The sequence below is a fragment of the Pelodiscus sinensis genome, chromosome 24 (genome assembly GCF_049634645.1).
Source record: "Pelodiscus sinensis isolate JC-2024 chromosome 24, ASM4963464v1, whole genome shotgun sequence".
NCBI lineage: Eukaryota > Metazoa > Chordata > Testudines > Trionychidae > Pelodiscus > Pelodiscus sinensis.
Genome location: NC_134734.1, coordinates 12829517 through 12893744, shown reverse-complemented (window position 1 = coordinate 12893744; position 64228 = coordinate 12829517). Strand labels below are relative to the sequence as shown.

General features: G+C 51.5%; 2 protein-coding genes across 4 annotated transcripts; one reads left to right on the top strand and one right to left on the bottom strand.

The window, feature by feature from the left end:
* Positions 1 to 39305: 39305 nt before the first annotated feature.
* Positions 39306 to 47165, top strand: DUSP23 (dual specificity phosphatase 23). Of its 3 annotated transcripts, none has more exons than XM_075907244.1 (3): positions 39306 to 39462; positions 43237 to 43511; positions 46581 to 47165. In XM_075907244.1, the coding sequence occupies exons 2-3, from the start codon at positions 43242 to 43244 to the stop codon at positions 46764 to 46766; spliced, it is 456 nt and encodes a 151-aa protein (XP_075763359.1). In that variant the 5' UTR covers positions 39306 to 39462; positions 43237 to 43241; the 3' UTR covers positions 46767 to 47165. The 3 variants fall into 3 exon arrangements, with proteins under 3 accessions (XP_075763359.1, XP_075763361.1, XP_075763360.1); XM_075907246.1 differs by lacking the exon at positions 39306 to 39462 and adding an exon at positions 39691 to 39842; XM_075907245.1 differs by lacking the exon at positions 39306 to 39462 and adding an exon at positions 39753 to 39905.
* A 13890-nt stretch (positions 47166 to 61055) lies between these two features.
* Positions 61056 to 63900, bottom strand: LOC102456263 (mucosal pentraxin-like). The gene is made up of 2 exons (XM_075907672.1): positions 63234 to 63900; positions 61056 to 61871 (listed from the first exon to the last, which is right to left on the bottom strand). The coding sequence occupies exons 1-2, from the start codon at positions 63291 to 63293 to the stop codon at positions 61254 to 61256; spliced, it is 678 nt and encodes a 225-aa protein (XP_075763787.1). The 5' UTR covers positions 63294 to 63900; the 3' UTR covers positions 61056 to 61253.
* Positions 63901 to 64228: the final 328 nt, after the last annotated feature.

The window sequence follows — 64228 nt, the reverse complement described above, 5'->3', positions numbered from 1 at the left end:
GGTTACTCAACATGCGGCCCACAGCCCGTTTGTTTGTGGCCAGTAGATGATAGCTAAAACAAAAAAGTAGTCAATATAATGGTCTTCTGTTGATATGCATTTTAGTAGTTACATTATTGGACTGTCATTGCTCATTAAAAGTGCTGTCCTATGGGTTGAAATGGGGTCAATATTGCATTTTATTAATATCAGCAGGACTGACTTAAATGGGGCCTGTGTGTTATGTAGTCTTGCCTTAATCTATGTATTCACTAGCCAATTAGCCCGTCATAAGACGGGATTTTCAGGTCTCTCCTCCACGTCAGTCTTCTCTCCTGAGCCTCCGGTCTCTCGCTCCATGTTTGTCTCTCTCTCCTCCTCCTCCTGCCTTTCACCCCCCCCCCCACCAGCTCTCCTCTGCCTCCTGCCTCTCTCTCTGTCTCTCTCTTTGGGTATGTCTACACTACCCCGCTAGTTCGAACTAGCGGGGTAATGTAGGCATACTGCACTTGCAAATGAAGCCCGGGATTTGAATTTCCCGGGCTTCATTTGCATAAGCGGGGCGCCGCCATTTTTAAATCCCGGCTGGTTCGAACCCCGTGCCGCGCGGCTACACGCGGCACGAACTAGGTAGTTCGAACTAGGCTTCCTAGTTCGAACTACCGTTACTCCTCCCAGACAGAGAGTGGGTGGGCCACATGACTGACTCTCCTTCACTTCACTGCAGCAGCCCGTGGCCCACTGGAGCTCCTCCTGTGGCCCCATAGCCCCCCTGCCTGCCCTCCTCCCCCACGTGACACTTGGGCGCCGGAGCATGGGAGCCCTGCATTTACTTGCTCCTCCCAGCACTCCCAGAGTGCATGAAGCACCTGATTCACCCTCTGCCTCCATTCCTCCCCCTCTCTCCCAGAGCTGGAACACCATGCATCAGCTGTTTGCTGTGTTCCAGCTCTGGGAGGGAGGAGGAGGAGCTGGAGAAGGGATTTGAACACCAGTTTTGCTAAGGAGGGGGCCCAGTTTACTTTCCTGGCCACCCCCAATTTGGGTGGTTTTGTGAGCCAGGTCACAACCCCTCATCAAGATGGTGGAGGGGTGAAGGGCTTACATCACCCAGCTGCAGTCCCAGAGAGAGGTGGGGCTTAGAACCTCCCTCAGGACCTGTTCTGAACCCCAACGCTGCATAAACGAAGCCTGTTAGGGGTCCTGATGTGACACCCTTCCAAAGCTCAGAGCTGGGTAGGTTCAGCATGGCTCCCAACCCCGCGGCCCACTGAGAACTGGGGTTTAACTGCAGCCACTCAGCCCTCTGAGGTGCCCTGTAGGAAGCCAGCTGCTGTGCAGAGCCACTGAGAACACCCCGTAGCAGGACAGCCACAATTCACAGGCATCGCATTTCATTGGCTCTCTCTCTGCTCACCTGTTACCCCCGATCTGAATCAGCTGGCTGGGCTAAGTGACGCTGGCATTAGCCATTCACGTGCTGGAGCAAATAAAGACCAGGACTTGTGATACTGCCAGGACCATTCGCTGCCTCTCTCGTCCCACATTGCCTTTAATGAACGGCTTTTTCTGTCCCAGGCCTCTCCCTCCGCCTGAACCTGCTATAAGCCCAACCCTCTCTTTATGACATCAGCTTGTTGCCATAGGAATGAGTGTGATGTCACAGGCTCTGGATTCTGAGCTGTAATAATTATCCTAGAACTGGAAGGGACCACGAGAGGTCATCAAGTCCAGTCCTCAGCCGTTCGCTGTCTGCCCCTTTAAACCAAGGAGACTGCTGGCCAGCAGCTACACTGAGATAGGGCCGGCCTATTATTGATACCACCTGACAGACCCACACACCTGTGACTGGGGCTGTGACCCAGAGGCAGAGAGAGTTGCTGCTTTCCCAGAACCTGAGTTCCGGGCAGAGAGACTGTGCCCAGCTCAGGCAGGGACAAACTGTCCCGCTTCCCCCATTTGTTTGCTCATGTCTCAACTAACAGGTCCCCTGGCCATGAGGTTCTCCTAACTCTGCCGTTTTCAGATCCACTCTCTGAACAGAGGGCGGAGGGCAGGTTCGAAGGGGCATTGAGTGCCCGAGCTGCAGAGAGGCATTTCTGCCCAGTGAAACCAGCCTGTTTCCAGGTCAGGTCTGGGAGAGGAAAGATTCACTGCTTAGAACTGGGTGAATGATTCAGCAGAGCCCAGGAATCCCTCGCAGAATTCACTGGTGCTGCTTTGCTTCCTGTGCACAGCCGAGTGACAGCTCGGCCCACCTGGGAGGGAGCAGAAAGGGAATTTTTAAGCAACCAATAGAATATATTTGGGGAAAGCAAATTCTGAATTCACAGAAGTGAGCTTTTCTGGGGTTACACTGACCCAAGCAGGAAACAAGATCAAACCCTGAGGTCTGTGTGTCTAATCAAATTACCCTCATGCCTGCACTTCCACTGAGAACTAGTTGGCGAATAAATTGAAATAGCAAATAAAGCAGAGAACACTGAGAGCTATTAGCCAACAGGAAGAGGGGGAGAGGTTTGAGTCCCTTCCTCCCTCTGAGCACCCATTCCCTTTAGCAAATGTCAGCAAAATGACCTAGGACCACAGTCCCCAACAGGCTGGTGCCTGTCACAGCTGGATTAAATCCCCAATGCATTGAGTGAAAAAAACCCTCCTGTGTTCTGAGACTGTATCTGTTCTGCTTGCATTGCCAATTCCTTCCAAACCACGTCCTCACCTTCCCCTTTGCTCTCGAAACCCTTGTGTCTGGTCTCTGACATAATTTTACTGAAGTCACAAAACTCTCTGCCGCCACAAAAGTAAACAACACTTGTGCAGACTCCTCTCCAAAGCCAGCTGAGTGGTTGCTTCCAGTTTTCTAAGGTTCGTGGATAGATTGTTATCCCTTTAGACCTGAGGCTGTCTCTAGACTACACAGATATAGCGATTTGTGTATCTTTTTCTGCTTCTGTTTTCGGAAGAGGCTTTTCCAACATTTGGCCCGTCTACACTGGGCCAAATGTTGGGAAAAAACCCTTTTCCAGAACATCCCTTCTTCCTTGTAAAACAAGGTTTACTGGGATGCTGAAAAAAAATGTCAGAAGAGCAGACGCATTCTTTGGGCGCGACAGAGTTTTTCCAGGATATCTCCAGTATCCCAGAAAAACTCTGCAGTCTAGTGAGCAACCAATGTTTGGGGCTTTGCCAGGCACGGAGGAGAAATTGATTCCACAAGTCTGGGAATCCTGTTTATTTACTCAGCAGGAACAAACAATAGCAGGCAGTTTCCTCACTTTCCATTACCAAGTCTGTCTCTCCAGCCAGCCCGGTGCCCCCATGCTTCTGTCTGTGAGATCTCTTCCCTGGCGCTGTCGGCTGCTAGGCTTTCACATGCAGATAAAGTGGGAATGGGGCCTTTCTCTGCACCCCCAGAAGTGGCAGGGCCAAGGACGGAGAGGCCTAGGGCAGTCAGCCTGCAGCACTGCCTGGATCACGGCTCTGGGCCCTCTCCCCAGGCCACAAAGTCACACAGAGTGGCAGAGTGGTACTCTCACGGCAGTTCAAACGGGGTGGAGCCCAGGCCTCTGGCTGCCACCGCGGCCAAAGTAGCAGCAGTGGCAGCTGGGAGCTCAGAGCCCCTTTGAATTGCTGGGCCCCTGTGCAATTGCCCCATTTGTCATCCCCCCCCACCATCGGCCGGACTGACAGTGCCACGGTCTGCAGGGAAACTCCTCAGTCCTCGTGGCTTAGCTTTGGCTCAGGCTCTGCTAAGGTGCCCAGGCCAATGGAGGTGTTCTCAGTTCCCTGTAAGCTGTGCATTTGTGTGGGCGCTCAGGAGGTATTCCAATGCTGATTAGCAGAGCGCCCACTGTTAGGTTTTGTTTCTGCTGGTGGTGCACATTCGCACATGCGTCAACACATGTACAATTTTATTCCATACATAGATGGAAAAAATCCGCACATGGCTGGAAAAGATTAGAGGGAACATTGGAGGTGGCTTTCAGTGGCTCAGCTATGGCAGCATTCAGAGATTCAGCCAGAAGGGACCACAGTGATCTTCTCGTCTGAGTCCCTGGATAACACAGACACCCCCCACCCCCGAGAGAATTTCTAGAGCAGAGCTGTGAGAGAAACACCCCAATCATTATCTGAAAATGGCCACCAGCCCTTGGGAAATCGATGCCTTGGTTAATGATTCTCCCTGTTAGACATTTCCACCTTATGTTCAGCCTTAATTTGTCTGGCGTCAGCTTCCAGCCATTGGATGGTGTTTCTTGGCTACGTGGATGAGCCCATTATTAAATACCAGAGGATTAACCTGGCATTGCCTGGGTCGTTGTGTGGGGGTGAGGTGCTGCTGTCAGGGCAGGGGGTTGGGAAACGAGGAGTACCGGTAGTTCGGAATAGGCACCCTAGTCCGAACTACCTAGTTCGAGCCCCGTGTAGCCGCGCTACACGGGGTTCGAAGCAGCGGGGATTTAAAAATGGCGGCTCCCCGCTTATGCTAATGAAGCCCGGGAAATTCAAATCCCGGGCTTCATTAGCAAGTGCGGTATGCATACATTACCCTCCTAGTTCAAACTAGGAGGGTAGTGTAGACATACCCTATGGCTGCTTTCACATCTCCTCTTCCCAGTACCTCTTAACTACCACCTGGGTAGCCAGTGTGAACCAGACAGCAAATTCCTGCCGTAACCCGGACAAACCTTACTGCGTGAAGTCGAAGCTTTGTAGGAGCCCTCTGCATGGAAAATGCAAATGTGTATGTGTCATCACGGGGGCTGGTTTGTGACTTGTCTAGGAGATGTGAGCAACAAAAGCCTCAGGACGTGTTCTGAGCTTTAATGGATTTATGGAATGATGGGCAAAGACAAGAATGAACTGTCGGATGAGTTGGTTTCCTAGGAAATACTTGGAAGCAGAGAAATACGAACAATCCACCTACAAATCTATCCTCCTGAAGCTGCAGCTTAGGCTGAGACCCAGTGTCTGGCCGACGATCACTTATTCATGGTCATTGCAAAGACTGTCTCAGGATAAGGAAGGGCCATACCAATTCATGGGGTGCCTGTTCTAACCTTTATGACCACAGGAGAACCCCTGGGTTAGCAACATGGGGTCCTCTCGTTGCTAGTGGCAGCTCCCAATGGCCATCCTGGGAATTAACCCTGCCAGGGATGCTCCAGTTGTGTCATCCCCCATCCTGTCTTGCTTTGTGGCCCCGCTCACTCCTGGACCTGCAGTCTCCTCTTTGTGGCTTGGACCTCCAGCTAGGTCGCTGAAGGCTGCCCCTTCTGGGGAATTCACAGTCTTTCCCTACTGGCTGGCTGGCATCCCCAACACCCCACTGCCCAGTGGCTGGGGAACCAGGCCCACTTCACCACAAGGGTCCAGCTCAGGGACTCCATAACTCACAGCCACCATCTCTATACCATCCCTTGTGGCTGTGTCCCTGGGCTTCTTTCTACCTAAGGGTATGTCTACACTAGCCTCCTAGTTCAAATTAGGGAGGCTAATGTAGGCATTCGAACTTGCAAGCTAGGCCTTCACCCGCCACCCATGGCCTGCCTGTCCCTGCAAAGGTAAGTCTGTTCCTCTAACCAGGCCTTTCCAATCAGTCGTCAAGCTACTAGGTGAATTGGAGCATCTGGCCTGCATTAACCCCTTCCCCTCCTACGTGGCCCCAGGTGCTCTCTGGTAAGCGTAGCAGCATGAAGGGAGAGAGGTTCCTTTGTTGCTTTTTATGCATTTCCTCTGTAATTCTTTATACCCGAAGACATGTGGCTGCTGCCCCGTTTTCTGTTCTCCATGGGGAAAGGGGAGGCAGGCCTGCTCTGGCAGTCTGGCTGTGCTGCGGAAGAGACAGCATAGCTGGGAGCTGGGCAGCCTGGAAAGACCCAGGCAGGAGGGGAAGAGAGGCAACAGCTGGAGAGCGAGAGCCTTTGCTGGACTCCAATTGGGTGTGCGTCGCTCTTGAAGGAAGGATTCAGACTCTTTGTTATGGAGGGTTGCGACGGCACATCAAGGACCACCGTCCATCCCCCCCCGATCCTGCACCCCCGTAGCAGCAAGATTTGACTCCACCAGCCAGTAGCATAGAGAGGGTTTATTGCTTCTCCAGGATACAGTCCAGCATGGGAGAGATGTGGGTATAAGGAGTCAGGGCCAGGCAGCCACAGACCCCTTGGGGCAGGGGTGCCAAGGCTCCTGGACTCCCAGCACTCTGCTTAGCCTCTTCTCTCCAAGTTTGCCCCAGCCAAACTGACTCTTCTGCAAACCACTCCCGTCCTTTGTCCAAACTCCTTCCCTCGCCGATGAGAACTGGTTGGGTCACTGTCTATGTGATCTGAGGTTCCTCTGGCGACCCCCCCACTGGGCAGTGCTTACAGACGCAGGCCAGTAGGGGTCACCCACAGTCCAAGCATATCAACCAGCAACGTACCAGCACTATATCACAAGGGGGAAAGCAGGGTCTAACACCGGTACGTACAGCACTTCCTCTCTAGTACTGAGTGGAGAGCCTGGGAATTAATAGCCTCTGAATTAGGGTTTGAATGACAACTTATTTTAAAAAGAGCCCTTTGTGCAGTGGTAGATTAGCCAGGGAGCAGCATCTGGGTGCAAGGCTCTGTCTGGCTTTGCCTACCCAGTTGTCATGCTGGAGAGTGGGTGAACAGGGCAAAACAATCCCCTCCACCCCACTCCCCAGCACTGGGCAGGCAGGGGAAGTCCCTGCACCCCAACCTCACTCCCCAGCAGGAACACTGGGAGGTAGGGTTGCCAAGTGTCCAGTTTTCGCCCAGACAGTCCACTATTTCTGGCTCCCACCCATTAAAAAAACCAGAAAATGTAAAATGTCCGGTATTTTGTGTTTCTCTTGGACAGAAGCCCAGCGGGGATATTTAAAGTCATAGCAACACTTTTTTTTTTTTTTGCTCAGCAACTTTGGCTCCCCGTTTTTTGGGGGGAGGGTTTGCTCAACCAATTTTTTTTCCTGTCATGTTCGGGATTTTTTGTGAAAGTATCTGGCAACCATACTGGGAGGGGACAGACTGCAAGTAGAAGGGGTGAGTGGGGGGGTCCCATTTGCTCAGATTCAGGGCCACACAAATCCATCATGTGCCTCTACCTGTAAGATATGTAACCATCCTCCCACAGCTTTTCTCCCAAAGGATCTGAGTAAGAGAAGCTCCTCCAGCAATCAATGGTACAATGAGAGTCCGCAGGAGCCGAGTTCAAATTCTGCTGTAGGCCTCGATATTGCTGCAGAAACTACCACAAAAGAACATTTTTAAGGTTGCAAAGTCAAGCGCTCCAAAGCTAGGAGGAAGTGCCAGACTTAACGAAGACTGTGCAGCAAGGAGAGGCCCTGTGTGCTAGAAACCTCGTATTCACTGGCCCTTTCTTAGGGCAACAGGCGGGAAGTGGCTGGAGAGACAGGGAATAGGGTAGTAGTAACCCCAGCCCCAGAGAGGGGAGCACTGTGTACAAGACAGGACTGGGAGGAATCTGAGCCTTTCCTTAACTCTCTGAGCTCCCTCACGGCACAGACTGGAGCACCTCAGCCCAGTTCGCCTCCAGACCAGAACCACCAGCTGATATAGCAAGAATCATGTTAGCAAGATGTCCCATGTTGATTTGATTCCAAGTGATGAAGCCTCCTCCATACCCCTCGCTAGATTGTTCTGCTGGTTAATTATCCCATTGCCGAAAGTATGACCCTTATTTTGACACTGAATTTCCTATGACAATTGAAATTTCTCAGATCTTGGAAAAGTCAAAATTTTCCACATGAAAAAAAGAATGCATTTATAACCTTGTGGTGCAAAGTAAATGTTCATCATCTCTACAACTGAATGAATCCCCAGCTCAGTAAAGGGTCATTTTTTGTAACGAAAGAACAATGAATTTACAAGTCTCGGGGGGTAGTCGTGTGAGTCTGTATCTGCAAAAGCAACAAGGAGTCCTGTGGCACCTTAAAGACCAAGGCCATATCTACACTAGGAAACTATTTTGAAATTAGTAAATTCGACTTAATAAACTCCCCATTTAACAAAATTGAACAAGCATGTCCACATTACAGAGAAACTTCGAAATTAGTCCGAGGCAGGCTGTGTTCATGTGGACACGCTACCTCAACTTAGAGCCCCAGGAAGCACTGGGAGTAATTAGTTCAAATTACTCTGGGGAGTAGTTATTTCGAAATAGTGGCACCGGAGCATCCACACTACTGCTATTTCAAAATAACTATTTTGGAATTAGTGTTACTCCTGATCAAAAGCAGGAGTATAAATTTCGAAATAATGGGCTTGGTACAGTAAAACTCCATTGATCCGGCATCTGATGGTCCGGCACTCCTGATGGTCCGGCACCATCAGGAACCCGGAAGTGCTCCGCAGCAGGACCATTGGAGCTGCTCTGCCCCCATCTTCCCCTATTCAGCCGCTGTTAAAACTGACCATCAGCTGAATCGGGGAAGCCGGAGGCACAGCAGCTGGGGCGCTGCCGGGTAGGTCCCCTAGCGCTGCCCCTGGGGGCTGCGGGACCAACCCGGCAGCACCTCAGGCGTCCTGATTCAGCCACTGCTGAAATTGACCAGCGGCTGATTCCAGGAAGCCGGAGGCAGAGCTGCTCTGCCTCAGGCTTCCTGGAGTCAGCTCTTGGTCAATTTCAGCAGTGGCTGACTTGGGGACGCCTGGGGCAGAGCAGCTGGGGTGCTGCTGGGTTGGTCCCGCACCGCTGCTCCTCGGCGCTACTGGATCAACCCGGCAGCACCCCAGCTGCTCTACCCCAGGCGTCCTGATTCAGCCGCTGCTGAAACTGATCAGCGGCTGACTCCGGGAAGCCCGGGGCAGAGCAGCTCTGCTTCGGGTGTCCTGGAGTCAGCTGCTGATCAGTATCAGCAATGTTTGACTTGGGGATGCCTGAGGCAGAGCATCTAGGGTGCTGCCGGGTTGATCCAGTAGCGCCAAGGAGTGGCGCTGCGGGACCAACCCAGCAGCACCCCAGCTGCTCTGCCCCAGGCGTCCCCAAGAGCAGCTGGGGTGCTGCCTGGTTGGTCTCACCGCGCCAAGGGTCGGCGTTACCCCGACCAACCCGGCAGCACTCCAGCTGCTCTGCCCCAGGCGTCTCCGATTCAGCTGCTGCTGGTCAGTTTCAGCAGCGGCTGAATCAGGGATGCCTGGGGCAGAGCCGGACTATCGGAAGGGGGGCTATGAGGGGTCTGGGGTGGCCTTCATAGTCCCCCCCTTCCGATAGTCCGGCATATCTGATAATCCGGCACCCCCTGGGTCCCAAAGGTGCCGGATTATCGGAAGTTTACTGTAGTGTGGATGCTCCACTTATAAATTCAACCTGGGGGGAGAGTATTTCAAAATAAAGTCCTAGTGTAGACCAGGGCCAACAGATTTATTTGGGCGTAAGTTTTCATGGGCAAAAACCCACTTTGCCAGATGCATTCCTGGGGTCTTTGCTCATGAAAGCTTATGCCCAAATAAATCTGTTGGTATATTTAAGGTGCCACAGGACTCCTAATTTTTAATTAAATTGTAAACATTCTTAATTTACAAGTTTTATTTATGGAGGGAGAAATGTGCATTCTTATGTGAATTTATCTTCTGGATTTGTATTGTTCCATCTGCATAGGATTTCTCTGGCCGCTACAATGTGTCCTGAAACTGGAGTCTTTTAAACTTTTTTTTAACATATTTTCTTTGAAGTACTGATTATTTCACTTTTTTTACCTTCTTTCAAACCACATCTTGAAAATTTTAACACATGCAAAAATCCTTTAGTTTATAATATGAAATTTCAGTGGCTGAATTTTTAAGAACTTTTTTCCCATCAGAAATATTTAATTTTTATGATTACAGACTTAGCCAATGTAGCCTAAAATTTCTGTTTCCCTTCCTTGTAAGGGTTCTGATATTAAAACACCTTTGCCAGTTTCATTGCTGTGATGGCAGCGGTCTTGGACATAATCTTTCTGTGTTTTTCTTGCCTTTTCCAGTATTTGTCATTTGGACCAGACACAGATACCAGGCAAAGATGAGGAAGGAACAGCAGGAAACAGCAACTGTTGATGAAAACTGCCTTGATGCAGGCAGGCCTAGAGGAGCACAACCTGCTTTGTTCAAGAAAGCAGAGCGTGCCAGAGGCTATTGCTGCCCCCTTGCTAAGAAGTGACATAAATCACTCTGGCTGAACCACACAAGCACAAACCTGGCTGGAAATAGCAAAGGGCTCTGTGGTTGCTGGGGAATAAACTGAGGGCAACTCTTGCAGCCAGCCTGTCACCCACCTCTCGCCAGTAGAGAAGAACAAATAAATGAGGTACAGAGAAGTGCTGTCTGTTGCCCTGGGAAATGTCGCCGGTAGTAGCACACTACAGCATTTCTTCCCCCAAGTGGCTATAGCCTGGAGCTGCTCTTGTTCTCTATCCGTGTACCCCAGGGGTAGCTGCAGGGACAGAGTTAAGGTTTGCTTGTGCAGATCTCATGGATTTCAGAGGTTGAAGTTTAGCCGCTCTCCACATTCTGGAAGAGCAACAGGAATCGCTGGGTTACCCTAACTCTGGGGAATGACACTTTGGGGGCTGCTCATTTTCTTCGCAGGTTGGTTCAGGTTCTACAAATCCCAAACTAAGGAACAGTCCCATCCCCTGGTAGCCCCCTGGGGCAGGTCAGCTCTTCCCCTGATTACAGGCTGTTCTCCTCATCTCTGACTACAATGGGGAGCCTGTTAGGTTCATTGTACCAAAGGATTTTATAGCTGTCCAGGGCCTTTCCTGCCCCACTGCTGGAGGCTGCCTGGACTCAAGAACAAGGACAGACACCCAGTAACTTTGCTTCCTGTGAGGCCCTGACGTAGGGCTGCCTGACGACTGCATTGGAAGGCACGTGCTCTGCACAGTCAGTGGGGCCCGGATTGACGGGATTTAGACCCCAGCGAGCTCTCAGCTATTAGTAGGCTCATAGCAAAGTCAGAGCTCTAGAGGTCACCCAGTCCGGCCCTGCACTGAGGCAGGAGTCACTGAACCTAGGCCAGCTGTCAGGTGTTTGTCTCACCTGCACAGGTATTCCCTAGCCTGCCTCGGTAACCTGTTCACTGTCCCTAGGGCAGAAAGGGTTTTCCCCAATCTCAGACCTGACAAGAGAGGGGACAATTAAGGGGATAACAGGACAATTAAGGGGATAACAATGTCGCAGCAGCACGAGCCACCTGCCAATTCCTGGGTGGAGTGGAGCCTCTATGCCACTCCTCCTGGGCCCTAGGACACCGACCTGGCCTCCTTGGGTGGGAAGGGCACCCCCTTGCTACCATCACTTCATGTGGAGGCCAAGGCCACAGAGCAGGCCTGGGGCCACAGGGGGCCCTGTCAGGCAGTGGCAACAATTCAGATTGTGGGGGGAATTCCAGTCGCCACTCTTCCCACAGGGACCTCAGGTCTCAGCCTGGATCTGCTCTTTGTCCTATTCACATGCCAGCATTTCACCTGGCAAGAAACTATCAATAGCTGAGGTTGTGGAATCCTCATTCTTTGATTATGATCCTCACTTTCCTATTGTTGGTCTGGATGGGTATGTCTACACTACAGCACTAATTCGAACTACTTAATTCAAACTAGGTGATAGTCCTCGTAGAATGAGGTTTACCTAGTTTGAATTAAGTGCTCCGCTAGTTTGAATTAAGTTCAAACTAGCGGTTTGCCTGTGTAGCGCCTATTAAAGTTAATTTGAACTAACGGCTGTTAGTTCGAATTAACTTTGTAGTGTAGAAATACTCTTAGATTTCTATCTGGTTTTTAATTGTTTCCGTCTGCTATATAATTTTGCTAGGTGTCAATTAGCTAAGGTGGTGGGGTATGACTGGTTAGGTAATTCTGTGACTGTATGTTATGATTGGTTAGTAAAATTATGCTAAAATAATTGGTTAAGGGAGAGTCACGTAGGAATCAAGTTTCACTATATAAACTGGGGTCCAAGAAGGAGACCAACAAGAAAGGAAAAAGAGGGAGGAAAGGAAAAAAGAGGAAAGAAACTGAAAGAAGAAGAAAGAAAGAAAGAAGGATCTCCAAGATACCAGAGCTGCCAGAACGTCTCTGCATGACTGTGATGTGCAGCAACCAAGATCTAGAGAAGCTAACCTTGCCTGGCCAACAGGGAAAGTCCGTCTGCCTTTATCAGGACTGGTGATCATGACTCTGTGTGCTTAGCATGTGTATTCTGCTTGCTTGGTAATTGTCAATAAATAGAGAGTAAGGGTATTACTGTGTAAGGCTCTTTCAGTGGTAGAAGAGCCTGCAGACCCGCAGGAAGTTATGCCCCGAGCCCTAGGATAAGGGTGAGTGTTTAAATTAACAGGGTTGCATCTTGAGCCCTAAGAATTGGGTAAGGATGGGTGTCCCTAGTGCGTGTGAATGAGAGAAAAATCTGTGTGGGTAACTGTCATGAGACAGACCCCAGGCAAGAGGCGCCGGAGGCCTGCCTTCCTTTATTTAGTGATCCCACCGCCCCCAACACAGTACTTGTATATAAAGTCTAAGCGTCTCTCTCCGGTGACCCCACTCGGTGGCCATCCCCACGGTCTTTTTCAAGATCCTCACAGTCAGAAGACCACAAGGGGGCTCCTGCCCCACCTTGTGACTCCCCAGTCCACTTCCCTCCTGGGGATCTCCCGAGTCCCAGAGCAGCGCCCCATTACTAGACGGAACCCTTTTTACTTGCTGAGCTCCTCACAGGGTTTGACTGAAGTTGTAGCAAGTAAGGGGTGGGAAGGGGGTGACCTGGGCCCACCCACTCCACCAGGTTCCTGCCCAGGGCCCTTAAGGGCAGGGGGACATTCCTCTGACTGGCTGGCGGGGGAACGCCGCCCAAAACACGCCAGCCCATGGGCTTTCCCTGCTAAGCCCCACTCTGGGCTGCTTACTACCCCTATCCTGTAGTCCTCTTCTGCTGCCTTGTCTCCCCTCCTGCCCTGTTCGGGGTGTGTCTGAGTCCTTTGCCTGGCCTCCCTTTATCCGGGCAGGCTGCATCTGCTCCCGCCAACTCACTGCCCTTCCCCATGGCTCGATCCTCCTTCTGCCTTCTTCCCCTCCTCTCATGCCAGGGGCTGGGCTTTTAAATTCCCCACGGTCACTGGCAGCGGCCCCATGCTCGGTTTCAGGGACGTCCTGATGTCGCGCTCCCTTCCCCTTACTGCCTCACACCAGGAGGCATCAGGACATACCTCTGCCTGCAGGCAAACACATCACGCCATGGCCGGGGAAACCCCCTCCCCCGCCCACCCCATCCTTGGAGTGAGCCTGGCTGGAGTGCGGGGCTCAGGCGCCTCATCACAGTAACATAGGGTATGTCTACACTACCCCGCTAGTTTGAACTAGGGGGTAATGTAGGCATACCGCAATTGCAAATGAAGCCCGGGATTTGAATTTCCCGGGCTTCATTTGCATAAGCGGGGCGCCGCCATTTTTAAATGCCCGCTCGTTCGAACCCCGTGCCGCGCGGCTACACGCGGCACGAACTAGGTAGTTCGAACTAGGCTTCCTAGTTCGAACTACCGTTACTCCTCGTGGAATGAGGAGTAACGGTAGTTCGAACTAGGAAGCCTAGTCCGAACTACCTAGTTCGTGCCGCGTGTAGCCGCGCGGCACGGGGTTCGAACGAGCGGGGATTTAAAAATGGCGGCGCCCCGCTTATGCAAATGAAGCCCGGGAAATTCAAATCCCGGGCTTCATTTGCAATTGCGGTATGCCTACATTACCCCCTAGTTTGAACTAGCGGGGTAGTGTAGACATACCCATAGAGGGGTGACCAGGTCAAATTTCATGACACTGAATGCACGTTTCTTAGTGATGGGCAACCCAGGCTAGTGAGCGGATCACATGAATGGCCCTCCTTCATCTCAGTGGGTTGCAAGACTGTCATAACCAAAATGGTCTCCCGGGAGAGGGTAGTTTTGCTCACTGAGCTTGCGTGCCTAGAATTAGCAGGATGTGCGGACTGAATCGTAGCAGCACTTTGATTGGATGCAGAGGGAGCACACAGCTCTCACAATGTTGTGTGCAATCATCCCACACCTCACTTCACGTGCCCTTGCGCATGTCACTTTAGTGATAACAGTAGGAAAAGAACTACGTGCACAGAAACCAGTGGAATCTGGCAACACTGCACGTGGGCAACAAGTCAACAAAAAGTCTTGCAGGCCACACATGGAACCCCGCTTGCAGCCCACAGGTTGCCCACCTCTGACATAACTCGAGCAATATTTTGGATTCTCCGGTGATAGCCAGATTGATGTTTTGTATGGACCTGCTGCTTTGCAGTTATTGGGCCATGGCGTCTCCCAGCACGGCAACCTATAGCACTTTGAGCAAGTGCAAATTGGCACCACTGCTGAGGGTTGCCAGTTTTGGTTGGACGTTGCAGGTTTCGTCACATGACCTAACCTTTAATGAAAGAATCATTTTTAATTTGTGGAAACATCAGGACAATCCCAGAGGGTTGGTCACCCTAGCCTCAGAATACATTAATGATGCCCTGTGTCATGATCAGGTTATGGGCAGCCAGACCAAGTTGGTCAGAGTTAGAGTCCACAGTCATGAGACAGAAATCAAGAGGCTGTTCAAAGATCAGGCAAATGGAGATCAGATCCACAAGTCAGACACCAGGAGTCAACCCAGGTCAGGATGGCAGGAGCAGTGCAGAGCTCAACCATTCAGACAGCTTCCTGTTCCTGCTGCTAGCTTAAGTAGGGCCAGCAGGCCAATCAGCTGCTCTGGAACTCTGTCAATAGGACCTTGGGGCGGAGCCTAACACCGGGGCAGAGCTTTATAGGTAAGCAGTTGTCAGAAGGCCACCAAGTGGACGGTTGGAGTATGGTTGCTCCTATGGTCCCAGATTCAAGGCCTGTGGATCATGACATCACCCCCTTTGTGAGGATGCTCTCTGGGTAACATAGGTCTAGGTTTCTCAGGGTGGCTCCTATAGAAGGCCCGAACCAGGGTGAGAGCATGAATGTTCATAGCTGGCTCCCAAGTGTGTTCCTCTGGGCCATACCATTCTCACTATACCAGGTACCACAATTTACCCCAGTTGACCTTAGACTCAAGGACTTCCTGGATAATGTAGTCCTCCTGCCCTCATATTTGCACCGGTGGGACAGCAATTGGGTCCCAAGGGGAAGTGTGCTCTCAGGGCAGGGTTTGAGAAGCAAGACGTAAAAGGCAGGGTGGATTCCGAGGAAGCTGGAGTTCAAAGGTGACCAAATTGTTTTGTTGCCAAATATGATACAGGCCAAGGAACCAGTGCTTTAGTTTCCAAGGTCTGTGGGGGGCGTGTTCTGTAGAAAGCCATACCTTTTGCCCTATGGTGTAGGCAAGGCCATGTTGCCTATGCTTGTCCACATGCTGCTGTTGTCCTCCTTTGCCTTCTCATGGTGAACCAAAGTCAGGCTACAGAGCAAAGCAGATGCTCACCAGTTCACAGTCTAAAAAGGCACATGATCTTGCCAAGGCTGTTGCTAACTTAATAGGGCACTAGATATTTAAGTACAAATATTCCAGGTAGTAGAGATACATCCCAAGCTAGTGCAAGAAAAGACAATTTGATGTAACAATGAATAGGGGTGTTGTGTTCCAGATATTAAGAGCAAGGGGAGATAACAAACAAATATCACAAGATACATAAGTGGGAAGGTAGGTTGTTTATCCTGGTTGATTCTCAGTCTATACACATTAGAGTACCCTGCCTTAACCCTTTGTCTGGCCGACAACTGACTGATCTGTGTCCATTGTAACGAGAATACCTGTGTAAGTGTACCCATTGACATAGATGCGGGAAGCTAGTACCATGCCTCATTGACAATAAACCTGGTCGAGCTCCTTTGCCACTGCACTGAGTCTGTGGTTTCTCTTAATGAGTTACACTGAGGTCTGCTGAATGAGCAGGCTGCCTTGTCTGCTGCTAGCAATGATAACACTGGAGTTCCAAGGACAGACATGTGGAGCAGCCTGAACAGTGTTACTGCGGCGGCACATTTCCAGTCTTCAGCCCTAACAAATATTGGTAACCAGGGGCTGTGACAATTATTATGGCTATTCCTGGACGGACAAGGAATCCCAAAGAACTGGTATATGTCAACTGAATGGGTATAATAGAGAGTGGGACCTAGAATCCCAGTGCGAATAGAGCAGCACAAGGAGGAGAATAAACGAACTCAGCCTGCTGCTAACTAGTCAAGCCCATATGGTTCCATGCATGCTGAGCCTGAATGAACCTGACCAGGGAGGTTGGGCCCAGCAAGTCATTAAAGAGATAGTGAAGGAGGTAACACCACTTGGGGACTCAGTACGAGCTATGGCATACTACACCTATTTGTAAGGACAACACCCTGCCAGGGGAGCCTGGAAGGAATCACACCTCTCAGAGTCAGATGAGGACCCATACTCTGTGACCAAGGGTGAGGATGGAGAAGAAAGTGACAGAGGCTGTGACAGATAGCATGAATTGGGAATCACGGGTGACTGATCTCTTTGCACCCTCTTGTCTGTCAACACCACTAATTCAATAAAAAGAAAATAGACCAATTGGTGCCAATTGCCCAGCTAACAGCTGAGAAACAAGCAATTGGGGGTGATTCTCTTCTGGCAGGGGGGACAGCTTGGTGGTCTGTACCAGAGATGAGCTTGTACGTCCTGGTTCATACTTTATGCCTAATATTGATGGTAGTCCAAATGTTAACCACCAGTGAGATCTTGGGAAAATGCTGGTGGGTTATCAACTTGAAAAGGAAAGCACAGAAAGACAGGGATGTGAGGCAAAGGAAACGAATGCTGATATTAAAAGAAAGTTTTGGGGGAATGTAGCTAAGGCCTGGCCCACCCTGAATACTTAATCCATGGAGGGAGACCTCATGTTTGAAAGCTGGGCTTAGGGAAGGAAATACATGATGAGGTTGAAAACAGAACATTGGTGCTCAATAAGGAAAGTAAATAAGTCACTAGGCTAAAATCACAGACTGTCTGAGCCAACTAAAATAAGAGAGAAAACACTCAGGGATCTATTCACTGGGAACCAGATAAGAAGGAACAAAGAACATGGAGATGGGGTAGAAAGCAAGTCAAATCATGGGGAGAGTATGGACCGCACATGTTGTGCAGGAATCATCATTACCAAGTAACCAAGGCAAGACAAAAATGTGTGATGCAGCATCAAGTAAATGCTCTGAGATGTGTCATTTATATAAAGGGGATGGCTTCTGTGTAACTTTGGAGCTGCCCTATACCCTGCATTCATCTCCTCTGTGTTTGAGTTTAATAGAATCTGCATAGCCCTATCATTTGTACAGATACATTTCCTGTTAGTACCAGTCATAATTTGGGCCCAGTGATACTGCATCCTAACTAAGTCACGTGTTACTCAAAAGAACTTTGTTCAGTGTCAGATTACCAATATTGAATCCCGACTGCAATATTTGATACATTGTCTACTGCCCATTCAGTAGGTCATCTGGAAAACAGCATCTACAAGGAACAACTGGACCTTACTGGTGTGCCACAGAACAATGCAAACTGAAAGGACACCACACAGCGTATAGTCAACCTGTGGAACTCCTTGCCAAAGGAGGCTGTGAAGGCTAGGACTATAACAGAGTTTAAAGAGAAGCTAGATAATTTCATGGAGGTTAGGTCCATAAAAGGCTATTAGCCAGGGGATAGAAATGGTGTCCCTGGCCTCTGTTTGGCAGAGGCTGGAGAAGGATGGCAGGAGACAAATTGCTTGATCATTGTCTTCGGTCCACCCTCTCTGGGGCACCTGGTGCTGGCCACTGTCGGCAGACAGACTACTGGGCTAGATGGACCTTTCGTCTGACCCAGTATGGCCATTCTTATTTTCTTATGTTCTATGTTCACACACAGCTTAGTACACCAGGAATGTTGTTGAGAACATAACTCCAGTGGGTGGCCACAATGACTCTGGCCAATACAATGGATCAGAAGAGCTAGTCTACTCCTGTTTCCTGCCCAGCAAAACTTATCAGATGGTGACAGCCAGCAGTAAGGGCAACCTATAGGATGGATGGAAGTACCGTGAAGTAACTAATTTCAAGGAATTTATATGTGAAGGCCTCATTTGTGATGTCACTCTTCCAGATTCCTGTTTTACTCCTCATGTCCATAGAACTGTGGAATGTTTTGTAAGTACCTATCCCAGCTTTTACAAATGAATTTAAAACTATACCCCTCAAAATCTGTTGGAAACCAAAATGGAGACACCGTGTAGATTCAAACAGGAGGGTTTATTACACACAGCGCTGGTGGAGTGTCACCTTGCCACTTGGGCTCAGCAAACACTGCTAAGCAATTGATTACAATAGATTATATAGGGAGCCAATGGGCAGAGAGAAAGTGACGGGGTAGGAGTTCCTGAGCCCCTGGATAGGTTCTAGCAGCAAGGTATAATAAGCACAGTAAGCCAATAGTCTAGAAGATTACATAGTAGCTCCACCCATGGCTCACATTAACATAGTTGCTAAACACACGTATATGCCCCTTCTCTCCCCTCCCCCCGCCGCCCCCGAAGGATTGCCTTAAAAGGCATAGCTATATTCCGATTGGGATTTATAGGAGCAATGACAGCACCTTTCCAACAGGTGTGGTTCATAGGTGCTTTCCTGGGGTATAAAACAAAAAGATAGCGTAAGGCACACAGCAAACAATTGTTTGGTAGTTCTGCGAGTTTGAATTCTTACGGGGGCTGCTATCTTACAGCCTTTTCCTGAGTTCGTGGTTGGCCTTGGGAGGCAGCTGTTTGCCCAATTCCCAGGCATACTGTGAGGCATCTTGCAGAGCCATAACCTTGGGTTTGTGTGAGACTCATGATAATGATAGCCAATTATTGCTCTCCATTTGGTGTTATGCTACCAGCTTATTTCATTTGTGATAAACAGACGGGGTTGTGTCTATGCTCGTCCTGCTTCCCCAGAGCCATCTAGTGTTTCTTCATGGCTCAGCTAGGCCTTGTGTCTCTGCTCCGACTGGACAGCAGGGCCTCTGAGGGAAAGCTTAACCAGAGACTGTAGTTTAAGGTCTTACCTATATATCAATGGGCTATTGGCTATTTATCTCTACAAAATCCCAGAAAAAAGCATGCCCATGCTAACAATATGGGACTGAGCTCCACTGACTGAAGGAAACTGTCCACAATGTGTAGACCATTGGACACAGGGAGTATGAATGTATGGATGGGTAAAACAAAATGACCATAAAATAGGGGGGGGGACGTCTAAACTACATGGCTCCGTCGACGGAGCCATGTAGATTAGTGTACTTGAAAAAGGGAAATGAAGCGGCAATTTAAATAATCACCGCTTCATTTACATCAAAATGGCTGCCACGCTGTGCCGATCAGCTGTTTGGTGGCACAGCGCGGTAGTCTGGATGCTCTGCGGTCGACCAGGGAAGCCCGCCCCAGTAAACCTCATTCCACGAGGCATAACAGGGTGTTCGACAAGGGTTTCCCTTGTCAACCGCGGAGTGTCCAGACTACCACGCTGTGCTGCCAAACAGCTGATTGGCACAGTGTGGCCGCCACTTTGATGTAAATGAAGTGGCGATTATTTAAATGTCTAGAAAGCTCATCTACATGGCTCCATCAACGCAGAAGTATTAAAAGTATTTCCACAAAATCATGCCAGTCTAGACGCAGCCAGTATGTCTACACCACAGAGTTTTGTTGGAAAAACAGACATTTTTCTGACAAAACTTGAGGAACGGTCACACTGCAATTGCATTCCTCCACAAGAAAATTGAAGGAACAGAGGGGTTTTTCCAGCATTGGTAATCCTCATTCAATGAGGAAGAATCCTTTTTGTGAAAGAGCTCTTTCGCAAAATGGCGTGTATGGACAGGGAAGAGGAGTTCTTTTGGAAGAAGAGGAAAGAGGAAAAAGCACAGGTGCCCTGGTGGCCATTCTCTCCATTGCAATCACAGCTTACATGCAAGAGAGCCTCCATTCAGTCTAAACGGTCTCTTTCGAAAAAGCAGATCCCTTTTTCGATGCACTTTTGCAGTGTGGACGTTCTCTTTCAAAAGAAGTTTTTTGGAAGATCTCTTCCGAAAAAAGCTTCTTCTGAAATAAGCCTGCAGTCTAGACGTAACCTCAGTGTTTAGCCCTTTAGGGCAATGTCAGTCCATGCATTATGCTTTTCTGGAATGATGCGTAAACATCCTCCTCCAAATTACTGCTAGTGTAGTGGGCAGTAGACATTTATATAAATATATTCCACTGGGGCATTGTCAGTCCATGCATCCAAAAAGGACAAAAGGGGTGTGTGTGTGGGGGGGGGGTGTGGGTAGGGGAGGGGATGTTATAGGGAGCATGTAGGACACTGGGATGGCTGCAAGATATGAGGCCTGAACCAGAGGCTGTGAACCAAAACCAGGCCACATACTAAAGCAAAGTATGTGAACTTGGCAAAATAGTGCTGGTGTCCTAGACATTTATTTCAATATATTGCAGCTCATGCGGCTACATCCCAATCTCATCCAAGATACAACGGTTTGACCAAATAAATGAATAGGGATGTTGTGTTCAAAATATCAAGAACCAGGGAAAGTAACAAAGAGATGCCCTGAAATACATATGGAGGTTGTAAGTGATTTATCCCAGTTGTTTGTCTTTATAAAAGCTGGTGTATCTCGCTTGAACCCTGTGTCCAGCCAAGGCCCATTGCTGACTGAGCTGACGCCATGGTAACAAGCATGTACCCGGAGGCCTAGACCCAGGGAGCTGGTCCCATGCTTTGTTGACAATAAACCTGGTTGAGTGCCTTCACCACTGAACCATTCTCTTTCACCACTGAGTCTGCTCTTTATGAGTAACACTGAGGTCTGCTGAATGATCAGGCTGCCTTGTCTGCTGCTAATAGTGATAACGTTGGCGCTCCAAGGAGAGACGCAATGGGCAGCCTCAACAGCATTACTGAGACAACAACATTCCAGGCTTCAGCACTTAACAACAGAGATCAGCATTTGCGGGTCGAGGGACCACGTTTCTCTCCTCTTCACCCTCACAGCCGCCAGTCTATGTGGATGGCAAGATCCCGAAGGGCAGCTAGGCCCGTAGGCTGTGGCTGAGGCAGTGGGTATTTGCTACTCAGAATCCTGGGTTCCGAGCTCAACAGTCCAAATCTTTTTAGTTTCACTTTTTACAGATGCCTCTCCATAGAAAATCATAGAATCATAGAACACTAGAACTGGAAGGGACGTTGAGAGTTCATCGAGTCCTGTCCCCTGCCCTCACGACAGGACCCAGTACTGTCTAGACCATCCCTGATGGACATTTATCTAACCTACTCTTAAATATCTCCAGAAATGGAGATTCTACAACTTCCCTAGGCAACTTATTTAAGTGTTTTACCACCCTGACAGTTAGGAACTTTTTCCTAATGTCCAACCTAAATCTCCCTTGCTGCAGTTCTTGGCTTCTTGTTCTATCCTCAGAGGCCAAGAACAACAATTTTTCTCCCTCCTCCTTGTGATACCCTCCTAGATACCTGAAAACTGCTGTCATGTCCCCTCAGTCTTCTCTTTTACAAACTAAAGAAGCCCAATTCTTTCAGTCTTCCTTCATAGGTCATGTTCTCTAAACCTTTAATTGTTCTTGTTGCTCTTCTCTGGACCCTCTCCAATTTCTCCACATCTTTCTTGAAATATGGTGCCCAGAACTGGACACAATACTCCAACAGAGGCCTAATCAGTGCAGAGTAGAGTGGAAGAATGACTTTTTGTGTTTCATGTCTCCATACCTCTGATGATCTTAGCTGCCCAGCCCAGTTCCACTGTATCTTTTTTGAGATTGGGAGACCAGAATGTCACATAGACATGGGCACATCATGGATTTATATAGTGCCGTTCTCTCTTACGTCCATCCCTTTCCTCATGCAAGTGTGCCATTTCCAGGGAGGTAGGGGGGCAGATGAGCCCCTCCCTAGTTTAAAACCCCTGGATTTCATATTTTAGGTCTGCTTAAAGCTGCATGCCCTGACTCAAGCAGCAGGTCTTAACTGCAACAGAGTTTGTTTGAGCCACTTGCATCTTTGCCTTTGGGGCAGAGAGTTTGTTATAAAAAGAGGAAGGCAGGTGATTAAGAATAACACAAGACTGGGCATTCCAGTAATTGATGGATCATTAGATCATCATGAAAACATCCGCAGGTACTTAAAAGATTAGGGGGGGAGAAAGAGCAGGAATGAGTGTTGTGCTGCTGGGATTTGCATTTCGACCTGTATTGTTAAACATACAAATGTTCTTGGAAAAGGGGTGAACAGGGACTAATCCAAAGCTGCCTGCAAAGAGCTACAAAGGGATTTCACAAAATTGGGTAATTGAGCAACACAAGGGCAAATGGAATTCAGTGTTGATAAGTGCAATGTGATGCAGACAGAAAAATATAATCCTAACTATAGATGCAAAATAGCTGTTACCACTCAAGAGAGAGATCTTGGAATCACTGTGGATAATTCCCTGAAAACATCTGTTCAATGTGCAGTGGCAGTCTAAAAACTAAAAAGCTAACAGAATTTTGGGAATCATTAGGAAAAGAATAGATACTAAGACAAAATATCTTATTGCCTCTACATAAAGTCAGTGTATGCCCACATCTTGAATACTGTATGCAGATCTGGTCACCCCATCTAAAAAAATATATATTGGATTTGGAAAGGTAGAGAAAGGGCAACAGAAATTATTAGGGAATAAGGAATAACTTCCATATGAGGAGAGATGATCAAGACAGGGACTTTTCAGCTTGGAAAAGAAATGACTAAAGCTGCGTTTCTCAAACTGTGGGTCCTGAGTCCCCGGGGAGGGGGGTCGTGAGCAACTTAGAGGAGGGTTGAGCTATCACAAAGTTTGAGAACCCCTGGACTAAAGGATGGGGGAGAGGATATGTCAGTTGTCCAGAAAATCAGGAACGGTGTGGAAAAATAGAAAAAGTAAATTATCTTTTCACAATCAACCTGTGAAACTCTTTGCCAGGAGATGGTGGAAAAGCCCAAACTGTAACAGGATTCCAATAAAAACAAAAGTTCAAGGAAGAGAGGTCCATCAATGGCTACTAGCCAGAATGGGCAGGGATGGTGTCCCTAACTTCTGTTTGCCAGAAGCTGGGAATGAGTAAGAGAGGATGGATCATGACGATTACCTCTTCCTTTTATTCTTTCTTAAGCACCTGGCATTAGCCATTGTTAGAAGACAGGACACTGGGCTAGAGGAACCTTTGGTCTGACCCAGCATAGTTCTGTTGTTCTTATATAGAACTGAAATGCCTCCTTGCTATAACCCACTAGACCCCATTCCCCTTCCAGAGCTGAGATAGAGTCCAGGAGTCCCAATGGGGCCTCTCTCTCTCCACAGAGTTAGTAGCAAAGTAAGAATATACATTACAATTTTTAAGGCTAACCAGTGTCCCTTAATAGACTTGCCACAAGATGTCATAATATGTTAGTGTTAGAGCTGAGTGGGTCTAATATTTATTTTATTTATTTATTTTATATAGGAATTAGATACAGTGCTCCTGTCAGCGAACTGCTAAGTTGTCTGCCAAAAAAATTGCAGCGTTTTTCAGTGCCTTGGTAGCCCCTAGATAAGAGATGAGGTGTGTGTGGGGAGAGTAGATGGGACTGGGCTTGTACTGAGCATGATCAGTAACAATGCTGAAGTCTCTGTCCTCAATCTGCCCTCCCATGCTCTTGTTCTCCCCCTTTCCATCACAGTATGCACAGGTCGCCCCCGCCCAAAAATCTGAACTGGCCCCCTGTCCTCATGGTTCCTAACATCTTGTTAGCCTTTTTGATTGTTGCTGTGCATAGAGTGGAAGCTTTCAGAGAACTATCCACAATGACTCCACGATCTCTTTCTTGAGTGGCAACAGCTAATATATAACCCATCATATATATAGTAGCCCAATGTCTGTGACTCTGTAATGCTGGCTGTTCCCTCTGGGCAGCGCTGTGCATGAGTCACGTCCTTTGCCTCCTGCCGTGGCGCTCGGCTGACTTCTGTGCCGCTCAGCTGGGCCGCCGCGGGGGAGCAAGTGGCACAAGTAGCCGTTTGGGCGCCGTGGTCCCCGTGCAGCACCCCCGTGAAGTCAGCCGAGCGCCACAGCAGGAGGTGAAGGAGGGAGGGGCAGTGACGTGCGGCATGACAGTGGCTCCAGGCCCCATCCCCTGGCCATGAACGTCACCGCCCCACCCCCTTTCACCTCCCGCAGTGGGGCCCAGCTGAGTGGCGCAGAAGTCAGCTGAGCCCCACTGCATGGGAACAAGAGGCACAAGCGACCGTTTGGGCTCCACGCTCCCCATGCAGCACAGGGAGCGTGGAGCCCAAACAGCCGTTTGGACTCTGTGGTCCCCCGAGTGAGAGGCAGGAGGGGGAGGAGAAAAGAAAGAGAGAGACAGAGAGAGAGGCAGGAGGCAGAGGAGAGCTGAGGGGGGTGGGGGGAAGAGGCAGTAGGAGGAGGAGAGAAAGAGAGACGTGGAGGAGAGACCTGAAAATCCCATTTTATGATGGGCTAATTGGCTAGTTATTATATACGTGCCATTGGAATTATTATTTTGCCAATGTGCATGACTTTGCACTTGTCAATGTTACATTTCATCCGCCATTTTGTTGCCCGGTTATCCAGTTTTGTGAGATCACTCTGTAGCTCTTTGCAATCAGCTTTGGACTTAGGTATCTTAAATCACTTTTTAGCATCTGCAAACATTACCACTTCTCTGTGCACTGCCTTTCCCAGATCATAGGATCACAGAAATATAGGACAGGAAAGGAAATGGATAAGCCATCTACTCCAGCCCCTTGTCCCGAGGCAGGACTAAATATAATCTAGGCCACAGGACTGTCCCTAGAGGGCTGTGGGGTCTGGGGGGGGTCAACCCCCCTCCACTCAAGGGCTCGCCTCCATCCCACCTCTTCCCACCCCCACTCAACTTACACCCTACCCCCATTCTGCCACTTCTCCCCAAACCTTTGCCCTCTCCTGTCCCAAGCAATGCCAGCCTCCGCACTGCCCAGGCTCCACATCTCCCTGAAGCAGTTTCGGGGGTGGGGGGGAGCAGAGAGGAGTGGGGTGCTGCCACACCCATGTTTCCCTGAAGCACAGGACACGCCTCCCCATAGTGTGGGGTCTGAAGTGATAGCACCAAACCATCCTATGGCTGGAGTAGCTTTACTCGACCACCAATTACATTGATTCCACAAACTCACTAGTAATTTCTTCCTGTGGTTAACTTCCCTGACAGGAATTTTTTTCCTAATGTCCAACCTAAATCTCCCATGGTGCAATTTAAGCCCATTGCTTCTTGTCCTTTCCACAGTGGATATGGAGATCAATTCACTACTTTCCCCTTTATAACAACCTTTTACATACTTGAAGATTGTTTTTCTGTTCCTCTTCAGTCATCTCTTCTGCAAACTAAACAAACACAATTTCTCAATCTTTTCTAATAGGATGTGTTTTTTTAGACTTTTAATCACTTTTGTTGCTCTCCTCTGGACTTTCTCCAATCTAGCTATATATTTCCTGAAGTATGGTGCCCAGAATCGGACACAGCACTCCAATTGAGGCCTAATCAGTGCTGAGTAAAGTGGAAAAATTGCTTCTTGTGTCTTTCTTAGAACACTGCTATTAATACAACCCTGAATGGCATTCACTTTTTTTTATAACTTTGTTGATTCATGTTTGTGACTCACTCTATCCCCAAATCTTTTCTGCAGTACCCCTTCCTAGGCAATCATTTCCCATTTTCAAGATGTGTAACTGATTATTCCTTCTAAATTCCTGTGAAGTGGAATACTTTAAGAACATAACATCAGAACGGCCATTCTGGGTCAGACCAAAGCTCCATCTAGCTCAGTATCTTGTCTGCCGACAGTGGTCGATGCCAGGTGTCCCAGAGGGAGTGAACCGAACAGGTAATGATCAAGTGATCTCTCTCCTACCATCCAGCTCCACCCTCTGACAAACAGAGGCTAGGGACACCATTACGTACCCATACTGGCTAATAGCCATTAATGGACTTAACCTCCATGAATTTATCTAGTTCTCTTTTAAACCCTGTTATAGTCCTAGCCTCACAAACTCCTCAGGCAAGGAGTTCCACAGGTTGAATGTGCGCTGTGTGAAGAAGAACGTCCTTTTATTTGTTTTAAATCTGCTGCTCATTAATTTCATTTGGTGGCCTCTAGTTCTTTATATTATGGGAACAAGTAAATAACTTTTCCTTATTCACTTTCTCCACACCACTCATGATTTTCTATACCTCTATCATATCCCCCCTTAGTCTCCTCTTTTCCAAGCTGAAAAGTCCTAGCCTCTTTAATCTCTCTTCATATGGGACCTATTCCAACCCCCCTAATCATTTTAGTTGCCCTTCTCTGAACTTCTACTTTGCATTTCTCCTCACTGAATTTCATCCTCTCTAGGTCAGACCATTTTTCCACTTTCTAACCCTGTCCTCCACAGCGCTTGCAACTCCATTTGGTATCACCCACCTCGTTATCAATGTTCTTTCTGTGCCATTCTCCAAATCATTTATGAAGATACAGAATAGAATCAGACCCAGGACAGATCCCTGTGTAACTCCACTCAATATGCCCTTCCAGCTTGAGGGTGAACCATTGAGAACTATTCTCTCAGTATGGTCTTCCAACCCATGGTGCACCTACCTCATAGTAAGCTCCAGTGCTCCTAGCTGAGCGCTTGGGAGGCCACCCAGGAGAGATTCAAATGCTGCCCAGCTGATTAGAAGAGCATGCAGAACCACCAGCATGCGTTTCTACTGGTGGTGCACATATACACCTGCCTCCGTGCTCATAACAAACTTTATTCTGCACATGAATAGAAAAAATAGAGGAAACGTTGGTAGGCTCCTCTAGGCTCTATCTCCCTAGTTTATCTGAAATGCCCAATGTGAGACAGTGTCAAATTATATGTTAAATTTTGTTCAACATATGCCATGTGGAAAACACATAATGTGCTAATCATAACTGTCCTGGTGAAATATGTGTGACAGCCCTGTATGTAAAGTTATAAGATTCTTCTGTATGGCATTGCAGAGTCATATTCCAAGTTCAGAAAAGCAGGCAGAAACCAGCTTCTAAGAGACAAAAGGCAAACTGATGCCTCGGCCAGGTGCCAACATAATCAAGTGGACGATCATGGGGTGACGAGGACATTCTTTGGCAGGAAGAAGGGTGTGAATGAGAAATTTACATCTTGTCAAAAGAACAGCTGGAGCTGCCCATGCAGACAGACTTTCTGCTCCTGCACCTCAGCTGGAGATGGTTTTAAAAGGGGAAAATAATAAGTGAGAACAAAGGACACAAATCATCTCTCCCTTTATCTCCACGCGTGGCATTGACAACATTTGAAAGACAAACAGAAGCATCACTGGCAGGGGGAGGGATCCTGACGGGAATGATGGATTTTCCATGAGCTTGTGTTGTCCAGGAGGGTGCTGGGCAGTCAAAGATGCACATTTCTGGGGACTTGGACTGTGGTGGTGTCACTCTGTAACAGAATTCATGGCTGGCTAGCTATAGAACTCAAACAATACAACTGGAATCTGTGTGTGGGCACACCAGGAGGGGATGCCCTCACACTGAAGCAGTGTAAAAGGCACCCCTAGTTGGAAAACTGGGGGGACCCAGCTGTTCCACAGTCCACGTTGTACCATTGGGAATATCACATATTGGAAATATCTCTATATAAAACCATGAAGTGTAGGAGCATAAGCTTTCGTGGGCAAAGACTGCATCTGACAAAGTGGGTCTTTGCCCACGAAAACTTATGCTCCTACACTTCAGTTAGTCTATAAGGTGCCACAGGACTCCTCGCCGAGTTTGAATGATAATTTATACTATCATGTGCCGAAAGTGTCCATCTGCTATGTATAGTGGACAAACGTCTCAGACACTTCGTCAAAGGATCAATGCCCACAAAACAGATATTAGACAGGATCACAAAGAAAAAACAGTTTCTTGCCATTTCATCCAGAAAGGACATTGTCTCAATGACTTAATTACCTGCATCCTGCTTCAAAGACCTTTTAAATCTGCACTTGAAAGGGAATCCTCTGAACTATCATTCATGCTAAAATTCGACACTTTACGCGTGGGTCTCAACAAACACTCTAGTTATCTTACCCATTACAAAGATAGCTTCCCCAATTATCACCTCTAATATCATTAGCCCACAGACATTTACCTCCCCCCCCGCATCCCCCTTCTGTTCTGAAATTTGATTTGTCCTTTTCATATGTGTTCATTTTTTTAAATTGTATCCTTTGGTCTATATGGTTGTGACTATTTTCTTCCACTATTTGATCTGAGAAAGTGGGTCTGGCCCACGAAAGCTCATCATCTAATTAACCATCTTGTTAGTCTTTAAAGTGCTACATAGTCCTGTATTTTGCTTTACTTATGCTGATTTGACTATGTGACCTGTTCAATTGCTACTAACCTTCCTGGTGAAAACTGAAACAAAAATGATATTGGACGCTTTGGCTATTGCTGTGTTCTCTTGTTATTGTCTTTCCTTCCTTATGGAGCAAGAGGTCTACTTTGTCCTTGGTCTTCCTCTCCAACTCACCTGATGAAGTGGATTTTATCCACGAAAGCTCATGACCTAATAGATTTGTTAGTCTCTATGGTGCCACAGGGTGGCTTTTCTTCTTATGTGTTTGTAAAATATTTTTTCTTACCCCTTATGTCTTCCTAGCTAGTTGAACCTTCTTTTGAACCTTGGCCTTCCTAATTTTCTCCTTGTAGTCTTGTGTTGCTTTTAATTTATTCATCTGTCATAATTTGGCCTTATTTCCCCTTTGTGTACATCTCTTTTATGAGCATCAGGACACTAAAGATCTCCTGGTTCATTTATGAACATACTGATCCTTGGGAGGTTCACTTTTTACCTCTTCCTGCTGTGAAAACTGACCATGTATTCCTAGCATTTGTTTTTTAGCTTTTAGCCAGTCCCTGTTGACTAGTCAACCTTCTGTTTTACAAACTGGATGAGAGTCACTGCCAAAGTAAGCTGGTGCGTCCTGGTGCGGAACACTGGTAAGAAACTGGCCAGCTGGGGCAGTCTCTAGGATGCTGCCGGCAAAGATTCGCTGTTTGACAAGTACAATATTTGATACTTTCATTTATGATACGCTATATTAATATTTTTATAGAGAGAAAATAATTCATTTCCGTCTAATGCGGCGCCCCTTAAAGCAACCGCCTAGTTTGCCGACATGGTCATGCTAGCCCTGGCCCAGAGCTACACACACACACACATGCATATGCACACGCACACCCCTTCTCTGAGCCCCCTCCACACCCCATTCCCCTCCTTGAGCCCCCACACTCCTCTGCTCTGACTCTTGCACTCCCACATCGCTGCCCTGAGCCCCCGCTCACATCAACTGCCCTGATTCCTGCATCCCCACACCCTCCATACCCTCCCCTGAGCTCTGCCCCCCCCAAACTATCTGCCCTGAGTTCTGCATCCCCCATATCCAACCCCTATCCTGAGCTCTTTGCACTCCATCCCACACTTAAATTTCTTACAGGTACTGTCTTATTGTAACCCCCACCCCATCTCCCTGTCCTGACCCTCCCCAAGGGCCAGTGTGTGAAATACAACAGTACCTGTAAGAAATCCAAGTTACTTTCACCCCTGCTGGCTGTGGAGCTGGGGTGCAGGGCCCTCTGGCTTCCCCAGGGGCCTGCCCGGATGGACTCATGGTGTGGAAGGGGATGCTGAACGCGCCAAGGTCTGTCCCTGGCAGGTCCAAGCTGTGTAAGCTTCATGCCCCAGTGGCAGTGTGCAATGCAGAGAGGAGACGCCGCTGCAGAGTCCTGACTGGCTTCATACTGGACAACTCCAGGGCATCCTCCCCACAACTCCCCGACAGCCTCCCACTGTCCAGACGTGCAAACACCATTCAGACCCGCTACGCATCCTCCAGATCTCCTGGAACAGCACCATGTCTGTTTGTCTCTCACAAAGCCCCGGTCTTCTTCATGACAAACTTATGTTGCAAAAACTACGTCACTTAGGTGTGGAAAATACCATGCATGGGCTTCTCCCGTTGCTGATAGCGACCGCCTCACAGAATACCTATGCCAAGGGGAGAAACTCATCTGTATGGCGCCGCGGCAGCTGGGTAAGCGTAGACCACCCCTAACACAAACACTGAGTCATGAATGTTTTCCTGGCAGAATTGGTGAGTTCAGACCATAGTGACACAAGGGCTGGTTAGTTGTTGCTTTGCAGGGATCTGGGAGCTGCTCATTTCTTTGTGAAAATGTTTTCCGATGCTGCAGTCATCCTGAAGTTGAGTGTGCTGGGCTGTGTTCTCAGGGGCGTGCTGCCAGGGCGCCAAAGGCCAGTGTGTCTGAGTGATGAAGGCCAGGAGAGGGAAAAGACTGATTTGGGTAATGACAGAAAACAAGGAATATGGGGAAATTCTGAGCATTGCAGAAGGAAGTGGAAGTGATGGGCAGGGAGTGGGGGGGGGGGGGGGGGTAGTGGGGAAGTGCTGGTATAAGCATGTGTGTCTTTGTGTGTGCAAACACACTCCTTCAACATGAGTGTTGGCAGGGAGTTCCTATCCCAGTGCGATGACAAGCTACAGAATGCCCCAGCAAGGTTGCCAGATTCTGCTTGTTTTCATCTGCATAGTTTTTTCCTACCGCTATTACAATAGTGACATGGACTTAAAGCAAGGGCCCATGAAGGGAGGGGAGGTGCGTGCAAATTGCACACAACATTGACTTTAAAACCAACAAGTGGTCCTGTGGCACCTTAGAAATATAGAGAGAATCATGAGCTTTCGTGCGCAAAATCCACTCCATCTGATGAAATGGGTTTTGCTAACGAAAGTCCACGATTATCTATATATTTCTAAGGGACCACAGGACCACTCGTTGTTTTTAAAGTTAGGGTACGTCTACACTACAGCACTAATTCGAACTAACTTAATTCAAATTAGTTAATTCGAACTAAGCTAATTCGAACTCGTGCATCTAGACCTAAAAACTAGTTCGAATTAGCATTTTGCTAATTCGAACTAGCGTGTCCACATTGAGTGGACCCTGATCCGAGGTTAGGATGGCCGGAAGCAGTGCCAGCAGGGCATCAGGTTAGGACTTAGAGCGTGGAGATGCTGCCTCAGGCTAGCCGAGGGCTGTGCTTAAAGGGACCCGACCCCCACTCCGGACAAACAGTTTTCAGGGGTGCCCCGCTTGCAAAGCAGTCCTGTCTTGGAGTGCCCGGAGTGCCCACGCTCGGCACATCACTGCACTCGGCCATCAGCCCGGCTACACTTGCCGCAGGCTGCCATCCGGAGTGGGGGGGGCACTTTCAGTGAGGTGCTAACATCAGATATTCTGGGGGCCTGGAGAGGACGCTGTTGGCAGAAGAGCGCAAGGCACCCAGCCTCCGAGTACAAAGGCGGATACCTGTAGGAGTTTGTTCAGGGAGATGGGTGCAGGAGGTGGGGGGAGAAGGGCCCACGCTGTGTAACTTTTCCACTTTGAATTCATTTCCCAGCAGCAGCCCTTCAGCCAGGTTGCGGGGCCCCCATTACAGGGGTCCCTGAATCACTTGGGAAATGGAAAGAGATCTCTAAAGTCCTGAACAGGAGAGCGTTAGCCCAGTGGAGACAGCGCAGGCCTGGGAGGCCAGAGAGGAAGGATTTTCATAGAGCTCTGCCCCTGGTCTGCTATGTGACCTTGAGTAAGTCGCTTTCCCCCTCCGTGGCTCAGTTTCCCCGTCTGACCAGAATAATCCTGGCGCCCTTCGGAAGCTCGCTTAGGCGCTGTTATTGCGCCACCTCCCTGCTCCTGGATGGAGTTTCCGCCGGGCTTTTTCTTGCTCCAGCCATGATTGGCTTCCTGCCCCAGATCTCTGGCTTGACCGCTGTGCGGTGGGCACAGCAGGGCGCTGTGAGGAGGGTCTCGTGTAGCCCCCCCGGGCCTGCAGGCCGGGTCTTTGGTTCTGAGTTAGACACAAGTACTTTTCCAGCCGCCGCGTAAAGCCCCCCGGGCAAGTTCTCCCCCCAGCTCCAGTGCTCAGCGAAATAGTGACCCCCCCACACCTGGGCAAGTCCTCTCCGTGGCCCCGGCGCTCAGCAAAATAGCGACCCCCCCCACATCCGGGAAAGTCCTCCCCGCGGCCCCGGTGCAGTGACAGAAAGTGAAACTCTCCATTTTTGCGACTGTTGCAGTTTCTGTCATGCATACATGGAATTCGGTGCTACTGCTCGGGACTTGCTACCTTTGCTGGTTGCAAATTCAGAGGGACTGGGTATTGTGGTCGAAAACACTCACAATTTGCTCCCTTCTTGATAACGGACTCAGGGGATGCTGGTGTTTTGCCTTGGGAGGGGGCCTTTTGCTCCTGGTCCATGGGTTGCAAATTACGAGGGACTGGGTATTGTGGTCGAAAACACTCACGATTCGCTTCTTGTATGGCATCTTTCCCCACCCCCTACAGTTTGAGGCTGGGCTCCCCTATGCACTAACCTGCCAGTCGAGATGGAAGAGGGTTGGGCTTGGAGCAGAGAGGCAGGGAGGAGGTTCCAGGTGCTGGTGGCAGGCGGAGTAGGAGCACGGGGGGGGGGGGGGGGCAGAATGGGATTAAATTGGCACCTCCATAGCATGGTGCCCAGGGGCAACTGACCCCTCCGGCCACCTCGTTACACCACTGCCCCCTCGCGTGCAGATCTATCCTCTTATGCATGTGCAAGATCTGTGAGAGCCGTCCCATGAATCTGCAGTTCGTGTCTGTGGCGCCAGCTTCTGGGTGGTGTCTCAATGCTGCCACATTCACCTCCAAAGAGGGGGCTTCCCAAAGCAGGCCCTTGCTGCAGACCCCCAAGGCATCCACAGGCCCAGTCTCCTTTTAATGGGCCCACTTCCCAGGGCTTGTTGATCTTGGATCTGGCTTCCATCCCCTCTCCAACCTTTGCAACTGCCCAGAGGTGCTCACCTTCCGCCTTATCCATTCCCACCTCATTCACCCCACAGGGACAGTCTCTGCCTCTGTCCTAGGGACTATTCTACCAAGACGTAATACAAAGTTTCCATGTAAAAGGACTCAATACAAAGCTAAAAACTTCAATGAGAAAATGATTAATACAGAGACATGTCTACATCTGCTGCAGGGAGACACCTCTGCCTGCCTCCACCCCTCTCCCCCAGAGTCTACAGCCCCACTGCAAAGCAGGGGAGGGGAAGAAAAGAGGCTGAGGCCCATCCAACAGGACTGAAGCAGTCATGAGCAAGCCATGCTAGGGAGCCATTCTCCGGTCCATTGCTGGTGCTGTGTTGCTTCAGGCACGCTGAAATGCAGTCACCTCTAGGGTGGGCTGGACAGCTGTTTAACACCTGCAGTCTCAGGGCAGGCAGGGGGCACTGCAGGCTGCCTTCCTGCAGGGCCCCCATCAGAACTACTGAGCCCTCCTGGCTTAGGAAAAGAATAAACAGGAGGACTGGAAATTAACCCGCCCAGTCGCACGTCCTCTAGGCAGGGAATGAGCCATCTATATTGGGCCCCAGCTGGAGTATCCTGTCCAGTTCTGGGCGCCACATTTCAGGAAACGTGGAGAAAGTGGAGAAAGTCCAAAGAAGATCAACACAAATGATGAAAGGTCTAGAGAACATGAAATATGAGGCAAGGCTGAAGAAATTGGCCTTATTTACCTTGGAAAAGAGAAGACCGAAAAGGGACATGAGAGCAGCTTTCAAGTATCTAAGGGTATGTCTACACTAGCCCCCTAGTTCGAACTAGGGAGGCTAATGTAGGCAATCGAAGTTGCAAATGAAGCCCAGGATTTAAATATCCCGGGCTTCATTTGCATCTTCCCGGGCGCCTCCATTTTTAAATGTCCCTTAGTCCGAACTCCGTGCCCGCGGCTACACGCGGCACGGAGTAGGTAGTTCGAATTAGGAATTCTAATTCAAACTACCGTTACTCCTTGTGGAATGAGGTGTACTGGTAGTTCGAATTAGAGATTCTAATTCGAACTACCTACTCCGTGCCGCGTGTAGCCACGGGCACGGAGTTCAGACTAAGGGACATTTAAAAATGGCGGCGTCCAGGAAGATGCAAATGAAGCCCGGGATATTTAAATCCCGGGCTTCATTTGCAAACTTTGAATGCCTACATTAGCCTCCTTAGTTCGCACTAGGGGGCTAGTGTACACATATCCTTAAAGAGTATCATAAGGAGGAGGAAGAAAAATTGTTCTCCTTGGCCTCTGAGATTAGGATGAGAAGCAATGGACTTAAATTGCAGCAAGGGAGGTTTAGGTTGGACATTAGGAAAAACTTCCTGTCTGTCGGGATGGTTAAACACTGGAGTAAATTGCCTAGGGAGATTGCGAAATCTCCATCACTGGAGATATTTAAAACCACATTAGACAGACACCTGTCAGGGATGAACTAGGGCAACTCCACTTTGGAAGCCCCAGGGGCCACACTGATACTTACAGAACATGGTGACAGCCTCAACTCAAGTGTGGTTGAATATGCAAGCAAATATATACAAATAGTTTCTCTCACGCTGATAGGCATGAATGCAAAGATTAAGGCAAGACTACACAACATACAGGCCCCATTTAAGTCAGTTCTACTGATATTAATAAAATGTAATATTTACCCAATTTCTACCCATGTGACAGCACTTTTCATGAGCAATGACAGTCCAAGAATTTAACTACTAAAATGCATCTCAAGAGAAGATCATTACACTGACCACTTTTTTGTTTTGGCTCCCACTCGCCGGCCACGTGTTGATCCCCACAGATTCCCAAACTGCACCACGGGGCGCAAACAAACTGGCCGTGGACAGCATGCAGTCCATGGGCCATGTGTTGAGCGGCCCTGGGTGCTTGGTCCGGCCGTGAGGGCAGGGGACTGGACTCGATGACCTCTCGAGGTCGCTTCCAGCTCTAGTGTTCTTTGATTCTACACTGCCCGCATGGGGTTAGATGGGGGCTGGTGCCCCCTAGAAGGGACGGATCTCCAGAGCCCATCCATACCTCCGTGATCCAGCCTCTACCCCCTGCCCTGGAACTGAACCAGAACCAGTGCCTCCTAGAGAGGGTCAGTGAGATTTTGGCGGTAGGGCCCTCCCTCAAGTGGATCCCTTGCACTGGGGGTCACGTCGGGCCCTGTTTTCTCCCACACTGTGGGGACCCAGGGGCCAGGCCCTGTGGTGCCTCTAGGCTGGTGTTGCAGCATGAGGGGAGTGAATTGGCTAGTTCTGAAGCATTCCCCCCATAGGCCTCAGCAAGCCTGGGGGCAGGGCTGAGCGGATGGGAGAAGCAGGGGCAGGAGGTGGCTGCCGGATATCCATCTCTGCCCTTCGCTGTCTCCTTTGAGCAGGGGTGGCTTGATCGCAGCACAAGCTAGACAGGGTGTGATTGCTGAAGCCCCCCCACCCTGCGGTTGTTCCCCACATTAATCAGATTGCAGCGAGCCAGGTTATGCTGGTCTGTGCTGTACTCACATCTTTGCGACCCATGTAGACAGCCCCTGAACAACTGGAAACTGAGCTTCTAGTCCAGCCTGGTGTGTGACCTCAGGCATGTCACAGCCCCCACTGTGCCTCAGTTTCCCCAGCTGTAAAATGGGAACAATGTGGTCCTCCTCGCTAAAGCCCTCTAGGGGTGTGTCTAAACTACATGGCTCCATCAACGGAGCCATGTAGATGAGGCTGATGGGCAGAGGGAAATGAAGCCGCAATTTAAATAATCGCGGCTTCATTTAAATTTAAATGGCTGCCGTGCTCTGCCAACCAGCTGACAATCAGCTGTTTGTTGGCAGATCAGGGCAGTCTAGATGTTCCCCCGTCGACATGAAAGCCCTTTGTCGACATCCCCCCCGTATGCCTCGAGGGATGAGGTTTACCGGGGAGGTCGACAAAGGGCTTTCATGTCGACGGGGGAGCATCTAGACTGCTCTGATCTGCCGACAAACAGCTGATCGTCAGCTGGCTGGCAGAGTGCGACAGCCATTTAAATTTAAATGAAGCCGCGATTATTTAAATTGCGGCTTCATTTCCCTCTGCCCATCAGCCTCATCTACATGGCTCCGTCGATGGAGCCATGTAGTTTAGACACGCCATGAGGCTACGTCTACCCTGGCATGATTTTCTGAAAATGCTTTTAACAGAAAAGTTTTCCGTTAAAAGCATTTTCGGAAAAGCGCATCTAGATTGGCAGGATGCTTTTCTGCAAAAGCACTTTTTGTGGAAAAGCGTCCGTGGCCAATCTAGACGCGCTTTTCCGCAAAAAAACCCCGATCGCCATTTTCTCGATCAGGGCTTTTTTGCGGAAAACAGTACTGTGCTGTCTACACTGGCCCTTTTGCGGAAAAGTCTTTCGGAAAAAGACTTTTGCCCAAACGGGAGCAGCATAGTATTTCCGGAAAATCACTGATGATCTTACATGAGATCGTCAGTGTTTTTCCAGAAATTCAAGTGGCCAGTGTAGACAGCTGGCAAGTTTTTCTGCAAAATCAGATGATTTTGCGGAAAAACTTGCCAGTCGAGACACAGCCTGAGTGTTACCAGTGGGCTGGCAAGGACAAGTCTTGCCTGGGTCACGCGGGCTTGGTACCATTCCAGTGCGCGGATGGTGCCATCAGTTGCTTGATAGCGTTTTGTGTCTGGATGCAATCAAGTGAGGCAGTCCAGTGACAGGCGGGTGAGTGGCTGGAAGTCAGTGGGTAGGGAACTGGGTGCCAGGCGGCAGGTCACTGGCAAATTCAGTGTACGGGGAAGGGGCTCCCCACGCCTCCACTCCCAGCACTTGCGGGCGGAGTTCACAAATGACAAAGCTCTTCTCCCTTCCCCACCAGCCAAGCCATCACTTTACTCTGGGTCTTTAACATGTGCTGTCCCTTGCCTTGGCTGGGCACTGCTGCACAAAATGTGGGGTTGGGGGGCACAAGCACTCAGACCCGTCATCCCCCACCCTGCTGTTCTTGCCCCAAGGCCCCCCCCCACACACTGTCCCACCCACCCAAAATGCTTCTGAGCTACCTCTTCCTCTCAAGATCCACCCCCACTTGTGCTCTCCCCCTGCCATTGCCTGCCCTGACATGCCTCTGGCCCCCCACCCCCTGCTCCAAGCCCCTTGGCCCTGGCCTGCCTGACCAGGGGCTGCCGCTGGAGACTGGCAGGTTTTCTACCAGCTGATGCCAGAGCCAGGCACCCCAAGCACCTCCCACAACCAAATCCCCCTCCCTCAGAGACAGGCAAACCCAGAGCCCCCCGCCCCCACCACCCAAATCCCCTTCCTTCAGAGACAAGCAACCCCAGAGCCTTCCACTAAATTTCCCTCCTTCAGAGCTAAGCAACCCAGCACCTCCTCCCCAGTCAAATCCCCCTTTGCTATGCCTCTGCTGTAGGATTAAAAACTCCTAATTACAAATCAAAGTACAAAAATCATAGCAAGTGCTACAATAGACACAGAGCTGGAATTCCTAAAACCAATAACAACTACTTAACATTTTTGGATGATCATGTGAGGGTCTCTGAGTGGTGTGGCACTGGATGTAGGAGGTCAGAGGGGTGCTGGGTGGGGGGCAGGGGTAGCATGGTGCGGCAGGGGCCCACCCCCAAGGGGAAGAAGCATGATGGCAGCAGCGCAGGGCCAGGAGGCCACTCTGTGTCTGGCGGATGCCAGTTTGTAAACAGTGCCCTTTTACTGGGCTGGGTGGAGCATGGTTGTCCCTGCGGTGACATGACCCATTGCCCCTGGCCAGCCCCTCACTCTGAGGCAGTGGTCACCAGACAGTCGATCGGGATCTACTGGTAGATCTTGGAGCCCCTGACAGGTGATCCTGATGGGTTTGGCCAAGAGGCTATCAAGTGCCAGCACTTCAGCTGCCCCTCCCTGCACTGCTGCGCATTTCCTACCCTTTGCCTTGGAACTGCCCCTCCGAGAGTCTCCTGCTTTCTGTGCTTTCTCTCCCATTCTTTCTCCTTTCTCCACGGAGCAGAGAGGGGGCACGACAAGACTAATGATGGAGTTTGCTGGCTGCTTTAGGGAGTGTTTCAGGGCCAGGGCACAGGTGAGCCTGCCTTAGCCCCACTGCACCACCACCCAGGAGCCACCAGCAGTGCCCAAATGGAGCCCACATCCCAAACTCCTACCCTAGTCATGAACCCCCTCCTATACCCAAGCCCTTATCGTAGCTCTGAGCACCTCTGCATCCAAACACCCTCCCAAAGCCTGCACCTAGAAACCCCTCCTATGTCCACCTGCCTGTCCCAAGAGCAGCTCAGAGCCCTTATCACACTACAGATCCCTTAATCCAAGACCAAAGCCTGCGCCCCCAACCCTCTGCCCCAGGCTGATGAAAGTGAGTGAGGATGGGCAAGAGAGGGAGGATAGAGGGAGCAGGGGCGGGGCCTTGCAGAAGGGGTAGGAAGGAAGTGGGGCCAGGGTATTTATATATGAGGTAGATCTTGGATTGCACTTAAATTCAAAAAGTGATCTCGTGCTTAAAAAGGTTGGAGACCCCTGCTCTGAGGACTCTGCCCCATGTCCCCATTGCCCCCATGAGGGCCCACAAAAGGTTAACCTGTTTGGGGCGCAGGCTCTGGGATGGAGTTTGGGTGCAGGAGGGGTGCAGGCTAGGGGGAGTTTGGGTGGGGGATGCGGGCTCTGCCCTGGGGCAGGGGATTGCCGTACAGGAGGGGGTGTGGATGTGGGGGCTCTGGGAGGGAGTTTAGCACCTCAGCACAGTACAGAAGAGAAAGGAGCTGCAGTGACTTCATATCGACATAGAAAATGAGAGAAGAATCTTAAATACTCCAAATGTGAGAGGCAGAGTTTGAGGCAGGAACTGGCTGTACAATATTTCACACTTGTATACATTCAGGCTACGTCTACACTGGCATGATTTTCTGAAAATGCTTTTAACAGAAAAGTTTTCCATTAAAAGCATTTTCGGAAAAGCATCCGTGGCCAATCTAGACACGCTTTTCCGCAAAAAAGCCCCGATCGCCATTTTCGCAATCGGGGCTTTTTTGCGGAAAACAGTACTGTGCTGTTTACACTGGCCCTTTTGCGCAAAAGTCTTTCAGAAAAAGACTTTTGCCCAAACGGGAGCAGCATAGTATTTCCGGAAAATCACTGACCATCTTACATGAGATCGTCAGTGTTTTTCCGGAAATTCAAGTGGCCAGTGTAGACAGCTGGCAAGTTTTTCTGCAAATCAGAGGATTTTGCAGAAAAACTTGCCAGTCTAGACGCAGCCAGCGCTGTGTCTAAGCATTGACGTCTAGGGATTGGGAGGCCTGTGCCTTTAAGATCTCAAACCCAGGAGCCCGCCCCCTGCTCGGGGGCTGACATGCAGCGTCCAGGGAAGAGAAAGAAAAAACCCTTTGCAACCCGATATTTACAAGGACAGCAGGAGGCTCGTACTGCGGGGTAACTGCCCCCTCCTCTCCCCCTCCCGAAACGGGTCTGGTAGTGTTAGTCCTCCCCCCCCCCACTTAACCCCGGCTACCACCCCCCCCCCCCAATTTTTCCTCTCTAGCCCCTCTTCTGACGCTACCTACAGTAGCTTGATCCCTCCAGCCGGCAAATGTCTGCCCCCTGCTCAGACCATGACCCCCCCCCCCGTTGCAATTTGCCCCCCTTCATCATTTTAAACCCCTCCAAAGAGGAGGAAGCAAATTCTACGAGGGCAGCGGCTACAGCGAAGGCTACTGAGTTTGCTCAGTCCGGGTGCGCGTGCTCAGTGCACCCAAAGTCGCAAATTTGGTGAAGTTACGCGGCCGTGGCCTCCGCCTGCTGCAGCCCGGAGGGCGAGTCGGGAGGGGGGGGGGCGCGGTCTCGGGGGGCGCCTGCTGCGCCAGGCGGGAGCAGCTGTGAGTGGCAGGCTGCGGTGTGGGGGCGCCTGGCGGGGGGCAGCAGTGCCAGGCTCCGGGCTGGGGGGGGGGGGGGGTCAGGCAGAGTGGGTGCCCGCCCTGCCAGGCTCCAGGGGCTGGGGGTGCCGGACTGGGGGAGTTGTGGGTGCTGGGAAGGGGGGCAGGTGCCAGATCAAGGGTTCTAGCTGATTTGGGCTCAGTCCTTTGCCCGACTTGGGGTGCTGTGGATGCCGGGCTATGGGGGTGCAAGTGTTAGGCAGGAGGTGGTACTCTGGGAGGTGCCAGGCTCAGGGGTGCATTGCCCCTCCCGGCTTCCTGTCTCACTGACCTGCCTCAAACCCTCAGCCCTGTGGTTTATGACTCCAGAGTGGCCCCAGCTGTCCAGTGCTAGGCATAGACTTTCCACCATGGCATCCTAAAAGGCAGCAGCCCCAATGGGTCTGGTTGCCCATCCAGCGCCAGGATCGCTGCCCCTTCCATTGTCCAGGCATCACACGGGCTGCAGGCACCAGAGGCTGAATTCTGTGGTCAGCGACCAAGACCAGAAGGGACCACTGTGATCACCCCTGTATGACACAGGGCAGCACTGAGCAGGGAGGGTGGAAAATCCCGTGTGAGTGGATGGCCCCGGAGTGTCCCCTGACCACTGCAGTTAGCACAGGCACAGAAATCCAGGCCCTGCTGCAATGGGCAGACTTGAAATGTGAGCAGAGGGGACTGCTTATTCTGCTCTCATAAAACCAAACATGGCAACAGACCTCCTTTAAAGCAAGGTGCAGAGCTCACCAGTGCATGATATTACTGTAGCAAGTAAGGAGCAAGCGGTTTAAAGGGGTAAATGCCCCGTGGGGCCAAGATGACATTTTCTGAGAGATATCCCAAAGGTTCTGGCTAAATAATTATTCTGAGAGCTTGAAGAAAATGACACCGTGAGAGTGTTTGATAATCCGTCTAGGATGTGCCACTGGCTTGTCCGTGCCACTTGGTGCGGAACAGCTGCTCTGCTGGGCCTGACAGGGCCTGAGTCCCTCCCTCTCCTTGCATTGCTAAAGCATGTATAGGGGCAGCCACCTGGGAGCTGCTGGAGACCAATGCAGCCACAGGTCATTGCGTTCTCAGCCGGGGGTGCTGGCACACTGAGGCAGGCAGAGTTGTACCTGGGGCAGGGAGTCTGGGTGTCGTTTTCCCCTGCTTCACCCACCCTGGGGATCTGAGGGAAACTGAGGCTCCCCATGCTGCTGGCTGGCTGAAATGTGCTCATTGTGCAGTTGCCAGGAGGTGACGCGGGGTGACACTGGTAGCCCAGCCGAGCCCTGGGGCTCCATGGGGTGAGCTTCTTCTGTGGAACAGTGAAAACGAGAGCCGGGGCCTAGCAGTAATTTAGGGCTTGTCTGCCCTTTGCCCCCTGTTTAATCTGACTCCAAAAAGCGTCAATCGTTTTCCTAGAGGAGACCGAGACGACGCGCGGGGTTTATAAGGACCAGGGCTCCATTTCTGTGCCTTGGGACTCGACGGATGGGCTGGGCCGGGCCAGGGTCGCTTTCCTCTGGCGCTTGTCACAGCAGGGCCCGAGCCCCAGTTGCACACAAGGAGCACACCTGAGCAGAGCCGGGAACAGCAGGGGGCTGTGGGTGCATGTGGCGAGCGGGGGGGGGGGGGGGGGACAACTACATGGGGAGCGCTTTCAAAAATCTCTCTCTGGTACCCCAGCCAGGAGCATGGTTTGGTCCCCGTCTCAGGCAGGGCGCTGAGTGGCTAGGGCCTATTCCTAGTGCCCAGTGGGAGCCCTGGGGACCCCGGCTGGCTAGGGAAGGAGTCCTCCTTTGGCTCTGCATGGCCTGGTGAGGGGAGGGCAGCAGGAAGGAATGCAGAAGCACTTCCTGGAGGAGGAACCAGCAGAGATCACAGCACTGACGGGCTGGCCTCTGTCGGGTGCTGCTCGACAGCTTGGGGCCAGGCACCATCCACGGGCTGGGCACCTTGCTCCCCCTTGTCTGTGACTGTCTGAAACCCCGGCCAGATACTCCAGCTTTTTTAGGGGCCACTGTGGCACCCGGATGCCTTCTATCTGGGCCGGATTTGCCTGGCTTCAGCTTCCGGCCGTGGGATTGTGTTAGGCCTTTCTCTGCTAGATCAGCGCTTTGTTCCCCACATAGGGTTAGGAGCCACCCCTTCACCTTTCCTTTGTGAAGCTAAATACTACGTGCTCCTGCCGTCTCTCAGGCTGGCCTTCTGATTGGTCAAGTCATCCCCGTGGCTCTGCACTGACCCCTCTCCAGTTCATCTACACGTGTCTGGGTTCCTGGGTCTCTTAGCTCTGCACCCGTTCGCACAGCGCAGTGACTACAGCTGGATCTGCCTGGGATGCTGGGAGGGCTGTGGGCTGGCAGCTCCCTACCCAGCCCCATTGAATGAGAGGCCGACTAGCCCGGCCCTGGCTTGAGTATCTAGCCCTCCGCTGCCACCTGGCAGGCTGGGCCAGCTCAAGCAGCTGGAGTCTGTGTTGGACACGTGGGGCAGGGCTGGTGCCACCATGCAAGTGCCTGGCCCCCTTGCCAGGTAGCTATCTGCAGAGCGCATAGAGCGACAAGGGAGGAGATGGTGCCTCCTTCCCCCTCACCTCCCGCCCCCCACTGCCCTGGAGCAGCAGAGGTTGGAGCCTTTGGAGCCAAGGATGGGGTTGGAGGGAGGCCCTGGGCCAGGTTGGAGATAGGGATATAAGAGGCTTACCAGGGCTTATCAGCCTGCTTACAAGGTAACCGGTTAACCAGCCTGGCCAGCTGGACCCAGAATGTGGTGATTAACCAGTTACACACAAGGGCTGTGTCTAGACTGGCCAGTTTTTCCGGAAAATCAGCCGCTTTTCCGGAAAAACTTGCCAGCTGTCTACACTGGCTGCTTGAATTTCCGCAAAAGCACTGACTTCCTACTGTAAGAAATCAGTGCTTTTTGTGGAAATACTATGCTGCTCCCATTTGGGCAAAAGTCCCTTTTGCGCAAAAGGGCCAGTGTAGACAGCTCAGATTTGTTTTCTGCAAAAAAGCCCCGATCGCAAAAATGGCCATTGGGGTTTTTTGGTGGAAAAGCTAGTGCTTTTGCGAAAAAGCGTCCGTGCCAATCTAGACACTCTTTTCCGAAAATGCTTTTAACGGAAAACTTTTCCGTTAAAAGCATTTTCGGAAAATCATGCCAGTGTAGACGTAGCCAAGGTTTACCCGGTTAACTATTTCAAAGGATTTTACATCTCTAGCTGGAGATGCATGGGGCGGCAGGGTGCTAGGAACTTGCTGGCGCACAGGGCGCTTTCTAACACTGCTGTGTCTGCCTGCAGCACCGATGGCATCGGCCGTCCCTCCGAACTTCTCCTGGGTGGTGCCCGGCAAGCTGGCAGGGCTGGCCATGCCGCGACTGCCCGCACACTATCAATACATGCACGAGCACGGCATCCGGCACCTGGTGTCGCTGAGTGAGCGCAGCCCCCCCTACCACGACACCTGCCCTGGCATCGTGGTCCATCGTCTCCGCATCCCTGACTTCTGCGCCCCCTCGCTGGAGCTGATCAAGCGCTTCCTGCAGATCACCGAGGACGCCAACGCCAAGGGAGAGGTCTGGTCCGTCTGCCCCTGTTCCCCCGGTGCAGTGTGATTGGCTGCTGGTCTGGGGTCACCAAGTGCCCCGTCTCCCCCTGTGCCCTTCCCTTTTTGCTGGAGTCCTGCAGCCTGCTGGGCCCCAACCCAACCCTCGAGAGCAGCGACGATCTGGCAGGTGGCCATGGGCTCAGGACTCGCGCCCCCCTCCGCTGAGGCAGGGAGGCTTTACTGGCCTTCCAGCCCCGCAGCCCCTCGTGGGAGCCACAGGTGGCTTGCTGATGTGGGTGGGGAGAGCCTCGCGGGCTGGATCTGGCTCGCAGGAGAGGGAAGCGGTTCCACGCGCTGCTGCTTCCCCTCTCCCTGGCTGGGGAACCACTTGCCTGGAGGCTTTCTCTGCTGCTCCCTTTGGCTAGAATCACAGCCAGTGCAGCAGCAGGCAGGAGCCAGGTAAGCACCCCCATCGCCCTCATGCCCAGACCCTGCACCCCCACCTCTCCCACCCCCTCCCACCAAGACCTTGCACCCCACCCTGCTCCTGCACCTTCCCTCCCAGACCCCCACCTCCACCCTGCTCCTACTTCTGTATCCTCCCTCCCAGACTCCCACCTCCATCCCACTCCTGTACCCTCCATCCCAGACCCCCACCTCCATCCCACTCCTGCTACCTCCCTCCCAGACCCCCACCTCCATCCCACTCCTGTACCCTCCCTCCCAGACCCCCACCTCCATCCCACTCCTGCTACCTCCCTCAGACCCCCACCTCCATCCCACTCCTGTATCCTCCCTCCCAGACCCCCACCTCCACCCCCCCCACTCCTGTACCCTCCCTCCCAGACCCCCACCTCCATCCCACTCCTGCTACCTCCCTCCCAGACCCCCACCTCCATCCCACTCCTGCTACCTCCCTCCCAGACCCCCACCTCCATCCCACTCCTGCTACCTCCCTCCCAGACCCCCACCTCCATCCCACTCCTGTATCCTCCCTCCCAGACCCCCACCTCCATCCCACTCCTGTATCCTCCCTCCCAGACCCCCACCTCCATCCCACTCCTGCTACCTCCCTCCCAGACCCCCACCTCCATCCCACTCCTGTACCCTCCCTCCCAGACCCCCACCTCCATCCCACTCCTGTACCCTCCCTCCCAGACCCCCACCTCCATCCCACTCCTGCTACCTCCCTCCCAGACCCCCACCTCCATCCCACTCCTGCTACCTCCCTCCCAGACCCCCACCTCCATCCCACTCCTGCTACCTCCCTCCCAGACCCCCACCTCCATCCCACTCCTGTAACCTCCCTCCCAGACCCCCACCTCCATCCCACTCCTGTACCCTCCCTCCCAGATCCCCACCTCCATCCCACTCCTGTATCCTCCCTCCCAGACCCCCACCTCCATCCCACTCCTGTATCCTCCCTCCCAGACCCCCACCTCCATCCCACTCCTGCTACCTCCCTCCCAGACCCCCACCTCCACCCCCTCCCACTCCTGCATCCTCCCTCCCAGACCCCCATCTCCACCCCACTCCTGTACCCTCCCTTCCAGATCCCCCACTCTGTTCCTATTCCAGACCCCCAATCCCCACTCCACTCCACTCCTGCACCCTCTCTCCCAGACCCCCTACCTCCATGCCACTCCTGCATCCTCCCTTCCTCCCAGATCTCCCATGTCCACCCTGCTTCTGCACCCAACCTGCTGGCGAGACTCCATACCCTCACATCCTCCTGCACCCATTTTGTCATCATGGGCGGTTGGCTGGTGGTCTGCGGAAAGGTCTGTGTTGTGCGGGCCAAAAAAGTTGAGAGCCACTGCACTAGGCCTCTGGTCAGCTCTTACCACCTCCTCCTGCCTGTGACACATGTGACAAGGGCTGTGTAGCCTGCCCCCTCACTGTGCTGGGTCTGGGGAAAGGACGTAGGGAGCTGGAAGCTCCCACCGGGCTGAGCCCCAAGGGCAAGGCCGTGGCATTGGAATGGGGGAGGTGTCTGAAAAGGATTGGGCACAGTGCAGGGCTGGGTTGGGCTTTAAAACTGGGCCTGAGCAGACCTCTGCTTTGAGCCCCAACTCCACCCAGCGCCCCAGGGAAGGTCTTTCGGCCAGCAGGCAGGAACTGCTGCCCCCTGGGGCAAGTCCCAGGAGAAAGGACCAAGCTCTGAGCCAGCAGTGCTGGAGTTTCCCCTTCCTGGTGTACCCACTGGGCCTGCCCCCCACCCACTCCGCAATGAGGACAGCCCTGGTCCTAGAGCCGGTGTCTCCGGGCCACATGCTGGGCTGGGACCTGGCCCGAGGTTCAGGCTGGACACACCCGGCTGTGCCATTCTGACTCTATGCAGGAGGGAGCAGGGCTGAAGGCGACTCGCCCCCCTGGGCGGAGGTGGGAATTGGTGGCGGGGATTCTGCCACGTGGACAGTGACTGTGGCTCTCCATGGCTGCCCATGTCCAGAAGTATGAAGACTGGCACAGTCTGCCACAGCAAGCCTCTGCCTAGGGCACAGGGCTGGCGAATAACTGGCCCATAGCACCTGCTGGGCCCCTGGCTGCCTGTAATCTGCCAGGGAGGGCCCTGGCACAGCTGGCGCTCTCATGTCCCCCAAGGCGTGAGGGGTCTTTCAGCTCCTTCCTCCTCCCTTTCCCACTGCACAGGGGCAGGGCCAAGTGCCGTTCTGCACCAGCGTGGAGGCTGGGGGCACTGCGCCATTCCTGCCCTGCCCCACCCTCTGGGCTCTGACGGCCCGTCAGGGGATCCTGCTGTCCAGGCAGCCGTCACTGCGAACAGGGCTTGGGCCAGCGCAGCACGAGCAGCTTGCCAGCCCCTGGGTATGTCCCACGGCTGCTGCCACCCCAGAGGATGCCTGGTGCTAGGTGGGCAGAGGGCAGCCTCAGGGCTTCTCTCTGCTGCTCCCTGCAACGTATCAGGGTCTGCTGATCACCAGGCCGGCCAGGGCGCTCCATCTGTGGCACCCAGCTCTGCCTTTCAGTCCTGGAGAGGGGGCGCCCCTCCTGCCCTGGGCCTGTTCCCGGCGGAGGGGAGTGAGTGGGGGTGAAGGTACCAGGCCTGGCCCAACCCTGCGCTGTGCTCTTCCCCCAGGCGGTGGCGGTGCACTGCTTGCTGGGGTTTGGCAGGACGGGAACTCTGCTGGCCTGCTACCTGGTGAAGGCCCAGAGGCTCACCGGGGTCGATGCCATCCACGAGATCCGGAGACTCCGGCCCGGAGCCATCGAGACGCACGAGCAGGAGAAAGCCGTGATCCAGTTCCACCACCACATCAAATAGCCCCGACCGGCGCCCCCGCTCGGCTCCTGACACCCGCTGTGGGCGCCGACTGGGCCTGTGGCTGGGTGCTCCTTTGCCCAGGAGGGGACCTTCCCTGCTCCTCTCGGCAGTGTCTGCCTGCGCTGGGCCCGGGCACGCCTCAGCCCCCTTTATGCAAGGCCAAAAGGTCGAGATTTGAATTGGCGAGGGGTGAGGCGCCCCCACCTCTGGGATCTTTGCCTTGGGTGAGTCGGCCCCCTAGGGAGTGGGGCTGGGCCCTGCAGGGCTGCCGGGAGGCTACCCAGGCCTGCAGGGCGCAGGGTGGAGCCGGTCCTGGCAAGCACTGGAGGGGTGGGGGGCTTTATTCTTCTGAGCTGCTGCCAAAGTGCTACCCCCCCAATAAAAGAAGTTGGTGCTGGCTCCCCTGGTGGTCTCTGTGTGGGGCGCTGCATGCTGGGTGGAGGCAGGGGAGGGGTTTGCTCCTACTACTCCCATGGAACCGCGGCGTTTCTTGTGAGCATGTCCAGAGCTGCACAGAGGTGAGGGGGGCTGGGGAGCTGCTGGGGCAGACCACGTGCTGCTGGCTCTAGGGGTTGTGACTGCATGAGAGGCGGCCCCCACCCTGCGTGGGATTCACTGTGGATGCAGAGGCCGTGGGTCCAGGGCAGCCGGGTGCAGTCTGGTCCTGCTGGGCACTCCAGTGCTGCAGGCCCAGCTGTGGGAGGATCGGCTGCTGCATGACAGCTTTCCCAGCCCGCGACCAAGCTTCTCCAAGGCCAGCACAAGACTGGGAGCCTCAAGCCAGATGGGAGGGGCACTTCCCACCTGGCACCCAGCGTCATCCCCTCCCGCAAGTCACACCTGCTGCTAAGGCCGGGAAGGACTTGCCATGGGAGAGGAGTGACTGGAAAGCAGCCAGGGTGTCCTCCCTCTACTGTGCAGGGTGGAGGGGGAGGCTGTGAGAGGGTTCTATGCCACTCCCTTTGCCCCAAAGCCCCCACATCAGACATCATAGCCTGGATGCCACCGTGCTTCACGCAGCTGTCTGGGGCGGGAGCAGAGAGAGGCTGTGCCAGCTGCTGAGCCCAGGAGCGAAACTACTGCGGTGGTGGGGGGGGGGGGGGGTCTCAGACATCCACCCACCACAGAACTGGCTCAAGTCCCCACCCTGTAACCTGGGGAATTCACACACCATCCCTGGGTGCCTCTTTCTTCCCCACTCACAGCACAGGGTCTGAGCGTAGATAAGAAACATTGAATAGAAGGGAGGGCAGTAACTTGGCATTCATTTGGGGAAACACCACAAACAGGGTTCAGAAACATTAAACCACGAGGAAAGAGCCCATCCCCAAGTAGGTTGGGCTGTGTCCTTTTCTGCTCAGGTTCTGATGTCCAGCAATGTCATTGTCCCCGTCCCGTGCCCAACCCTTCTCTGCACCCCACTCACAGTCGCTGCACTTGGTCAGGGCCGACCCAGAGTTCAGAGATGCAGCCGCAGAGTTTGCCTCCCCACTCAGGATGGGAGGTGAAGAGGCACCTTACCTGTTCTGCTGGTCACTCGCCATCTGCCTGCTCACTGTTCTCCGCTGCTGCCCTCCTGGCCATTCATCTCCTCTCTTCCCTGCTGGCCATTCATCTCCCCTCTTCCCCGCCTCCTTGCTGACTGCTCATCGTACCACCACTGCTCTGTTGATCACTTGTCACAGCTCTCCATCAGCTGGCAGCTCACTGCTTCCGCCTGCTTGTGGTGGATTTGGCTTAGGGCAAAAACCCTGATGATTTCAGCTCTCAGTAGTTCCAACTCTTGGCCCAAAGCACAGCCCAGCCGCAAGAAATTCCAGCATCCGCTGGAGTAAATTTAAAAGAACAAAAGAGACTCCTTAGGGAACCTATTCTAGCTCTACTGTTGAGTCACTGGGGAGAAAGAGGCTGAGCCAGTCTTAAAGCTCATGGCTGGCGGGCATATATCCTGCTGATTGACAGACATGTCCTTCCCACTTAACCTCACAGAACATTGGCCGTGGAGCCCTTGTCCATCCCAGGTCCTTTAAACTGACCGTGTCTCTCTGCTGGTGAACTGGGTTAAACACCGTTTGTCTTTGCTGCATTCCCACAATCATCGCAAGCCTTGGTGACCGTATTTCACAATTCCCACGTTCAGTATTGACATCATCTGTGACCCCACAATAGCCAAACATGAGAATGGGCAAAATGCCCCTGCCTCAGTTGACTGTCTAGCAAAGCGAGGTAAACTGGAGCGAACTATTTACATGCACACACCCAGAGAGTCTCATTCTTTAAACTGAGCGTGTCTCTCTCTTTGAGCCAGGCTAAGCACCACGTCTCTTTTTCATAGTCCCGCGATAATTACAGACATTGCAATTGGTATTAACACAATTTGCAAGCCCACACCACCAAGCTGATTACAATGAGCAAAACACGGCTCTGTCAAGTGAATATTTAACAATCCTAAGCAAAGCAGGAGCAAACAGTAATTACATACAACGAATAGTCATGTGGCACCTTATAGACACACTCAGGGTCTCTCCCCACTTCCAGCTCCCTGTAAGGGGCACATTCTTTCAGATCCTGCTTATGCACAGAAACATTCATAGCTGGAAGAGCTGAGACTGGTGGCCTTCACAGGTAGCTCTAGGCCAGTGCATTAGAGGGGCCTTTTGCTGTGTTTTTTTCTCAGATGCAGGAAGGCATGTAGAGCTGCCTGGCTGCACCATGCAAAGCATCTGGCAGGTCTGAAAAGAGTTTGGGCTGCTTTTCCCCTCTGGGAACCCTCCTGGCCTTTGCCCAATGGTGCCCCTGGAAACTATGGCCTCTCCAGCTCTCTGCCTTCGCTTTGCTCTGTGCAGGGAGTTGAGTCTTGGGAGCTAGAGGTGGCAAGTCACTTTCTAGTTGGAAGTATCCTCCTTTGTCTGTGGTCTGTTTGCTGTGCGCTGGCTGGATTGACGTTTATAGTCTGCTCTCTTTGGGGGCTGTGTGTGGAGCCAGGCGGCCTGCTAGGCAAAGCTGAGAGCTTCCCACGTCCTCTGACCCCTCATCCTTTTAGGGTCCCTTAACGAGGGGGAGGGGCCACTCTGGGAGAACAAAGGTTGAAAAAGCCAGCTCCTAAGTGACCACAGGCGCTAGTGACAAGGGATGTTTTGCCAGGGAGTTTAGAAAAGGAATGTGGGAACCAGAAACAGCCGATTAACAATCTCAGGTCAATTAACACCCCCCCCCCCTCCAAAAACACCCCAGCCAGCCTGCAGGAGGAGAAGGAATGCAGGTGAAAGTCCAAGAATGGGGGAAGGGGGAAGTTCAGTTTATTGCTTTGAATGCAGCATGTAGATTACCTGCCTTGTGGGCCGGTGGGGTGTGTGTGTGCATTCGGTGCAAGGAGCTCACAGCCTGCAGAGACCATACGGGACCTGAGACAGAGCGGCTGAACTGGAGAAGCAAAAGGAGACAGAGATACAGACAGGAGGCTTTCTGGGCACAAAAGAGCAGTTCCATGCCCAGCCTGACAGCACCTGTGCTGCTAAGGAGGGTGAAAATCTTGGAAGGAGAACATGAGGCTGGAGCAGAAAGAAACAATCTCATAGTTGGGACCTTCCTTCCAGATGATGCCGTGGTGTCCTCTTGTACCTCTGCAGAGGTGCATAGCCCAGTTATTAGGAAGAGACAGGCAACAGTGATGGGGGACTCAGTTAATTAGAAATACAGATTGTGGGTTTGTGATAACCAGGAAAACTCCAGGGTGAATTGCTTGTTGGGTGTGAAGGTTGCGGATCTCACAAACCATCTAGACCAGAGGTTCCCAAACTTTTCTTATTGCACCCTCCCCTTCCAGACTTACCGGCTGCCCATGTATCTGTACCAGAATGCAGGTTTTATATGGCAACCCTTCAGTGCCCAAACAGGGTACAAATTATAATACACATAAACCCATGTAATATAAAGGTCTATAGTAGTAATATATATCATTTACAGGTTCAGTTTTAATGATCGCTTGTATTTAACCAATGTAAAGAATGGCTGAGTACCTCTCACCAGTAATGTGATGGATGAGGTTGGCTGAGCACAAGCACACGTCTGAAGCGCCTGGGGATAGTTTGAGGCATACGTTGTTTTCTATCCTGGAGCACTGATGTGACTTTGATTTCATTCCAGCGAGTGATGAAAATCCACTTTCACACACATCAGGGGTAGCAAACAGCACCAAAGACTTGGCCAGTCTCACAATTCGGGGAACTCAGCTAACATCTGGATCCAAAAGCCAGCCACTTGCCTTTGCTGGGACTCATACCAGGAGTTCACAGCCATTGAGGTGTCCGGGAGATTTTCTGGTTCTTTTATTGACAAATTTTGCAGCTTGGGTATTGCAGAAAACATTGCGAAAGGGTAGGGAACCCACATGGTTGCATGTCCTATTGAGGGAGAAAGTACTCTCAAAATTGCCTCACCAGTTCAGTGCAATGCTGCTTGGTGTCACCTTTAACACTGCCCTGAAACTGTAGTTCATTTGTTGTCAGGAATTCACGCCTGTTTGGGGACACATCAGTGTTGTTTTCCTCTATGCAGCGAGCCCAGAATGTCAGCTTTTTTCATCATTTGTCCTGGACATTGAAGACGGTTGCATTCAGCCCTTGACGTCCTCGATTTGATTCTTTCAGGAGAGAGAATGTATCTGACAAGCCGCCCAGCCGTGAGAGGCCGTGTCATGCAGACAGCGAGAGAGTGGGCATGGGTGGTCTCTAAAGAGTATCTTGACCTGCGTGAAGTTCAAAGAAACATGCCCTGTCACAGCCGTCAAACCATTGTGTGGAGCTGCAGATTGGCAAGATAGCTTCCCAGCTCATTCCATAGAGTGGGAAAAAGGTCTGGAATTCAAGGGTCAAACTTTCATAACATTTGACTTCTTTGTAACAACCAGCACTTCTTCAAGTTGGTGGGCCTGCTTTGGTCAGCAAACAGCATTTCCCTACGTCGCATTGGGAGCAACTGTTCTGATACGTCTCACTGCTCCACTGAACCTCCAGTCACTGGCTTTGCTCCACCAGTGTAGATGCCAATACGCCAAGACCAGATAAGACGTTGATTTATGACTCTTGTCAAGCAACTGGAAAAATCTCCTCAGCTGTTGTTCTGGTGGGGCGGTGACTGGCATATCCACCAGAAGGTGGTCGAGGATCCACCCGGCTGCGGAGCGAAGTCCTCACTGCTGGTGGCAGGGTTCACTAATTGAGTTAGGACATCATTGGCCGCCTCATCCATTCAGTGTGACACTGCAATATTGGAGAATGGCACCAACCGAGTGAATTTTGAGGCCTTCTTTCCAAGCCCAGCACTGGCCATAACTGAGGCCACACATGGTCCCAGCTGCTACGGTTTTCCTGACTTCACCACTTTGCGACTCACTCGTGATGCTTCAAGGGCCTTATGATTGTCATCAGGAGCAGCAGGATGCCTAATTTTCTTGCTCTCCATCAGCTGCACCTATGTCCGCTTGAAATATACCGGTGGTTTTTCCTTGTCCGTGTTTTGTTTCCAAGTGTCTGCATAGAAGAGATGGTTTTATTTGACAAGACTTCACCACACAGCACACACGGCCATGAGGGTACTCTCAGTCTCCAGCCCAAGTAAAACCCATTTCCATGGGCTTTTCATCTCTTTGTCAGAGATCCTGTTTTGTCCCTGATGTCAACGTTTCGCTTCACAGGCTGAGATCCGCCAGTTGAATCAGTAGTTGTCTCAATGAGTAATTTCAGCAAGTGCATTGATACTGGGAGGACAAATTTTATCCCTTTGCTTGTCATCACTGGTACTTTGTGTGTTCTTCTTAACACTACCTGTCTCTAGCTGTCTGCCCATATTTCACTGCTACATGCAGATACGATACAATGTGTACCACAAAAACAACCCCAACCTTCTGCACTCAGCTAGACTCAACAGTTGCTGGGCAACTGAACCCACGCTGTATTGTGATTGGAGGTGAGGGCTCTGTACATCAGTGTCTCTGTGTATGTGCGTTCTCATTGGTACATCTTGAAGTAAATGACCCACCATATTTTATATAACAAATTCCCATGGAGTGTTTCATCTGAGTAGCTTATGAAAATGCAATAAAGAAAATAATAAAAAACCACCCATGATGGATAGGAGGAGTGCTGGGCAGCATTTGGTGTCTAGAGGGTTAAATTCAGGTAACGAGCGGGTGTTGGCAGGGAGTCAGGGGGGCCAATGGGAGAGAGTCGTGAAGTTTGAATTGAAAATGTGTACCTGTTTGCTGTTTTCTTTGCGGGAGTTTTAAGCTAGGAGCTGAGGGAACAAGATGGATTGAACCAGGCAGAACTGCCATGCCTAAAAGGAATACCAGGCATGGAAATTGACTGGACCTTGAAGCATGGATTGTGAGTTGACAGGAAATTGTCTATTTAGTTGTGATCAGGTCATTTTCTTTGTTTTGTTGTTTGATTAATATTCTTTGTGCTGACTCCAAGTGCCCCTCCCCCCATACACTGTATTAGAGATGTAGCCCAGAGAAACAATTTTTTTCTGTGTTTTAATCTGTTGTTTTCTCAGCTGCTCTGTAACACCTAGCAACCAAGTATGCTTTATCAAGTATATCTTTTTGCTTTGTTAATGAAATCACCTTTTTTAAGACAATGATTTGATTCTTGTATCCTGGCAGGTCATAGGAGGGCAGTGTGTGTGTGCCTAAGACTGAGAGGTTGCAGTTTATTTTCTCTTTTTTTCTCTTTTGTGGTAAAAGAGCTTGGGGGTAACCCTTTGGAAGAAGTTCAAGTGCTTCTTCCTGAGTCTAAGAAGAAGTGGTTTTTTACATTTGATGATGGCAGCCTATTTCCCAAGGCCAGGGAATCGGTGATGTTGGGGAGCGTTTTCAGCAGAAGCCTAATGAGACAAAGGATTTTTAAAGTCTCTTGCTGCCTCCCACCTTCTGCACTCAGAGTGCCACAGTGGGGGATGGCCTTGACAGCACCATTGCACAATTTCTCCTGCATGTCCCCTAGAGATGTCTTGTGTGCCCCCCAAAGGTATAGGTACCATCATTTGGGACCCCTGACCTGGAGAGTGCTGGGAGGAGCCAGAAGCTGTGACACATGTAAGTACCACTGACATAGGAATAGGTAGGATAGAGGTTGTAGAAGCCAAATATAGGCTGCTAGGTAATGGATTACAGTCTATGAACTCCCTTGGGCCATTCTCTGAAATGCTTCCAGTTCCCCATGTTGGGCAAGTTTGAGGCAGAACTTCAGGGTCTTAATGCACGGATGGTGTAGGGAGGAGGGTTTTAGGTTTAGTAAGAACCAGGGAGCCTTTTGCAAAAGGGGAATCTATGCAGGGCTCCACCTAACCCAAAGCAGAAGCAATTTGCTGGCATGGAAAACTAAAAAGGTTATTGAGGGGTTTTAAATTAAGTGCTGGGGGGAAAGTCGCCAGGTGTGCAGGAGCAGACAGCTTGGCCACAGACCGCCCTCCCTTAAGCATGAGTGTATTAAATAGTATTTGTATGTTCGAGGGTATTCAAAGGTGTTCATATTTTAGCAAACAGCAGAGAATAGAAGTTGATAAAGAACAGGTAGGAAACAAAGAGAAAGAGCCAAACGAGAGTCCCAATCAGTAACGTCACATGAAGGAAGACAACTGAACATTGATAAATGGGGTAAGCATTTGAATACAAATGCTAGAAATCTAATTAGTAAGATGGGGGAGCCTGAGTGCCTAATATCAAATGAGGATGCTGATATAATAGGTGGAATGCAAATAATTAGTAGGACCCAGTCAAACCAAGCTGCAAAATATATTGGAAGGACAGAGTCGGGTGGGCTGGTAGGGGAGTGGCATTATATATGGAAGAAAGCAAAGAATCAAATTCAAATGGGGTGGGGGAGCTCCCATCTTGCCGCCATCAGATCAGGTAAAGTGGCCCACCTGCTCCAAACCCCTCCCCTCCCAGCCTTTGGCCGCTGTGCCGGATGGGGACAAAGGGGAGTTCTACCATCCACCAGATCCACTGTTGTGGCCCCCGTAAAACCACCCCCAGGGCTGGGCAGCACAGCACTGGCCTCCCTAAGGAGTCGCCTGAAGGGTCAGACATGCTGGTCAGATGTGGGGGCCAGATAGCCCTCCCCATCAGGAGCCACTGGCCGGGGGACCGGGGTTGGACAACACAGCCATTGCCGCCTGGGAGGACCTGTTGTCCTCCCTGGGGGGAGCTGGCAGCTGGAGCCAGACAGCCCAGGCCTGCCTCCCTAGGAGGAGCCACCAGAGGTGGAGGGAAGACAGGCTGACTGGTCGGGGGCCAGACAATCTTCCATCCAGGAACTGCCAGCTGATGGGGGCTGGGCAGTGCAGCCCCATCCCCATGAGATAGCCACTCCCCGACCCCCCAGAGGAGTCACAACTAGAGCAGCACCACTCTCATTTCCCTGAATTCTGCACCTTCCACCATCCTGTCCTTAGCACCTCCCTCTCCCCCCCACTTCTCAGCCCCCTGCTCTGACTGCTGCATCCCCATCCACTGCCCTCAGCCATCACAAGGACCTAGGCAATGCCAGGTAAATCCTCTAGTAACTAATAATTGGTAAAAAGTTAACAATATATACTTACTATTCTGAGCTTACTGCTCTTTACAAGTGTCTGCCTCATCCTTTTCTTGTTTCCTCCACAGCGGGATGCTTCTCGGGGACTGTGTTTGCCAGATGAAGCGATTTTTTGAAGGATCTGCTTGTTTTTCAGCAACTTGTCATGAAAACGCAGCACAGTCTAGGGCAAAATTCACTCTTGCAAACAAAATAGCCTTCATGGGGAAAAGCACGGCGACATGATTTTTCAAGTGACCAAACTGCATTAATTACTTAAAAGACACATTAAATACAGGCTGTGGCAAAAAACAAACTCAACAGCCTTTGCCATATCTGAGTATTCTACTGCCTTATTGCCCATCTTTTGAAAAACATTCCTCCCCCTTTCAGAAATGGGGGTTTTCTGAGTCTTGCAGACAGATGTGACAGGAAATTGTAGGTTTTCCATCTGACCATTCATCAAAAAGATGATTTTGATCTATCAAACATCGAGTGGGAATTCTCGTGTGGCAAAGGCAAGAATGTTTTGTATTATACCCCACACTAGCATGCTTCTCAACAGGGCCCACTCAAGTGTTTCTGTGCATTCAAAGGCAGGTTTCCAGGGTTCCAACTGCTTCAGAGATGTTGAATAACAATTCTCAACTGCCTTGTAAAATTCCTGTTTAATTTCCCCACCCTCGACCAAAGACTGCAGCAGAGTCTCGGTGTGTGATGTGACTAATCTTTCTCTGAGCTTTGTGCTAAATTATTTTGAAGGTACGAATATGCAGTGCAACTTCTGTCACCGATGGGTTGTTTTTCTTGATTGCCTCTACCATCTTCAGAAAGGTGGCTGTTTGCTTACTAGCAAAAGTAAACCCCAGTTTTGTGCAAGGGTCACTTTCTTGAACAGTTTTGGGCATGTGTCTTGAGTGAGAAAATATGCCTTGTGCCCATAAAAAATCAACAAAATTCTGTCTAGTTCTAGAAGGGAATCGTGAGCTGCTCATCTTTACCAATTTAAAATACTCAAGGCCAACAAATTGGCAGAAGTCTTTCAACTCTTCAACTGGAACAGTGTAAAGTATTTATAAGCTTTCATGGCAAATCAAATGGAAGACACTCAGCTGCTGTTTGCAGGCAGTTCTGAGAGATGTAAGTACCACAACCAAAACCAAAGTTCTCTTTCCTGAGTTTGACTTGCAGTTTTTGCCTTATGTCATTTTCCCAGCACACTTAGCCCAAAGTCCAACAAGCTTTTCACTAAGAGAAGGGTTCTCAATTACTTACTATAGAAATCCGCACTGTGCATCAGAAGTTTCCCATGGTAGAGAAGAAAACTCATTAATGTTTGTGTTACCCCATCAGAGAGAGCAGCTAGGGACTGTGTGTGGCCAAGGGGTAGCTCAGGGTGCAGGGAGAGGGGAGCTAGGGGCTATGTGCAGACAGGAGGATGCCTCAGGGTTCAGAGAAGGGGGCTGTTTTCCAGGAGAGCTTTTGGTCCCTCTGTTCCCCGAGGGCTCTGCCAGCCATGGAGCTGGATTTCCCACCCCTGCAGCTCTTACTGGCTGTGTGAACAAAGGGGTCTGGGAGCTGAGGGGCAGCTTCAACCCCCTGCACCAGCATCAGTGGCAGGAGAGGAGGGAGCAGCGCTGTTGCCTCTGCCATGGCACCAGCCAGAGGAGCAGCTGCCCTGCCCTGCCTTGCTCTGGCTTCCCTTGTCCAAGCTGGCCAGTTGGTGGGGAGAGAGGAGGTGTGGGTCTGGCCTGAGGATTGCCCTGCACTTCCACTGAAGTTTGGGAGGGCAACATCCCCAGTGCTCCCCCCCACCCCTAGCTCTGCCCATGGGCTTGGGGGATTCTGCTGCATGGGGAGCTCCAGGGGATCCAGGGTTCAGCGCTCCTGCTCTAAGCTTCAGTTTGGGGTGGGGGTCGGGGCATAAGCCCCTCAGCTCCTGCTTTCAGCCCTGCAGGGGTTGCCAGGGCTTGTGGCTTCAGCGCCTGTGGGAGGCGGAGCAGGGGAGTGGGGCTTCAGCTGGGGGGAGAGGCGCTGAGGATCAGGGCTTCAGCCTGTGTGGTCCTGGAAATTCAGGGAGCACCGCACGGATCAGGGCTTCAGCCTGAGCGCACTAGGAATTCAGTGTGGGAAGAGCCACCAAGTATCAAGGTTTCAGCCCCACAGCATATGCTGGGTTTGGTGGCTTCAGTCCCACAGCCTGAACGTGCTGGCAGACAACCCCCCAGGGAACCCCGCTTTAGGGTGCCCATGAAAGGGGTGACACACCCCTCACTCACCCCCCCCCCCTTACCCCACTATCACACACAGGCTGCCTCTCCTCCCATTGGCTGCCTGTCTTTCTGCCACTGCACCCTGCCTGAGCGCCACCTAATGGCTACAAGCAGGAGGCTGCTGCGGCTGCACTGACCATGACTGACCAGCAGGGGGAGCGCCAGAACTGGAAATAATGTATAATTCACACATTAAAAAAAAAAAAAAAAAGTCGGGACACCTGCCAGAGGGCTTCAAAATGGGACTCTCCCATTAAAAACAGGACGGAGTATATGAGATCTATATATCATAGAATCAGCAAAGCATAAGCTTTCATTAGACACCTCACTTAGCCCACCTTGCACAGAATTTGGAGCAAGCACGCCACATAGGGAGCCACAATGACCTGCCTGTTCCTATCAAAATCCAATAATGTCACAGGCAGGAAGGAAAGGCAGCACGCGGAGCCACTTCCCTCCACCCTGCCAGGCAGGGCGGGCTTGGGACACCGCAAAGCCCCTTTCTTAATCTAGCCCTGCTGCTAGGATCGGAGGTGTGCATCTCTCCCCTGGAAGGGCAACTCCCTGCTGCGGCCGGAGGAGCACTGAAGATTTTCCTTAACCAAGTCAGCAGACAACAAGTGGTGCCAGAAGTGGGGAAAAGATGGCAGCACAACTCCCAGTCTCTGGGAGGAACTCCGAAGGACAGTGCCCCCATCCCAGTCACTGAGACCCATAACCACACTGCTGTGTAAATGTGCCATGGGAAGAATAAGCAGGAGCAAAATCCAAACGTTTTTGTCCTTGGACTTTGGGGTACAAAAGGCCAAAGTTTGAGATTCCCAAGGCCAGGTTTAGCTAAGTGATTGCCAAGGTAGTGGATTAGTATCAAGGGGGACCAGAACCCATCTCTGATTGGACCTGAGGATGGGACGCTGATGGCTGGCCACACCCCTTTGGTCATTTCTTTGGGGAGCCCTTTGCCAGAACTCACCTCTGCCTTGTGGAAGCCATTTGCCTCTGGACTTTAGGGAGCCTTTTCCCTTCACCCAGGGCAGGGGTGAACAATTTAGGAATCAGGGAGAGCACAGCAAGGGTCCAGAGAGGACATCAGACCATGGCCACCAGGACTGCTGGGGCCTCAGCAACCTCTAGGCTCCAATCTGAGAATGCTGCTGCTCCCTTCCCGGATGTCTCATTTCTGACAATCTCTGGTTGCCTCTGGCAGCCTCTTCTGCTTAGCCAATGAATGCCAACCTCAATCAGCTTTGCAACTGGTTGCATCTGTTGCACGCAGTAGGGAGCTAGGAGTGTGGGGAGGGCTCAGTCCTGGGGTAGAGGATTGGGTGCGGGCAATCTTACCTGGGCAGCTCCTGTTTGGTGTGTGTGTATGTGTGTGTGTAGGTGTGTGTGTGGGGGGGGAGGAGAAACAGGGGGCTCAGGATGGACCAGGAAATTGCAGTGTGGGCAATCTTACTGGGCAGCTCCTGCTTGGTGGTGGTGTTGGGGGAGGGGGGGAACAGGTGGTTCTGCAGCTTGACTGGTGGGATGTTCACTTTCATGGCCAAGCACAGAATGTCAGTACAGACAGACTCCCATTGTACAAAGGGGGTGCTCAGGCAAACTGAGCTTCCTAAGGCAGATTCCAGGAGGATCCATTCTGTCCTGATTCTCAATCCATGAGAGAGACGTCAGACTCGCACACTACTTAGGCTGTGAGTCTGTCTGTGGTTAGACGGGGGGCGTGTATCTATCTAGGAGCTGTGGGAACTGGGACTTTTGTATCTTTGTTGGTAACTTTAATACAATTGATAAAAAACAACAGAGCTTGTTCTTGTGATGGTCGATGTGACTTGCCTGTGGCTCCATGTGTCCCTATGGGCTCTAGATCTAAGGCAAACAGAGAGAACTTTGTTGACTTTGAGACTGTATGGGCCCAAGCCAATTCCGCGACGATGTCCTACACTAGTTGGCTTCAAAGAAAGGCAAAGGCTACCAAGCAGTGTGTGAAGGGAAAGGGACTAACTTGGGCCTGGATTGTAGCCAGACTGCAACAGGGTATCCAGAGCCAACCACGTTTTCCTTCCATCATGTTCCCTTCCATGAGCCGTAACTACCAATAACGGCAACAGAATTCTAGGTGTGACAGGCTTCAAAATGGGAATCTGGAGGCCAAGGGACTTGACATGACGCTAATCTAAGGGATTTTATGGAGAGAAAGGAGGCATTCCTGGCACAGGCTAGGTGTGGCACTCTGTACCTCTGCATAGCACCCTGGAGCCCCAACATTCACCTTTGTCGTAGAGTCATGGTCTATTTCATTCAAAGCCTGCCCTGTAAAATAGCATAGGAAAGGTCGTGAGCTGCTAAAACCCATTGGACAGTCCAAGTATGAGTGTGTGTTTGAAGTTATGGCTGTGTGCTGTGTGGTTGTTCCTGAAAGACCTTTTAAGCTTGACAGTCTCTACTACTAAGGCATGACCACTGCATGTGGCGCATCACCTGCTGTCGTACTGAGTGAGAACAGTGCCCGTTGGAGGTTGCAGCTTGTGCATTGTGAGTGACAACTTGAGCTGAAGAGCTAAGGGGCACAGAAGAACCCTGCTTCCAAGTTGTACCCATGTGTCCCCTCTCGCTGTGGAATGGGAACCATGTTATTCCAGTCAGTGTGTTTGATATTGAACGGGATCCTCTTGGCTGTTTCTCCCAAGGAAGAGCTGACTCCTGTGAACGTGAGGAGCCTAGAACTCTCAGGGTATGTCTAGACTACATGGTTCCGTCGACGGTGCCATGTAGATGAACTTTCCCTTGTCGACCACAGAGCGTTCAGACTACCACGCTGTGCCGCCAAACAGCTGATCGGCACAGCGCGGTGGCCATTTTGATGTAAATGAAGTGACGATTATTTAAATCACCGCTTCATTTCCCTATGTCTAGAAAGCTCATCTACATGGCTGTAGTCTAGACATACCCTGAGAGCCCATAGACAGAACGAGTTCCCTTTCTTAGACTGCACCCACTGGGTTGGGCTGGGATTCTCACTACACCTCAGGCTGCAGGGAAGCAATTCAGTTCATTTATTGGGATACAAAGTCAGACCAGGCTTTGGACAGAGGGAAATACCCAAATGACACAAGCATCAGAGGGGAGGAGTCACAAGAATAGAGGTTAACACTAGGAGTACGTCTAGACTACCGCGTTTTGTCGACGGAAGTTTTGTCGACAGATACTGTCGACAAAACTTCCGTCGACAAAGAGCGTCCAGACACATTGAGTTCTGTCGACAAAGCAAGCTGCTTTGTCGACAGAACTCCGTAGTCTGGACGCAACGTTACAGGCAATAACACCTTCTGTCGACAGAGTTCTGTCGACAGAAGGTGTTATGCCTCGTAAAATGAGGTTTACCAGCGTCGACAAAACTGCTGAGTTCTGTCGACGTTATGTCGACAGAACTCAGCGGTAGTGTAGACGCTGGTATAGTTTTGTCGACAAAAGTCCACTTTTGTCGACAAAACTAGGTAGTCTAGACACACCCTAGTTTTGCACAGAAGCCACAGAACTATGTTCATCGCTAATCTCTGCCATGCTCACATGGGGTGTAGAGTTAGATGGTCAGACCCCGGTTTCCAAGGCCAGGCTACATTTCAATGGGGCCCTTATCTCAGCAGGGGTTTCAATACCACATAGCCCTTTATCTGATACTGCAAATCATCACAGCTCAGGTCAGAGTGGGGCAACTGCGAATCAGCGCTGGCAGCGCGCACATCAGACATTGCAGTGACCAGGTCCCACATATTCACTTTAGTAAGTTCCCCTACAAATGACTGCTTGGCATCAAACCCACCCCCAACAGAGTCCTGCTCCTGCCCCAGGACAACCAGACCCCGGTTGCTGACAGAGTAGCCTTTCTGCAGCCCCTTCCTAGGTAAGGGATTCCAGTTCACCCAGAGCTCGGCTATGCCGGTGGCAGATTCCCAGCTGGCACAGACGTGCTCCCAGCCTCTGCTTGTGCCTGCGTTTTCTGGGAATGTGAAGACCACCCATTCCCCCCCAACAGTCAGTGAGAGCTCCCCGGGTTTCTCTTTGAAGAGGAGGATCTCGTTTTCTTGGGCCCTGCTTGCATAGGAGAAGAGGCTGTAGGGCCGGGTCAGATCTGTGAAATATCTGAGACACACGGTGAAGTTCTGTAGAGGACGGTTGCAATTCATCTCCAGGACAACGTGGGCATCAGCAGATTCCTTGGGGAAAATAAACGCCTGCCCTTCAAGATCCGTGTGGAGACGCAAAAGGCAACAGCTGAGATCTCATCATGCCGACAGGTTCTTATTAATGCAACTTTCTAATGTTCCCCAGTGACTAGTACTCCAGCCCTGGGCCTCGCCCTGCTTCCCAGCCCTGGGACTGTACTCAGCTCTCAGACAGGATTCCCAAATTTCTTACTGCAAAAAACCGAAACACCCTTTCCCTGCCCCACCTCAGTCCTTCTCTGGGTACCCTCCCCTTTTCCAAGGCCCACTCCCATTCACTCCATCCCCCCGCCCACAGCATTGCTCACTCTCCCCCACCTTCACTCATTTTCACCAGGCCTAGGCAGGGGGTTGGGATGGGGGAGGGTGGGAGAGCTCTGGTTGCATGTGGGGTCTCTGGGGTGGGGCTGCAAGAAGGGTTTGGGGCTCAGCAGAGAGTTCCAGGATGGACCTGAAGGTACAGCATGTTGGAGTGGTTGGGGCAAGGGACTGTGGTGAGGGACGGGGTGCGGGCTCCAGGAGGCAGTTTGTGTACCGGACGGGGTCCAGGGCTTGAGCTGAGGGGTTCAGAATGTGGGATGGTTGCAGGCTCTGGGAGGGGGCTCAGGGCTGGGGCAGGCGGCTGAAGAGTAGGAACGGGGCTGGGGTGCAGGCCCCAGAGGTTCTTACCTCAGGTATCTCCCAAGAAGTGGTAGCTTCTCCCCCCTGCTTCTAGGCAGAGGTGCAGCCAGGTGGCTCCCTATGTTGCCCCGGCCTCTGTCAGACCCATTGGCTGTGGGTCCCAGACAATGGAAGCTCCGGAGCTGGGTGGTGTCTGCAGGAGGGAGCAGCACAGCTGAGCCTCTGCCTATGAGCCAGACATGCTGGCGGCTTCCCTGCTGCAGACACCCCATTTAACCGGCCGGTTGGCAGTGTTAGCCGGAGCCACCAGTGTCCTCGGTTACTCGGGTGCCCTGCTGGAAAACTGGATGCCTGGCAGCCCGACCGTCAGGGGAAATCTTTGTGTAGAGCTCTGTCTGGGTTAGGCCTGGGCCCGCACTTATCTGAGCTGCTCTGTGCTGGCCCGCAGCACCAGCTCGAGTCGAGGGGTGCGGCCAGGTCTCCCCTTCCTCACCCTCACAGAACCCTGGGTCAAAGGCCAGGCCTGCCACATGCCAGCGTTGCTTCTCCCCAAAGCCCTGCTGCCACCCCTAGGAACAGCCTGTGCACCGTACCCTGAGGTCTGACTCAACAGGGCTGTAGCTACAGCCGAGTGTTTCTGACCAGACGCAGTGTCCTTGGTAGAGTGAGGCAGCCGTTCAGTTACCCCCTGGAGCCCACGCTCAGCAGGGTCGTTCTCTGCCCAGCCAGGGCTTGCCTCCTGGTGCTGCCAGCACTGCCCCTACCTGTCTGGGCGACGGCTCCTGAGAGGCCAGTGAAGACGAGGAGCCACAGTTGCAGCTTCACCATGTTTTTCACCTGCAGAGTGACCAGAAAACAGAGAAGGGAGGTAGGAGGCTGCTCTGCCCGATCCTGCGCCCAGGCAATGCCAGTCTGCAGGCACGGGGACCTGATTTATCCCTGAGGGGAGGTGGGAGGAGAAATGTGCTCAGCCAATCATGTCCCGGGGCGGAGTCTGGCATTCCCCTTTGGATCCAGGGCTCATCATGTCACCCCCCGGCAGCTGTTGTTTCCTCCTGTGCAGGGCAGATGTCTGTGCACCCAGCAGTGCCCATTGACAGAGACGCTCCCTGTCACAGGTTGGATCACAGGGCTCCCGTTGAAGTTGTTCCGCAGTGTGCTGGTCATGCCACTGAGATTGACTTCCTACCCCGGGGGAAGGGGAACTCCACCACACTGTCCTGTGGGGCCAGTTTCTCTGGTCTCCCCAGCTAAGATACAGAGTTATGGTAATGGCCCATCAGGAGAGCAACACACAGTGCTCTTCCAAGTGCTTCAAAATGGATTCCTTGAAGATCCCCTACGTGGTTTTTCTGGGGACGAAGGTGCAGCTGACTGGTTTGTAGTTCCCTGGATTGTCTTTCTTCCTTTTTCAAAAGATGGCACTGCGTTTGCCTTTTTCCAGTCGCCCGGGACCTCCCCCGACCACCTCGAGTTTTCAAAGATAACGGCCAAAGGCTCTGCAATGACATTTGCCAACTCCCTCAGTACCCTTGGAGGCATTAAATCTGGCCTCATGGATTTGTGTATGTCTCACTTTTCTAATAGTTCTTAACCTATTCTTTCTCTACCAAGGGTTGCCCACCTCCTTCCCATACTGTGTTGCCTAGTGCAGTAGTCTGGGAGCTGACCTTGTCTGTCAAGAGAGAGGCAAAAAAAGCATGGAGTACTTCAGCTTTTCCCACATCATCAGCTACTAAGGATGCGTCTACACTGCACCCTTA

What these genes read in the sequence shown, in the direction of transcription:
- DUSP23 (XM_075907244.1), top strand. Translation starts at nt 43,242, where the DNA reads ATGGCATCGGCCGTCCCTCCGAACTTCTCCTGGGTGGTGCCCGGCAAG. An exon ending in ACGCCAACGCCAAGGGAGAG is followed by an intron (nt 43,512 to 46,580) that starts GTCTGGTCCGTC and finishes CTCTTCCCCCAG; the next exon opens with GCGGTGGCGGTGCACTGCTT.
- LOC102456263 (XM_075907672.1), bottom strand. Translation starts at nt 63,293, where the DNA reads ATGGTGAAGCTGCAACTGTGGCTCCTCGTCTTCACTGGCCTCTCAGGA. An exon ending in TCTCAGGAGCCGTCGCCCAG is followed by an intron (nt 61,872 to 63,233) that starts ACAGGTAGGGGC and finishes TTGCGTCTCCAC; the next exon opens with ACGGATCTTGAAGGGCAGGC.